The 67,920-nt window shown below is 42.0% G+C and overlaps 1 protein-coding gene across 2 annotated transcripts; it reads right to left on the bottom strand.

The window, feature by feature from the left end:
• Positions 1-13,433: 13,433 nt before the first annotated feature.
• On the bottom strand, positions 13,434-38,598 carry LOC112238319 (alpha-enolase). Of its 2 annotated transcripts, none has more exons than XM_042304280.1 (12): positions 38,467-38,598; positions 34,339-34,433; positions 23,607-23,702; positions 23,407-23,465; positions 22,057-22,126; positions 20,667-20,800; positions 19,897-20,119; positions 18,249-18,446; positions 16,967-17,168; positions 16,422-16,530; positions 14,673-14,731; positions 13,434-14,013 (listed from the first exon to the last, which is right to left on the bottom strand). In XM_042304280.1, the coding sequence occupies exons 2-12, from the start codon at positions 34,421-34,423 to the stop codon at positions 13,950-13,952; spliced, it is 1,299 nt and encodes a 432-aa protein (XP_042160214.1). In that variant the 5' UTR covers positions 34,424-34,433; positions 38,467-38,598; the 3' UTR covers positions 13,434-13,949. The 2 variants fall into 2 exon arrangements, with proteins under 2 accessions (XP_042160214.1, XP_042160213.1); XM_042304279.1 differs by lacking the exon at positions 23,407-23,465 and adding an exon at positions 22,913-22,971.
• Between the last annotated feature and the right edge of the window lie 29,322 nt (positions 38,599-67,920).

The following is a 67,920-nucleotide window of genomic DNA, read 5'->3' as shown; positions in this document are numbered from 1 at the left end:
TACACTACAGGGGGGGGGGGGTCATCCTTCTGCCCCAGACTACACTACGGGGGTCATCCTTCTAGAGTCCCAGACTACACTACAGGGGGAGGGGGGTCATCCTTCTAGTGTCCCAGACTACACTACAGGGGGAGGGGGGGTCATCCTTCTAGTGTCCCAGACTACACTACAGGGGGAGGGGGTCATCCTTCTAGTGTCCCAGACTACACTACAGGGGGAGGGGGGTCATCCTTCTAGTGTCCCAGACTACACTACAGGGGAGGGGGGTCATCCTTCTAGTGTCCCAGACTACACTACAGGGGGAGGGGGTCATCCTTCTAGTGTCCCAGACTACACTACAGGGGGAGGGGGGGGGTCATCCTTCTAGTGTCCCAGACTACACTACAGGGGAGGGGGGTCATCCTTCTAGTGTCCCAGACTACACTACAGGGGGAGGGGGGTCATCCTTCTAGTGTCCCAGACTACACTACAGGGGGGTCATCCTCCTAGTGTCCCAGACTACACTATCCGTCTAGTGTCCCAGACTACACTATCCGTCTAGTGTCCCAGACTACACTATCCGTCTAGTGTCCCAGACTACACTATCCGTCTAGTGTCCCAGACTACACTATCCGTCTAGTGTCCCAGACTACACTATCCTTCTAGTGTCCCAGACTACACTATCCTTCTAGTGTCCCAGACTACACTACACACTACAGGAGGGGGGCATCCTTCTAGTGTACCAGACTACACTACAGTAGAGTAGTGTAGAGGAGGGGGGGGCATCCTTCTAGTGTACCAGACTACACTACAGTAGAGTAGTGTAGAGGAGGGGGGCATCCTTCTAGTGTACCAGACTACACTACAGTAGAGTAGTGTAGAGGAGGGGGGGCATCCTTCTAGTGTCTTCTTGTTGGTGCGACAGAACTATTTACAGTTGAGCTCGCTCAGTTTAGCAAATTTTGTATCCGTTTTTTTTTGTCAAGGGAGGCCAGATGGTCGCTGGCTTCGCTTTCCTTCAATGCTACCGGCGGCAACAATGTCTCGTTTGGACCAGACAGCATCAGATAGATGGCCTACAGGTAGAGAGACCCAACTCAATATACTTGAAAATTACTCAAACCAAATCAAATCAATCAAAACTGTGTGTAATTAGAGGTTGACCGATTAATTTGGGCCGATTTCAAGTTTTCATAACAAATCAGTAATCAACCTTTTTGGATGTTGATTATGGACGGTTACATTGCAATCTATGTGGAAACTGAGTGGCAGGCCGACCACCTGTCGTGTGCCGACCACCTGTCGTGTGCCGACCACCTGTCATGTGCCGACCACCTGTCATGTGCCGACCACCTGTCATGTGCCGACCACCTGTCATGTGCCGACCACCTGTCATGTGCCGACCACCTGTCATGTGCCGACCACCTGTCATGTGCCGACCACCTGTCATGTGCCGACCACCTGTCATGTGCCGACCACCTGTCATGTGCCGACCACCTGTCATGTGCCGACCACCTGTCACCTGTCATGTGCCGACCACCTGTCATGTGCCGACCACCTGTCATGTGCCGACCACCTGTCATGTGCACCACCTGTCATGTGCCGACCACCTGTCATGTGCCGACCACCTGTCATGTGCCGACCACCTGTCATGTGCCGACCACCTGTCATGTGCCGACCACCTGTCATGTGCCGACCACCTGAGTGCAGCGTCAAAAGGACTTTGATGCTGCAAGAAGCCAAGGAAAGTATCTAGCTAGCATTAAACTTCTTATAAAAAAACTATCAATCTTAACATAATCACTAGTTAACTACACGGTTGATGATATTACTAGGTTAACTATCTTGTCCTGCGTTGCATATAATCAGTGCAGTGCCTGTTCATTTATCATCGAATCCCAGCCTACTTCAACTCCGCAAAACGGGGGATGATTTAATAACAAAAGCAGAATCGTTTCACAAATGTACCAAACATAAACATCAATGCCTTTCTTAAAATCAATACACAGAAGTATATATTTTTAAACATGAATAGTTAGTTAAAAGAAATTCATGTTAGCATGTTTATTTGAGACTAAATAGATTTGATATTATGTTAAAATAAAAGTGTTCATTCAGAATTGTTGTAATTGTCAGTATTAAATAAATATATAAAAAGGTAGATTATTTGGTATTGGCTTTTTTAATTCCTCCAATAATCGGTATCAGTATTGAAAAATCCTACAATCGGTCGACCTCTAGTAGAAATAATAGCGGATCTGAATTAATACAGTTTCTTGACTGTGTCGAACTCACTAATAATAAATCACCTAAATTAAATATTAAAACAGTCAGAGAGCATCTAAAATCCCCCAAAACGAGAGTCAGTCTTCTTTCTTTTGTACATTTTGACGGCGAGGACATTTTCAGTGCGATCCCAGGACCTCGCTGAAGACCAAATACGTCCCCCCAACGCAAAATGAGTCTGACACCCCTGGCATGAATTGACAATTCGACATGAAGCCTTTCAGATATTGATGGACTAGCCTACATTTGGTAGACTGATCTGTATCACTACAAAACAAGCCAGGAAAACCCCTGGGAAAAGGTCAGAGAAGAAGACGGCCCTTAGTGAGCTTTCTGGGAGAAAACAGATTCCATCGTGTTTTGCGCCACAGGTCAAACAACACAGGCATGTTAGTGGCAAAAATATGTTCCAGTCAACATGGGTAGAAGGGTGCTGATTGGATAGCCACAGTAGTACAACACGACAGCGGTAGGGCTGGCACAGTTTACTGTATAACCGACGGTTGTGGATGAATGTAAACCAACCGGCATAACCGTTTTACACAACAGCTGGCTGAAGACGGGACAGGCCTAGGCTTTCATGCGTCTGTTTCTGCAATAACATGGATGAAATCATGAAACTTGACGTTGCCCCATTCTAAAACTAGCAAGGCGTTGCAGCGAACAATGAATGAGAATGAGCTTGAAACCGCTAACCTCTGGCAATTTGACAGGTACACTCACGATGGCTGCCTGGTATTGTGACGCAATCATTTCCATGGTAATGTAGAATGTTCATTTAAATTATGGTAAATTAGGTGGCTCATGCAATGAAATGACCGAAATATAAACTCAACATGTAAATCTTGGTCCCATGTTTCATGAGCCGAAATAAATTCAGCCCAGGAAAAACGTATTTCTCTCAAATGTTGTGGACAAATGTGTTTACATCCCTGTTAGTGAGCATTTTTCCATTGCCAAGATAAACCATCCACTTGACAGTTGTGGCATATCAAGAAGCTGATTAAACAGCATGATCATTACACAGGTGCACCTTGTGCTGGGAACAATAAAAGGCCACAGATGTCTACAGAAAGAAAGAAAGAAAGTTTGTGTGTGTCTCATTCCTGCCAGTGTGCCAGGCCTGTCTCTCAGCCCAATATCTTAAAACAACACATGAGAAGCACTGCAACAGCCAATTACTCTGGTTGTTGGCATGACCAGAAACAAACAACATATTTTGAGGAGAACAAAGACAGACAGACAGACAGACAGACAGACAGACAGACAGACAGACAGACAGACAGACAGACAGACAGACAGACAGACAGACAGACAGACAGACAGACAGACAGACAGACAGACAGACAGACAGACAGACAGACAGACAGACAGACAGACAGACAGACAGACAGACAGACAGACAGACAGACAGACAGACAGACAGACAGACAGACAGACAGACAGACAGACAGACAGACAGACAGACAGACAGACAGACAGACAGACAGACAGACAGACAGACAGACAGACAGACAGACAGACAGACAGACAGACAGACAGACAGACAGACAGACAGACAGACAGACAGACAGACAGACAGACAGACAGACAGACAGACAGACAGACAGACAGACAGACAGACAGACAGACAGACAGACAGACAGACAGACAGACAGACAGACAGACAGACAGACAGACAGACAGACAGACAGACAGACAGACAGACAGACAGACAGACAGACAGACAGACAGACAGACAGACAGACAGACAGACAGACAGACAGACAGACAGACAGACAGACAGACAGACAGACAGACAGACAGACAGACAGACAGACAGACAGACAGACAGACAGACAGACAGACAGACAGACAGACAGACAGACAGACAGACAGACAGACAGACAGACAGACAGACAGACAGACAGACAGACAGACAGACAGACAGACAGACAGACAGACACAGACAGACAGACAGACAGACAGACAGACAGACAGACAGACAGACAGACAGACAGACAGACAGACAGACAGACAGACAGACAGACAGACAGACAGACAGACAGACAGACAGACAGACAGACAGACAGACAGACAGACAGACAGACAGACAGACAGACAGACAGACAGACAGACAGACAGAGACAAACAGAGACAGACAAACAGAGACAGACAAACAGAGACAGACAAACAGAGACAGACAAAGACAGACAGCGAGAGAGCGAGAAGCCTGCTTGTCTTGTGAGAGTACCATGTGCTGCCTGCCTATCAGTATGGAATGACAGATACATCTTATAATAAATGTTCAGCACTTGAACAGCCCCATCAAGAGCTCTTTGAGGGAACATTGTAAATTAATGCTCTGGATAAAGGAACGTTGTCCTACAAGGTAACAATGTAACCAGGCAGATAAACAGAGAGAAGAAGAAAAAAACGATTTTCCAAACACTCGACGTTTGAGGGACAAAAAAAACAAAGCAAGATTATTCATGCGGCCCAACCATATCAAGTGCAGTCTCTATGTGTGTAGAGGATTTCACTGAAGCACTGGTGATAGAAGAACATTTCAATGCTAATAAATAAACCATCTAAAGAAGCCTAGTACTGGAATGTTAAAACAGTCAATCCTCTGCTGAATTACCCTGTATCATCTAAGAGTCTAACAGAATCACTTCATACATACCAAGACTCCATTTCAATGGAGAAATACCCAACTTTTAAATAAAATTTTAAAATCAAAATGTAGCCTATTTATGAAGGCTCTTTTTTTTTTATTTTTTTTTACAACAGTTGTCACAAAGTGCTTTCACCGTACAGGGATTCTTCAAATCCCTAACAAGAAAATAAAAACAATAAGAACCTAACAGAGAGAAGAAGAAAAAAAAGGTGTCTCCTTCAATTTTAAAACATATGTTCATAGATGGTGGAGAATATGTTACCTCTCTCACTGCAACTCTCTGACTCACTCGACTTCCACTGAGACTAACCATAATGGTGAATTATCTTACGGATAATGCTGAGGAGGGGAAGATGTTTCTGAAGAGAGATCTAGGTGGAGAACAACACACACGCAGCAAAGAAACAGCACGCTGCCTGACTGCATACGAACACACCCCCCCCCCATCCTGCCTATTGACAAATCAACTAACAAAGACTTGTCACAGCAGCACAGTGAATAATTAGGTGTACACTGTGAATAAATAGGCCTACCCAGGGAATAAAATATAGGCCTACCCAGGGAATAAAATATAGGCCTACCCAGGGAATAAAATATAGGCCTACCCAGGGAATAAAATATAGGCCTACCCAGGGAATAAAATATAGGCCTACCCAGGGAATAAAATATAGGCCTACCCAGGGAATAAAATATAGGCCTACCCAGGGAATAAAATATAGGCCTACCCAGGGAATAAAATATAGGCCTACCCAGGGAATAAAATATAGGCCTACCCAGGGAATAAAATATAGGCCCACCCAGGTAATAAAATATAGGCCCACCCAGGGAATAAAATATAGGCCCTCCCAGGGAATAAAATATAGGCCCTCCCAGGGAATAAAATATAGGCCCTCCCAGGGAATAAAATAGGCCCTCCCAGGGAATAAAATAGGCCCTCCCAGGGAATAAAATAGGCCCTCCCAGGGAATAAAATAGGCCCTCCCAGGGAATAAAATAGGCCCTCCCAGGGAATAAAATAGGCCCTCCCAGGGAATAAAATAGGCCCTCCCAGGGAATAAAATATAGGCCCTCCCAGGGAATAAAATATAGGCCCTCCCAGGGAATAAAATAGGCCCTCCCAGGGAATAAGGCCCTCCCAGGGAATAAGGCACTCCAAGGGAATAAGGCACTCCCAGGGAATAAGGCCCACCCAAGGGATCCTCAGTCAGACAAACACTTCATAGGCAAAGCCTTCCCGATGTATGCCAACACCATCATTCCCTGCTCTCCCAGCTGCCATTCCCGCTCAAATCAATCCTTAAACAATTACAAATGACCTTCTTGGGCGAATGTGAAGTGTTCTTCTCTCCAGACGTTCATCAGATTACTCCTATTCAGTCAGCAGACATCTAGGCTAACCAAACAAAATGCCTTGTGCAACGGTAGACAGACATTTACAGGACCCTTGCATGCCTATTTAACAGTGTGTGTGTGTGTGTGTGTGTGTGTGTGTGTGTGTGTGTGTGTGTGTGTGTGTGTGTCTGAATAGAATGGTCCCAGACTGTACACTTCAATGTTTATGGTGAAAACACCACCACTCTTATTCCAACTGTTTTACACAGAGAGCGCCGAGAGACCAAACTAAAATGATTGATCTACTGTCCTCCTGACAGTACAGTAAAAGAGCCAAACATGGAGTGAAAGAATTCATGGTGCTTTATATCAACTTGTGAGAAAGAACATGTATAATTTGATCACAGTTGCAGTAACTTATGTTGAGGACACATCCAGTACACAGCAATCACTTTTCACATCAAATTTACCAACTGCTTGTTGTGGCAACATTCAGAGGACAAAAAAAAAGCACAAAGCATTGAAAAGATACCAAGCAGGCAACTCTTACCCTAAAATGAACGGTGTTTTTTAAAAGGATGACCCTAAATCTGAATTGACAGAAAGCACAGATTTCGCTAACAGTTTGCTAGTGAACGAGTCTTGTCTAGAAGCTGCAACATTCTCCTTGACAGTTCTGTCATTGTTACCAAGCTAGCTAATTAGCTTAGCTATGCTAACTATGCTAACTGCTATGATAATTAGCGTATCTAAAAAAATTTAAAAAATTGTCTAGTCAAATCAACCTTTCAAATGGAGCAATCTGCTTCGAATAACTAACATTATCGTGCTTACTAAAGTTACTTCTTACTATTATTTTTCTGGGTAGCTGGCTAGCTAGCTAGCTATGTTAGATAGCATGGCTAGTTGGCTTGCTAGCTAACTATTGGTAGGTGCAATGTATCTGGTTAGCTAGTTACCTAGCTGGCTAACACTTGCTAACGTTAGCCTGTCTCTGGTTGAGTTGATTTAGCAACGTTAGCTTGCTACATCTGACAAGCTTAGAGATAATATATGATGGGTGAGATGGCTAATTGCCACTGTTATAATACCATAGGATCATCCAGATGATCTCAAAGACAAAAAAAAAGGCAAATAATTGTCAACAAATGCTAAGGCTTTGATTGCTAGCAAGCTAGTTAGCTGCTATTAGCTAACATTAGCTTTGTGACATTTAGTTAACATCACCACACACCAATGACCCATCATGATAATTCGTGATACAACTAAAGAATAGCTAACTAGCTACATAAGCTAGCAAGATAACATTACTTGTTTGATTTGCCATCACACCCCCCTTTTTTATTCGTGAACATCAACGCAGGAGTATAACTTAATAAGACAGCAACAGCTATTGCAACACTTACCTTGGAGGGCTTGTTTTACACCATCTGTGATTTGTTTGAGATTTGACTGCAACAAAAACAAACAATAGCTCAGACAGCTAGCTAGCCAGGGGAGTAGCTAGCCTAGCTAGTCAGCCACAAGCCACTGGGGTGGGGGGTGGGGGGACTAATAATAAAAACGCAACTGACCGCGTTTGATAATTCTGTCATAAAATGATGGAGTATGGAGTAAAGAGGGACTAATCGGTGTCGGACTATTTTCTCTTCAGTTAGCTAAAGAGACATAGCGTGGGGAGAAGCAACACCAAGCATGACACCCCCACTTCTTCATCTTTGGATGTGGTGATTGGGCATTCCATCTACTGGTGAATTAGCGCCATCTACTGTAAAACTGGGAATGAGAAATTCCAAGACCGTGACCACGGCTTTCATACTCTGATGTATCAGTACCATTGATGTGTATACACCGAGTGGGCAAAACATTAGGAACACCTTTCTTATATTGAGTTGTTCCCCCTCCCCCTCCCCCCCTCCCCCCTTTGCTCCGTCCAGGCATGGACTCGAACAAGTTGTTGAAAGCGTTCCACAGGGATGCTGGCCGATGTTGACTCCATTGCTTCCCACAGTTGTGTCAAGTTGGTTGAATGTCATTTGGGTAGTGGATCACTCTTGATACACACGTGAAGAACCCATCAGGGTTGCAGTTATTGACACATTTCAACCGGTACACTTAGCACCTACTACCATACCCTATTCCAAGGCACTTACAGTGCATTCGAAAAGTATTCAAGACCCCTTGACTTTCTCCACATTTTGTTATGTTACAGCCAAATTCTAAAATTGATTAGATGTATTTTATCTCATCAATCTATACACAATACCCCATCATGACAAAGCGTAAACATGATTTTAGAAATGTTTGCAAATTTATACAAAAATATATAAAATATATACCTTATTTACAGTATTCAGACACTTTGATATCTGACTCAAAATTGAGCTCAGGTGCATCTTGTTTCCATTGATCATCCTTGAGATGTTTCTACAACTTGTTTGGAGTCCACCTGTGTTAAATTCAATTGATTGGACATGATTTGGAAAGGCACACAACCTGTCTATATAAGGTCCCACAGTTGACAGTGCATGTCAGAGCACAAACCAAGCCATGAGGTCCTTAGAGCTCTGAGACAGGATTGTGTTGAGGCACAGATCTGGGGAACGGTACCAACACATTTCTACAGCATTGAAGATCCCCCAAAACACAGTGGCCTCCATCATTCTTAAAATAGAAGTTTGGAACCACCAAGACTTTTCCTAGAGCTGTCCGCCAAGCCAACCGGGGGAGAAGGGCCATGGTCAGGGAGGTGACCAAGAACCAATTGTCACTCTGACAGAGCTCTAAAGTTCCTCTGTGGAGATGGGAGAACCTTCCAGAAGGACAACCATCTCTGGTGGTGGCATCTCTGGTGCTGACAGCATCATTGGGTGGGGATGTTTTTCAGCGGCAGGGACTGGGAGACAGGATCAAGGGAACAATGAACGGAGAAAAGTACAGAGAGATCCTTGATGAAAATCTTCTCCAGAGCGCTCAGGACCTCAGACTGGGGTGAAGCTTCACCTTCCAACAGGACAACGACCCTAAGCCCACAGCAAAGACAACACAGGATAAGTCGCTGAATGTCCATGAGTGGCCCAGCCAGAGCCCCGACTTGAACCCGATCTAACATCTCTGGAGAGACCTGAAAATAGCTATGCAGCAACTCTCCCCATCGAACCTGACAGAGCTTGAGAGGATCTGCAGAGAAGAACGGGAGAAACTCCCCAAATACAGGTGTACCAGATTTATAGCGTCATACCTAAGAAGACTCAAGACTCAAGAAGACCAAAGGTGCTTCAACAAAGTACTGAGTAAAGGGTCTGAATACTTATGTAAATGTAACATTTCAGTATTTTTTTGGCTTTGTCATTATGGGGTATTGTGATGTCATTATGGGGTATTGTGTGTAGATTGATGATGAGAAAAAAAAACAATTGAATCCATTTTGGAATAAGTCTGTAACCTAACAAAACGTGGAATAAGTCTGTAACCTAACAAAACGTGGAATAAGTCTGTAACCTAACAAAACGTGGAATAAGTCTGTAACCTAACAAAATGTGGAAAAAGTCAAGGGGTCTGAATACTTTACGAATGCACTGTAAATCTTTAGTCTTGCCCATTCACCCTCTGAATGGCACACACACACAATCCATGTTTCAAGGCTTAAAAATCCTTCTTTGCCTTCCGAGTGGTGCAGTGGTGGTGGTGGTGGGGGGGGTCTTTCTCATGACTACCCATGTATTTCCATGGAAACATAAAGTTTATTTGGTAAGTAATAAATATATATATATATATATTTTTTTTTAAAGCATTCATGATTTGATTAAATGTAATATACTATTACTCTTGTTAAAAATATGGTATTACATTTGGTGAAGAGCACATTATGACTTGTTTAGGACTCGAAACTCAAAGTTTAGGACTTGAGACTTGACTTGATACTTGACGGTCTTGACTTGAGACTTGACCCGGACTTGCCTGTCTTGACTTGGGACTTGAGTGCTAAGACTTGAGACTTACTTGTGACTCGTAAAAACAATGACTTGGTCCCAACTCTGGACTTCAGTGGTCACAGCTTTCAATAAGATTTTTTTGTTTCAGAATGCAGTAAGTAGACACGGTTTAATAACAAAACAATGAATTATAAAGCCCTTCAACAAAAGCCTGTACACGCTGTTCGTGTACCCACTATAATAACTTGGCCCTATTTAAAACCGGTCGTTTGGATCGTGGATGCTGAACGGACGAGCAGCGTTCCAAGCCGTGATGTATCTATCGGACGTCACAGATAACAGTTACATCTAAAACATATCACTACGCCTCCATAAGAATATCATGTCACTGTTGCTGTGCCAACCATCTCTTATATTGACCTCAACTCGCACATTATTTCCTGCACACTTCCAGCCTAGCATCTAGCATTTAGTTTGGTACAGCAGGAGGGGGTTAATATAAACCTCGCTGTCTGCCTTGTCTGTAGTTAGGCGTAGTGAAATGTTTATATACATCATTGGTCTCATAAAAATGAATTTAAAGTAATCGGGATCAGCGATGTATCAAAACGTCATGCAACATTTTTGTGTCAAGTCATATTATGTAAGATTTGATATGTTGACATATTTTTTTTAATAAAGGTGAAGTTAAAAAGACAATGTATTAGCCATTTACATGTACATGTACTGTACGTTGTAAATCAAAAGAAAAATCTTAAACTAAGATAAACAGAGACCTCTAGTGGTACATTTGACTTGAATCTGTGGTAGGAGCATAGTGGTACTTCATGGCAGTAACCACCAGGGAGTGTATGACTCAAAGAATAACAGATGGAAGCGCAGATTATTCTGATTTTCCCAAATTCTGCCTTTTTATGTTTCTGTCCCTGACTCAAATCTGTCTTGGAAAAACACATCAATAAGACCCATTTCCTTACTGAAAGGCAGTTGATTGCACTACCTCACTATGAGACGTTGTAGCAGTCCCTGTGTCACAGGAGGTTGGTGGCACCTTAATTGGTTAGGACGGGCTCGTGCTAATGACTGGAGTGGAATCAGTGGAACGTTTATAAAATACTTCAAACACGTAGTATCCAAGTGTTTGATGCCATTCCATTGGCTCCGTTCCAGACATTATTATGAGCCGTTTCACTGCTCCTAAAAACGGAATTATAAACAGTGTAGACTGTTTGCCTCTTGCTTCATATGATCTATATAAGGATAAAAAAAATATATACAGCAAATCTATGGTGGCAGCCAGGTCTATACACTTCCGCAAAGGAATTAACTTCCAGCCTCCATGGGCAAGCAGCCCCATGCATGTAGTGTAATGCTGCTGACTGAGCATCCATCTCGGCAGGGCTCAGTCAGACCTGGGTTCAACAACTATTGAACTAACTTTTATCAGGGCTTGATTGAGCTTGTCTGGCGAAAAAGGAACCAATAGAATAGTCTCAACTTCTAGCCGTCAGAGGCAGCAGGTAGCCTAGTGGTTAGAGTGTTGGGCTGGTCACCAAATCCCCGAGCTGACAAGGTAAAATATCTGTTGTTTTGTCCCTGAACAAGGCAGTTAACCTGCTGTAGGCTGTCATTGTAAATAAAAATTTGTTCTTAACTGACTTAAAATTAAAATAAAATAAAAAAACAGACCATCTGGTAATCTAGGCAGACTGCAGGAAACACACAGTCTTTCTGAGATCTCAAATAGTATTTAAACCCAGGTCTGTAACTCACAGGCCCTTCAAGCTGTCCTTCTTACCGCAGGCTCATGTTACTGCCGCTCTCTGGCAGTTACAATTACAACATAGATGGCTAGGGACTTCACAGCAGACACACTTATTAACAGGCCTCGGGTCTGTTCTCCCAATTAAAACCCCTTGAAGGGCCTGTGAGTTCTCCCACTTATAAACAGGCCTCAGGTCTGTTCTCCCAATTAAAACCATTATACCTCCCACTTATAAACAGGACTCAGGTCTGTTCTCCCAATTAAAACCATTATACCTCCCACTTATAAACAGGACTCAGGTCTGTTCACCCAATTAAAACCATTATACCTGTTCTCCCACTTATAAACAGGCCTCAGGTCTGTTCTCCCAATTAAAACCATTATACCTGTTCTCCCACTTATAAACAGGACTCAGGTCTGTTCTCCCAATTAAAACCATTATACCTGTCCTCCCACTTATAAACAGGCCTCAGGTCTGTTCTCCCACATATAAGCAGGCCTCAGGTCTGTTCTCCCACATATAAACAGGCCTCAGGTCTGTTCTCCCACATATAAGCAGGCCTCAGGTCTGTTCTCCCACATATAAAAGGCCATTATCTGTTCTCCCACATATAAGCAGGCCTCAGGTCTGTTCTCCCACATATAACCATCAGGTCTGTTCTCCCACTTATAAACAGGCCTCAGGTCTGTTCTCCCACATATAAGCAGGCCTCAGGTCTGTTCTCCCAATTAAAACCATTATACCTGTTCTCCCACTTATAAACAGGACTCAGGTCTGTTCTCCCAATTAAAACCATTATACCTGTTCTCCCACATATAAACAGGCCTGAGGTCTGTTCTCCCACATATAAGCAGGCCTAGGTCTGTTCTCCCACATAAAACAGGCCTCAGGTCTGTTCTCCCACATATAAGCAGGCCTCAGGTCTGTTCTCCCACATATAAGCAGGCCTCAGGTCTGTTCTCCCACATATAAGCAGGCCTCATACTGTTCTCCCAATTAAAACCATTATACCTGTTCTCCCACTTATAAACAGGCCTCAGGTCTGTTCTCCCACATATAAACAGGCCTCAGGTCTGTTCTCCCACATATAAACAGGCCTCAGGTCTGTTCTCCCACATATAAACAGGCCTCAGGTCTGTTCTCCCACATATAAACAGGCCTCAGGTCTGTTCTCCCACATATAAACAGGCCTCAGGTCTGTTCTCCCACATATAAACAGGCCTCAGGTCTGTTCTCCCACATATAAACAGGCCTCAGGTCTGTTCTCCCACATATAAACAGGCCTCAGGTCTGTTCTCCCACATATAAACAGGCCTCAGGTTAAAACCATTATCATTTAAAAAGGAAAAGCCTTTCAGTTAAAAAAAGTAATGTTGATAACTATGAATGTCTTCTGGGTCCAGCATGATTTCAGTGTCACTGAAGGTTGTGATACAGGAATTTACAGATTATATAACAACAAGAAAGCACACAGAATGACTATCTGTTTCATCGGTTTATTTCTGGTAATTCTGCCAACGCTTCCAGTAGCAACACGAGAACTTCTCTTCAGAGGTGACACATACAGTCCTCTGTCTGTCCTGTCCAATAACAGCACAGTGCTAAACTTACAGAAGCTCTCCACTAGAATAATAGTACTCATAGGTGACAACCAAGAATCACTACAACTCACAAGAAGCTAAACAAACATCTCTCATCGTCACGCGATAACGTTACACTGACACAAAGAACAAACACTACTTAAGGAGTCATAGAGGTTAGGTTGGTGGCGGTGCATTACGGTCAGTGCAGGACAAGTTAGATCAGTAGGGTTTCCTAACGTGCTTACGGAACCACAGACTTGGACATTGGGGTTAAATGTCAATGCCTCTCGATATTCCTTCCTCTGGACAGGGCGGTGCGTAGAGACCTAGCGTGCCTTTTATGTGGTGGTGTTTACTGTACTTATGCAGGATGAAAACACGAAGGGCCCAAGTGAGACGTTGAACCTCCTTAGATTGGGTGTCTGAAGTTCTGGCCAGCAAAGACAGCTTTGTCTCCAAGCTCCTCCTCAATCCTATGAAAGGTAGTCAGATATTCAATTTGGCTGGAGGTTTCAACAGATGGGAGTACTACAATAGCCTACTATTATCCTTGATAATGGCATATTAAGATGAGTGATATAGAACGCGCCAGCTTGTAGCCCTAAAAACCAGTAATGAGTTACTTCTGGTTGGTTCAGACATTCCTATGGGGAAAATTCATGGAGAAAGAATAGGGTTGTGGGATAGACGACGATAATAAGGTCTGAGGTAAACACAGGCTTAGGAGATCTGACCTCTGTGAATGATGAAGACTTCATGTTTTGTTCTATGAGATAATATCAGCCAGTTAACATGACCTCTATGAATGATTAAGACTTCATGTGAGCTTCCGAATTCACAAAAAAGTGACGTTAGCTGATGTAGCTTATCTCATAGAACAAAACGTATACTATCTCCTAAACCTGTGTTTACCTCAGACCTTATATTCAGCGATTATCCAAAACCCCCGTAAAAACGCCATTCATTTCCCAACAGGAAGTGCCTAAAAAAAGAAGCCATTATACTGCTCTCTATTTGGGCCAAATGTACACCTTTTAAGTCAAAGGATATTTCTAATGAAGAACACATGACATAATATTACTAGTGACAATATTTTATACAACTGAGTTAAGAGTTTAAAGACGGCGCTCACCTGAGCAGCTGGTTGTACTTAGCCAGACGCTCAGATCTGCATGGGGCACCGGTCTTGATCTGGAGAAGGACACACAGCATACCACAGCATATCAGTTATTTAAGTTGTCTGGAACACAGCATATCAGTTATTTAAGTTGTCTGGAACACAGCATACCACAGCATATCAGTTATTTAAGTTCACCGGAACACAGCCTATCAGTTAATAAAGTTCACCGGAACACAGCCTATCAGTTAATAAAGTTCACCGGAACACAGCCTATCAGTTAATAAAGTTCACCGGAACACAGCATATCAGTTAATAAAGTTCACCGGAACACAGCATATCAGTTAATAAAGTTCACCGAACACAGCCTATCAGTTAATAAAGTTCACCGAACACAGCCTATCAGTTAATAAAGTTCACCGGAACACAGCCTATCAGTTAATAAAGTTCACCGAACACAGCATATCAGTTAATAAAGTTCACCGAACACAGCCTATCAGCACTATCAGTTAATAAAGTTCACCGGAACACAGCATATCAGTTAATAAAGTTCACCGTTAATAAAGTTCACCGAACACAGCATATCAGTTAATAAAGTTCACCGGAACACAGCATATCAGTTAATAAAGTTCACCGTATCAGTTAATAAAGTTCACCGGAACACAGCATATCAGTTAATAAAGTTCACCGGAACACAGCATATCAGTTAATAAAGTTCACCGGAACACAGCATATCAGTTAATAAAGTTCACCGGAACACAGCATATCAGTTAATAAAGTTCACCGGAACACAGCATATCAGTTAATAAAGTTCACCGGAACACAGCATATCAGTTAATAAAGTTCACCGGAACACAGCATATCAGTTAATAAAGTTCACCGGAACACAGCATATCAGTTAATAAAGTTCACCGGAACACACCATCAGTTAATAAAGTTCACCGGAACACCAGGTATCAATACATTATTTACAGGAAAAGCTGATGCTGAAAAAACTATGGTGAGAATAAAGCAATACTCTCACGACAGAACTTGCAGTGGGATCACAACACGACAGAACTTGCAGTGGAATCACAACAGGACAGAACTTGCAGTGGAATCACAACAGGACAGGACTTGCAGTGGAATCACAACACGACAGAACTTGCAGTGGAATCACAACAGGACAGAACTTGCAGTGGGATCACAACACGACAGAACTTGCAGTGGAATCACAACAGGACAGAACTTGCAGTGGAATCACAACAGGACAGGACTTGCAGTGGAATCACAACAGGACAGAACTTGCAGTGGAATCACAACAGGACAGAACTTGCAGTGGAATCACAACAGGACAGAACTTGCAGTGGAATCACAACAGGACAGGACTTGCAGTGGAATCACAACACGACAGAACTTGCAGTGGAATCACAACAGGACAGAACTTGCAGTGGAATCACAACAGGACAGGACTTGCAGTGGAATCACAACAGGACAGAACTTGCAGTGGAATCACAACAGGACAGGACTTGCAGTGGAATCACAACACGACAGAACTTGCAGTGGAATCACAACACGACAGAACTTGCAGTGGAATCACAACACGACAGAACTGCATTGGGATCGCAGTGGGATAAAGCCAAGTGTCTGTCTGCTGAACTTTGAACTAACATCTCCTTCAGTGTTAGGTCACACCAGTATTAAAATCTGCTTCATTAAATAAATGTAATTTTGATAAAAAGTGATCCAATTAAATCTGTAATCTGATGAGAAGGTGTATCCTACCTGTCCAGTGCAGAGACCGACGACCAGGTCAGCGATGAAAGTGTCCTCGGTCTCTCCAGAGCGATGGCTGACCATCACCCCCCAGCCATTGGTCTGGGCCATTTTGCAGCTACACAGGAAACAGCGAACACATTCATTAGCTAGTACAGAAACTTACACATGCACACCACAGGAGGCTGGTGGCACTTTAATTGGGGAGGACGGGCTCGTGGTAATGGCTGGAGCGGAATAGGTGTGAAATGGTAACAAATACATCAAACACATGGTTTCCATGTGGTTAACGCCATTTTATTTGCTGCGTTCCGGACATTATTATGAGCTGTTCTCCCCTTAGCAGCCTCCACTGATAAACCCATCTGGGGACATTGGGTGTAACACCCAGGTCCACATTAACATCCACTACGGTTTCCCCTTTCATCAGTCTCCCTACCTTCAGCGCTGTCTGAAACAATGGCAACAAAATGGCTGCCAGTGGAGTGACACTCCACTCAGTGATGGAACCAAGCTGAACCAAAATGGCCGTCTATGTGTGGACAGTTACTCACGCCTGCAGGGACTCTGTGACTGAGCCGATCTGGTTGACCTTGAGCAGCAGGCAGTTGCAGGCCTTGTCGGCCACACCCTTGGCGATGCGCTTGGGGTTGGTGACGGTCAGATCATCACCCACCACCTGGATGCTGGTCTCAGCCGTGAACTTGGACCATGCCGCCCAGTCATCCTGGTCGAAGGGATCCTCAATGGACACCACTGTAGAAGACAGAGGAGAAGGGTTGCAAAAAGAGCCATGCAACTCTAAAGCCTAATCGACTGCAATTACAAATGTGAATGGGTAATAGCGTGCACTATGGGTAATAGCGTGCACTATGGGTAATAGCGTGCACTATGGGTAATAGCGTGCACTATGGGTAATAGGGTGCACTATGGGTAATAGGGTGCACTATGGGTAATAGGGTGCACTATGGGTAATAGGGTGCACTATGGGTAATAGGGTGCACTATGGGTAATAGCGTGCACTATGGGTAATAGCGTGCACTATGGGTAATAGGGTGCACTATGGGTAATAGGGTGCACTATGGGTAATAGGGTGCCCTATGGGTAATAGGGTGCCCTATGGGTAATAGGGTGCACTATGGGTAATAGGGTGCACTATGGGTAATAGGGTGCACTATGGGTAATAGGGTGCACTATGGGTAATAGGGTGCACTATGGGTAATAGGGTGCACTATGGGCAATAGGGTGCACTATGGGTAATAGGGTGCACTATGGGTAATAGGGTGCACTATGGGTAATAGGGTGCACTATGGGTAATAGGGTGCACTATGGGTAATAGGGTGCACTATGGGTAATAGGGTACACTATGGGTAATAGGGTGCACTATGGGTAATAGGGTGCACTATGGGTAATAGAGTGCACTATGGGTAATAGAGTGCACTATGGGTAATAGAATGCACTATGGGTAATAGTGTGCACTATGGTTAATAGGGTGCACTATGGGTAATAGAGTGCACTATGGGTAATAGGGTGCACTATGGGTAATAGAGCTCTGGTCTAAAGTAGTGCACTATATAGGGAATAGAGCTCTGGTCTAAAGTAGTGCACTATATAGGGAATAGAGCTCTGGTCTAAAGTAGTGCACTATATAAGGAATAGGGCTCTGGTCTAAAGTAGTGCACTATATAAGGAATAGAGCTCTGGTCTAAAGTAGTGCACTATATAAGGAATAGGGCTCTGGTCTAAAGTAGTGCACTATATAAGGAATAGGGCTCTGGTCTAAAGTAGTGCACTATCTAGGGAATAGGGTGCCATTTGGGACACATGAACACCCACCTGGGTAATCCTTGACGAAGCTCTTGTAGAGGTCTCCCAGCTGGTCTGGGGTGATGTAACGGCTGGAGTCGTCAGGTGACTTGAAGTCCAGGTCGTATTTCCCATCCTTGTAGAACTCGGAGGCGGCCACGTCCATGCCGATCACGATCTTGTCGGTGTAGCCGGCTTTACTAATGGCTTCCTTCAGCAGCTCCAGAGCTGAGAGGAACATAGATGAATAAGAGATTCCCTCACGCTAAATTATGAGATTTGCTTGGCTTGATATATGTTTTCTTCGTATTTAAATAGTGTACTATACCATTAACAAAATACAATATTGAGTAGGCTATCATTTGTGGCCAAATCACAAGTAACTTCAAACCTAGTCATTGAACTGATTTGAGTTGATTTTGGTCATGCAATTGTAAAGATATTCTTCAGGGAGCTTGCACAATAAATAAATGAGTTGGAGAATAAATCCTCAATTATTTTACAGTTTCATCATGACCTCTGAGCTACACTGACCTGGCACTGAGCTGCACTGAGCTACACTGACCTGGCACTGAGCTACACTGACATGGCACTGAGCTACACTGACATGGCACTGACCTGGCAATGAGCTACACTGACCTGGCACTGAGCTACACTGACCTGGCACTGACCTGGCAATGAGCTACACTGACCTGGCACTGACCTGGCAATGAGCTACACTGACCTGGCACTGAGATACACTGAGCTACACTGACCTGGCACTGAGCTGTACTGACACTGAGCTACACTGACCTGGCACTGAGCTACATTGAGCCACAGTGGCTTTATTCGGTATTGGGTTGAGGTCATAATTTGGAAACCATCTGTCGCCTCCGGAGCAGCATTCCCAGGCAATGAGTAGAGAGCTCCAGCAACATAGGGTCACTGTGGTGTCAACACTTGGAGAGGTGGAGATGGGGACTGGGGGGAGGTGGAGATGGGGACTGGAGATGGAGATGGGGAGATGGGGACTGGAGGTGGGGACTGGGGGAGGTGGAGATGGGGACTGGGGGAGGTGGAGATGGGGACTGGAGATGGGGACTGGGGGAGGTGGAGATGGGGACTGGAGATGGGGACTGGGGGAGAGATGGGGACTGGAGATGGGGACTGGGGGGAGGTGGAGATGGGGACTCAGTGGACATTCCCTCTCAGCTATAAGGCACAGAAGTGTAAGGAAATAATGTTAGCAGCACTACTCATTATCCAACTGAAGTGAAGCTGCAGTGGTGCCATATTGCTGGTCTTGTCTTGGGAAAAGAAAGGTGTTCCTGTTGCAGCTTGGGACAACTGATGCTGTGAAAAGGGCTATACATCCGACTGACTGTCTGACTGACTGTCAATCTGACTGATTGATTAACTGACTGACTGGTTAACTGATTGGTTAACTGATTGGTTAACTGACTGACGCTCATGGTCTCTCCACGTCCTTGTTCTCCAGGATGTTGGGGGAGAAGCCTCCCTTGTCTTCTACATTGGTGGTATTCCTCCATTCGCCCTCTCTCAACCCCTCCTACCTTCTCTCAACCCATCTCTCCCATTCTCTACCCCTCCCTCTCAACCCCTTTACCCCTTCCTCTCCCCCCTCCCTCTCTCAACCCCTCCGTCCCTCAAGCCCTCTATCCCTCTTTCTCGCTCTTACCTTCCTTGTTTTCCAAGATGTTTGGGGCGAAGCCTCCCTCGTCTCCCACGTTAGTGGCGTCCTGGCCATACTTCTTCTTGATGACATTCTTCAGGTTGTGGTAGACCTCGGCTCCGATCCTCATGGCCTCCTTGAAGGTGCTGGCTCCTACAGGGAGGATCATGAACTCCTGCATGGCCAGCTTGTTGCCTGCGTGGGAACCTCCGTTGATCACGTTGAAGGCCTTGGACGGAGACAACAGAAGTTTGAGCTTAAGTTTCTAATTACAGTTAACGTAAAGTAATGTTGTAAATATAAGAGGTGGCTCTGTAATTACAGTTAACGTTAAGTCAAGTCTTGTTGTAAATATAAGAGGTGGTTCTGTAGTTACAGTTAACGTTAAGTAAAGTAATGTTGTAAATATAAGAGGTGGTTCTGTAATTACAGTTAACGTTAAGTAAAGTAATGTTGTAAATATAAGAGGTGGTTCTGTAATTACAGTTAATGTTAAGTCAAGTCTTGTTGTAAATATAAGAGGTCATTGAGTGAACCACTATTTTATTTGTTTATTTTATTTCACCTTTTATGTAACCAGGTAGGCCAGTTGAGAACAAGTTCTCATTTACAACTATGGGGTGATGAGTAACGTTGTCTGAAACCTGTAGAGTTGTGTTAACTCCCCGAGCCCAGTGCCTAGGCTTTAGCTCGGAGGACTAACGTTATTGGTAGCAGGAGACCGAGGTCCGAGCCAAAGTCAGTCACATAAATATACAATCTAAACACAGGCTTACGGGGACGGGTAGGATGACATCGGGGTTTCCAGCGAGGTCAGCGATGTGACGGTACAGGGGGACACCTTTCTCAGCAGCACCGGCCTTGCACACAGCCAGGGACACGCCCAGGATGGCGTTGGCACCAAACTTAGCTGGGGGGGAGGGCGGGTGAGGGGGTGTGGGGAGGAGGTAAGTGCCCATACAGCCCTTTTCTGCCTCTTACTCCTCTCATCGTTGGTTTTAAAAAGTGGTTCCTGGCAGAGTCCCAACCCCATGTCTACCAACCCCATGACTAAACTTCACCCTAACCCTTGGTACCAAACTTAGCTGAGGGGGGAACCAAAAGAGAGCCAGTAGTCTATTGTGAATGACTGTTATCATAATTAATAGCTGGCACCCTAAATTTAGTTCTCGGTTCCAAGATTTAACAGCCAATAGTGATTTTCTATAAACAGTTTCTATTCCCTTTTCTATAAACAGTTTCTATTCTCTTTTCTATAAACAGTTTCTATTCTCTTTTCTATAAACAGCTTCTATTCTCTTTTCTATAAACAGCTTCTATTCTCTTTTCTATAAACAGCTTTATTCTCTTTTCTATAAACAGCTTTATTCTCTTTTCTATAAACAGCTTCTATTCTCTTTTCTGTATTCTATTCTCTTCAAGGGGACAACAAAAGCCTATTTGGGGACTTTGCATTGACGCCTAGTACACTGGTGTGCTGTATATGTAATGTGTAACCAGAATCTCCATGTTAACTCAATGCTGTGAATGAATAAGGCAGTGTACAGCCGGCAGCTCACCATTTCTACATCTAGATGTAACCCTAACCTATCAGTCCCTAACCCATCAGTCCCTAACCCATCAGTCCCTAACCCTAACCCATCAGTCCCTAACCCATCAGTCCCTATGCTTAACCTTAACTTTTTGCTCTGCCTGCTGAATATTCACAACTAATAAATAAGCCAAGAGAAGCAGCTAACATTTTCGTCTAAATGAAATGTGCACCATCCACGTAGTGCTCGTAAACACTTAGTGACTGCTCTAATCAGCCTTTATCAATTGTTTGTTTAAAGTGGGACATACTACGGTTCGCTAGTCATCCATCACCCAACTATCACTTGTTATCTTATGCCTTATCATTTTACCTTTATTTTACCTGGCAAGTCAGTTAAGAACAAATTCTTATTTTCAATGATGGCCTAGGAACAGTGGGTTAACTGCCTATTCAGGGGCAGAACGACAGATTTGTACCTTGTCAGCTCGGGGATTTGAACTTGCAACCTTCCACTTACTAGTCCAACACTCTAACCACTAGGCTACCCTGCCGTCCCAATAATAAAGGCTCATACATGTTAATACCAAGTTATAAAGCCTTATACCTGCAGGTAAAATGTTTCCCTAACTTACACTTGTTCTCTGTGCCATCCATGTCCAGCATCAGCTGGTCAACCTTCTCCTGCTCCAGGACGCTGACATCCTGAACAACAGGACAGGACAGACACAGAACAACACACCAGTCATTAGAGATGAGAGGAACTGACAACAAACAGACAAAACAGGTTAGTTCAAAGTTCAAACAGGTTAGCTCAAAACACCAGGCTTGACGGACGTTTATGGTTCACTAGTACACACAGCATCTTGAGGTGTTACTAGGCAGGTTAGGTGAAGAGATCTTTGGCGCTCTGCAGTGACAGTCACTGTGCTCAAGGACAGTAATCATATTGACAGTGATCATATTGACAGTGATCATATTGACAGTGATCATATTGACAGTGATCATATTGACAGTGATCATATTGACAGTAATCATATTGACAGTAATCATATTGACAGTAATCATATTGACAGTGATCATATTGACAGTGATCATATTGACAGTGATCATATTGACAGTAATCATATTGACAGTAATCATATTGACAGTAATCATATTGACAGTGATCATATTGACAGTGATCATATTGACAGTGATCATATTGACAGTGATCATATTGACAGTGATCAAAGTACAGTGCTGTATATCTACAACAACTCTAGAGATAAATGTAACAGACAAAAAATGCAAAGATACTATTAATACATACTACATAGAGATACCTTACCACTTTGACTCAATTGTCTTCAGTCAGGACCGTGTTTACCAATCTACTACATGACAAACATACTGCCGTGACTATTCCATCTCGCACTGTAAACTCTTTGCAACTCTGACTTGACACTAGCACAACGTTGTCAATGTTAGTCAAACAGTGAATGTTCCTACCTGCCGTACAAGCGCAGGTGCAATAGTTTTATTGATATGATCAACGGCTTTTGAGACACCTGCAGAGGGGACAAGCAGAGCGTCACGACCCAGGGAGAAGTAGACCATGCAGCAGCAGCAGCAGGCATTACCAGACGATCACAGAGCTCTCGCTAAGACTAGCTGCTTTGGGTGGCAGCAACTAGGCTGGTTAAACAAACGTCAAGTGGAATGATCTACTATTGGGATCATGGTGGGTAGTCAAAGAAATAGAATGACAAAATGCCCGGCGGTTAAATCCACCCATCTTGGAACGCTGACTTGAATAGGGATGTCCGTTATAGTCACCCTACTGCTGTCTGGGTAATAACGGTTTAGCAGATCTGTGATCGTCTGTGAATGCCTGCGACAGAGGTCAGTTAGTTGTCCAAATCAAAGCAAACCCACTCAAAAGTCATCAACTCCAGTTCATTTCAGTGTCTTACTCCTGTTCCTCCTTCACACTGTTCATTTACCTGGTTACACAGAGCTGGGGCCAAGAACTCATTGATATATTTAACAGCCCTTTTCACCCCTGACAGGAGGAGGAAAGATTGATGAAGTGTCAGAAAGGAAGGATGAAGATGGAAAAGAAAAAAATGTAACAGAACATTTTTTTTTCTAAACGAAGGGTGACTTTGTACTATAAGGACATTGGGAAAATCAAAAAGCGTACCTTTGCCCAGGTAGCGCGTCTTGTCGTTGTCACGGAGCTCCAGAGCTTCATAGATACCAGTAGAGGCCCCGCTGGGGACGGCAGCCCTGAACAGACCTGGAGAACACAGAGGATTTTTCATGACTCTACTGTGTTTTAAATTGATTTCCTGACTCACTGCAAGAGGCTGACTGTTGCTTCCTAATGGACTGTTGCTGACTGTTGCTTCCTAATTAAAGAAATCAATATTAGAAATATCCATCCTCAAAATGTTTGTCACTGCAACCCTGAACCGACCGTAATACATCAATATTAGATCCACGATTATGGCTTTTAAATGATGCATTCAGGAGGATTTCTGTCATAGCAGGGGGCCCCCATTGATTTCTGTCATAGCATGGGGTCCCCATTGATTTTTGTTAGAATGTTTGAGTCACTCAGACAGCATATGAACACAGCATAAGCCATGGCAAAATGTTTAGCTTTAAAACTGCAAATATTTTATTATTATTATTATTATAATTACATTTTTATATATATTTTTATCTTCAACTCTGTCTATCTTACACTGTTGGAAAAGGACCTACAAGTACGCATTTTATTGTTAGTCTACCTGTTGTTTACGAAGCATGTGAGATTTTCTCTCCAGCCAAATGGCAAAATGTGTAGAATTCCCGGCAGTTAGCTTTAAAACAGCAACATTTTGTCTCGCTGGCCAAGAAGAGGGCTTCTAAAATGTTTGGTTGGCGACCGAGCCAATGGCCACGCCCACTGCCATGTCCAGCAACATTTCAGATCCAGAAAAAAAAAAACTATCCATAAATATCTTTCCTGAAAATCATACTTTGTGATTTGACAATATACAGTGCATTTGGAAAATATTCAGACCCCTTGACTTTTTCCACATTTTGTTATATTACAGCCTTATTCTAAAATGAATTCAATAGTCCCCCCCCTCGTTTTCCCACACAATACCCCATAATGACAAAGCAAAAACTATTTTTTGACATTTTTACAAATGTATTAAAATTAAAATAAAAAATTACATTTATATAAGTATTCAGACCATTTACTTAGTACTTTGTTGAAGCACCTTTGGCAGCGATTACAGCCTCGAGTCTTCTTGGGTATGACGCTACAAGCTTGGCACACCTGTATTTGGGGAGTTTCTCCCATTCTTCCTCTGCAGATCCTTTCAAGCTCTGTCAGGTTGAATGGGCAGCTATTTTCAGTTCTCTCCAGAGATTTTCGACCGGGTTCAAGTCCAGGCTCTGGCTGGGCCACTCAAGGTAATTTAGAGACTTGTCATGGAGCCACTCCTGCGTTGTGTGCTGAGGGTCGTTGTCCTGCTGGAAGGCGAACCTTCGCCCCAGCCTAAGGTCCTGAGCGCTCTGGAGCAGATTTTCATCAAGGATCTCTCTGTACCTTTCTCCGTTCATCTTTCCCTCGATCCTGACTAGTCTCCCAGTCCCTGCCTCTGAAAAACATCCCCACAGCATGATGCTGCCACCACCATGCTTCACCGTACTGTAGGGATGGTGTCAGGTTTCCTCCAAACATGACGCTTGGCATTCAGGCCAAAGAGTTCAATCTTGGTTTCATCAGACCATGGTCTGAGTCCTGTAGGTGCCTTTTGGCAAACTCCATGCGGGCTGTCATGTGCCTTTTACAGAAGTGGCTCCTGTCTGGCCACTGGCCCCTGACTGTTGGAACGCAGCAGAGATGGTTGTCCTTCTGGAAGGTTCTCCCATCTCAACAGAGTAACTCTGGAGGTCTGTCAAAGTGACCATCAGGTTTTTTGGTCACCTCCCTGACCAAGGCCCTTCTACCCCGATTGCCCAGTTTGGCCGGGCGGCCAGCTCTAGGAAGAGTCTTGGTGGTTCCTAACTTCTTCCATTTAGGAATGAAGAGGCCACTGTGTTCTTGACCTTCAATGCTGCAAACATTTTTTGGTACCCTTCCCCAGATCTGTCCCTCGATACAATCCTGTCTCGGAGCTCTACGGACAATTCCTTCAACCTCACGACCTGGTTTTTGTTCTGACATGCACTGTCAACTGTGGGACCTAATATAGACAGGTGTGTGCCTTTCCAAATCATGTCCAATCATTTGAATTTACCACATGTGAACTTCAATCAAGTTGTAGAAACATCTCAAAGGATGATCAATGGAAACAAGATGCACCTGATCTCAATTTCAAGTCTCAAAGCAAAGGGTCTGAATACTAATGTAATTATGGTATTTCATTTTTTAAATATATTTAAAAAAAATAGATTTGCAAACATTTTTTTTTTTAACTGTTTTTGCTTTGTCATTATGGGGTATTGTGTGTAGATTGATGAGGAACACAAATTAATTTAATACATTTTAGAACAAGACAGTAGGGAAAATACTTTTACTGTAGTAGTATGAAGGTTGTTTGTTATTCATAGTAAAAGCAACAGGAAATCAAAATTATCCAATGAGCAGCAAGTATCCCTTCGGTCCTATTTTAATCACATTTTGTTCCCAGAGGAGGAGAGGAGGGGGTTGCACATGCTAAGCAGATCAATGTGATGTAACACACACACACACACACACACACACACACACACACACACACACACACACACACACACACACACACACACACTGCAGCATCCAGGACGCGACTGCTGGCTCAGACACACACCAAGGTCAGACATTTGGGATTCAAGAAAGATACAGGATGTGTACATTTGATTCTAACTGCTCATTGGGCAAAAAATATATTAAAAAATGCTGATCAAACCAATGACAGGGGTCCTGAGATCAGGAGGGATTTAAAGCTTAACCACAGACACACAGAGAGATTTAGGCCATGAGTTCAGGCTTATCAAATCATCTGCATCAGCTAGAAATCAGCTATGCTTGATATAGTTTAGCAGTCAAGCCCAATAAACCTATTCAGATTAATTTAGTCTTAGTGATTTCACTTGTTTTCAAATCAACTACAATCAAAGCATGCAACATATTGTATTTTGGACACGTATAAAGTATGTCTGAATTCAGAAAGGTTATCTTTTTTTAACATATGCCTAGATTCAGTTTTAATTTACATTTTATTTTTTAACTTTTATTTAACTAGGCAAGCCAGTTAAGAACAAATTCTTATTTACAATGACAGCCTCCACCAGCCGAACCCGGACGACGCTGGACCAATTGTGCGCCGCACTATGTGATTCCCAAATCACGGCTGGTTGTGATACAGCCTGGAATCGAACCAGGGTCTCCTTAGACAGCTGAGATAGAGTCTGGAATGAAACCAGGGTCTCCTTAGACAGCTGAGACACAGTCTGGAATGAAACCAGGGTCTCCTTAGACAGCTGAGACACAGTCTGGAATGAAACCAGGGTCTCCTTAGACAGCTGAGACACAGTCTTGAATGAAACCAGGGTCTCCTTAGACAGCTGAGATACAGTCTGGAATGAAACCAGGGTCTCCTTAGACAGCTGAGACACAGTCTGGAATGAAACCAGGGTCTCCTTAGACAGCTGAGATACAGTCTGGACAGTCTCCTTAGAAGCTGAAACAGTCTGGAATGAAACCAGGGTCTCCTTAGACAGCTGAGACACAGTCTTGAATGAAACCAGGGTCTCCTTAGACAGCTGAGACACAGTCTTGAATGAAACCAGGGTCTCCTTAGACAGCTGAGACACAGTCTGGAATGAAACCATGTTCTCTTTAAACAGCTGAGATACAGTCCTGAATGAAACCAGGGTCTTCTTAGACAGCTGAGATACAGTCTGGAATGAAACCAGGGTCTCCTTAGACAGCTGAGATACAGTCTTGAATGAAACCAGGGTCTCCTTTAGACCGCTGAGACACAGTCTGGAATGAAACCAGGGTCTCCTTAGACAGCTGAGACACAGTCTTGAATGAAACCAGGGTCTTCTTAGACAGCTGAGATACAGTCTGGAATGAAACCAGGGTCTCCTTAGACAGCTGAGATACAGTCTGGAATGAAACCAGGGTCTCCTTTAGACCGCTGCACCACTCAGAAGCCCTCTGTCTAGATACTAATATGTTATTTTTGTGGTTGTAAACCCCCATCGGAGGACGTGACAGTCACTCTCAAAGAAAGAGAAATTAGCTCAGCTCAAATGTTTGTTGAAACAAAAAGTCTTTGGGTGCCGGGTTCAAAAAAATAATATACTTGAAGGAAAAAACCGGCGGCACTCACTGAAATAAATATTTTTTTGTCGTTTTACGTTTTGAATGTGTTTCTTTTAGCAGCAGAGACCAGAACAAACGAACGCGTTTCGACGGCAGCCACCTTCTGACCTCTGCTGCCACCCCGTCCCTTCTGACCTCTGCTGCCACCTTCTGACCTCTGCTGCCACCTTCTGACCTCTGCTCCGTCCCTTCTGACCTCTGCCCCGTCCCTTCTGACCTCTGCTCCGTCCCTTCTGACCTCTGCCCGTCCCTTCTGACCTCTGCCCCGTCCCTTCTGACCTCTGCCCCGTCCCTTCTGACCTCTGCCCACCCCATCCCTTCTGACTTCTGCCACCCCGTCCCTTCTGACCTCTGCCCCCCGTCCCTTCTGACCTCTGCTGCCACCCCGTCCCTTCTGACCTCTGCTGCCACCCCGTCCCTTCTGACCTCTGCTGCCACCCCGTCCCTTCTGACCTCTGCTGCCACCCCGTCCCTTCTGACCTCTGCTGCCACCCCGTCCCTTCTGACCTCTGCTGCCACCCCGTCCCTTCTGACCTCTGCTGCCACCCCGTCCCTTCTGACCTCTGCTGCCACCCCGTCCCTTCTGACCTCTGCTGCTAAAAAAATTAAACAAATAGATGAGAACTAAAAGAGTATTTCCAGTGAGTACAGCCACTCTCATCCCAGAGGATTAGTACTGGATCTAAAAATAGAAAACAGAAGGACGATGCACCTAGCAACCTTCCTACAAACTGTCAAAAGAAAGCAAGACAAATGGAAAACGCTTCCCTTTTTTGGGGGGGGGGTGGATTTCAAGCCCATGTTAAATCCAACATGTCTTCTCTCAACGCCCCCGCCTCGCCCACACCCCTTTCCTCTTCCTCGGTGGCCTAATTCAGATAGCTTCATTAACATTCTGGACATTCATTCATTAAGTTGAAATAACTGCTTTGTTTTCAGCCCACGGAGCAGAACGACAAAAGGGGGACCCCACTCTTGAACAAGGGCGGCGGAAACCCCGATCCCATTCAGGATATCCCATTCAGGATATCCCATAGTTAGTTGGTTGAATATTGTTAGGTTGGTTGAGATGAAAAAAATTCAAAAACATTTTGAAGTACATCTTGAAAGTTAAGGTATTGATTTCCAATGAATTGTAATCCCATTACAAATGACAAGTCTGTCATGTTCTGTGCTTGTATGATCAACAACACTTGAAATATGACTTCAAAATTCCCACGAAGAAGAGTATTGGAAGACTTCAGTGATTCCCCCAGGGAAAAAAAAAGAGTATAAAAAAGGACCAATTCCTGGTTAACAAGATGGAGTAGAATTAAGCAATAAAACACGAGGGGGTTGGGGGCTGTTCTTAACACGAGGGGGTTAAGGGCTGTTCTTAACACGAGGGGGTTAAGGGCTGTTCTTAACACGAGGGGGTTAAGGGCTGTTCTTAACACGAGGGGTTAAGGGCTGTTCTTAACACGAGGGGGTTGGGGGGCTGTTCTTAACACGAGGGGGTTGAGGGCTGTTCTTAACACGAGGGGTTGAGGGCTGTTCTTAACACGAGGGGGTTGAGGGCTGTTCTTAACACGAGGGGTTAAGGGCTGTTCTTAACACGAGGGGGTTAAGGGCTGTTCTTAACACGAGGGGTTAAGGGCTGTTCTTAACACGAGGGGTTAAGGGCTGTTCTTAACACGAGGGGTTGGGGCTGTTCTTAACACGAGGGGTTGAGGGCTGTTCTTAACACGAGGGGTTGAGGGCTGTTCTTAACACGAGGGGGTTAAGGGCTGTTCTTAACACGGGGGTTAAGGGCTGTTCTTAACACGAGGGGGTTAAGGGCTGTTCTTAACACGAGGGGTTAAGGGCTGTTCTTAACACGAGGGGGTTGAGGGCTGTTCTTAACACGAGGGGTTAAGGGCTGTTCTTAACACGAGGGGGTTGAGGGCTGTTCTTAACACGAGGAGGTTAAGGGCTGTTCTTAACACGAGGGGGTTGAGGGCTGTTCTTAACACGAGGAGGTTAAGGGCTGTTCTTAACACGAGGGGTTGAGGGCTGTTCTTAACACGGGGGGTTAAAGGCTGTTCTTAACACGAGGGGGTTAAGGGCTGTTCTTAACACGAGGGGTTGAGGGCTGTTCTTAACACGAGGGGGTTAAGGGCTGTTCTTAACACGAGGGGTTAAGGGCTGTTCTTAACACGAGGGGTTAAGGGCTGTTCTTAACACGAGGGGTTAAGGGCTGTTCTTAACACGAGGGGTTAAGGGCTGTTCTTAACACAAGGAGGTTGAGGGCTGTTCTTAACACGAGGGGGTTAAGGGCTGTTCTTAACACGAGGGGGTTAAGGGCTGTTCTTAACACGAGGGGGTTGAGGGCTGTTCTTAACACGAGGAGGTTGAGGGCTGTTCTTAACACGGGAGGTTGAGGGCTGTTCTTAACACGAGGGGTTAAGGGCTGTTCTTAACACGAGGAGGTTGAGGGCTGTTCTTAACACGAGGGGTTAAGGGCTGTTCTTAACACGAGGGGGTTAAGGGCTGTTCTTAACACGAGGGGTTTACCACGAGGGCTGTTCTTAACACGAGGGGGTTAAGGGGTTGGGGGCTGTTCTTAACACGAGGGGTTGGGGGCTGTTCTTAACACGAGGGGTTGGGGGCTGTTCTTAACACGAGGGGGTTGGGGGCTGTTCTTAACACGGGGGGTTAAGGGCTGTTCTTAACACGAGGGGTTAAGGGCTGTTCTTAACACGAGGGGTTGAGGGCTGTTCTTAACACGAGGGGGTGTGGGCTATATTGGGGCTGTTCTTAATTAGACCACAGTTAAGGGCTGTTCCTACCATGAGGGGGTGTGGTATATGGCCAATAGACCACAGTTAAGGGCTGTTCCTACCATGAGGGGGTGTGGTATATGGCCAATAGACCACGGTTAAAGGGCTGTTCCTACCATGAGGGGGTGTGGTATATGGCCAATAGACCACGGTTAAGGGCTGTTCTTACCACAAACCCCTGAGGTGCCTTATTGCTATTATAAACTGGTTACAAACGTAATTAGAGCAGTAAAAATATACGTTTTGCAATCCCCTTGAAATACGGTCTGATATACCACAGCTGTCAGCCAATCAGCATTCAGGGCTGGAACCACCCAGTTTATAATAGGTATTAACCTCTTTTAGGCCTCTAGGTATTAGAGAGTCCGACCTGTGAACTCTGTACTGTAAGTATCCACGGCTCCATCTCAAATAGTACCCTATTCAATATATAGCGCACTACTTCTGACCAGGGCTCATAGGTGTGCACTGAAAGTAGTAGGCAAAAGTAGTGCGCTATATAGGGAATAGGGTGCCATTTGGGAACCAGAAGTGTCAGATTGGAGATGGAGGGATAGAACCTGCTGACAGGCTACGATTAAATAGCTACGATAAAATGTCTTGTGCAATTGAATAAATAATAAAAGACATATTCAAGTATTAAATGCAGCTTCTTGCTTTCGCCTGTTTTTCATTTATCTCTGGGTATGACAAGAAATATTTTGCTGTGTGTTCAACCTAGTTTAATAACTCTAACAGATAGGAAATTAAACTATTTATTTAAACATTTATCTTCAGTAAATGTGCACTATGTCTATTCCATTGTCGATGTGCAAATGGAAACATAGCAGCATTGATTTCATCGACATGTCTGAAGGGGAACAAAGTAACCACAGTTGGCTACATTGTATCTGCAACCCGACTGAGGGAAAGGGACTAGCCTGGAGCTAACTCACTCTGTCAGTCAGAGAGGGACTAGCCTGGAGCTAACTCACTCTGTCAGTCAGAGAGGGACTAGCCTGGAGCTAACTCACTCTGTCAGTCAGAGGGGGACTAGCCTGGAGCTAACTCACTCAGTCAGTCAGAGGGGGACTAGCCTGGAGCTAACTCACTCTGTCAGTCAGAGAGGGACTAGCCTGGAGCTAACTCACTCTGTCAGTCAGAGAGGGACTAGCCTGGAGCTAACTCACTCTGTCAGTCAGAGAGGGACTAGCCTGGAGCTAACTCACTCTGTCAGTCAGAGAGGGACTAGCCTGGAGCTAACTCACTCTGTCAGTCAGAGGGGACTAGCCTGGAGCTAACTCACTCTGTCAGTCAGAGGGGACTAGCCTGGAGCTAACTCACTCTGTCAGTCAGAGGGGACTAGCCTGGAGCTAACTCACTCTGTCAGTCAGAGGGACTAGCCTGGAGCTAACTCACTCTGTCAGTCAGAGAGGGACTAGCCTGGAGCTAACTCACTCTGTCAGTCAGAGGGGGACTAGCCTGGAGCTAACTCACTCTGTTCAGTCAGAGGGGACTAGCCTGGAGCTAACTCACTCTGTCAGTCAGAGAGGGACTAGCCTGGAGCTAACTCACTCTGTCAGTCAGAGGGGGACTAGCCTGGAGCTAACTCACTCAGTCAGTAGGAGAAGGACCAGCCTGGAGCTAACTCACTCTGTCAGTAGGAGAAGGACCAGCCTGGAGCTAACTCACTCTGTCAGTAGGAGAGGGACTAGCCTGGAGCTAACTCCCTCAGTCAGTCAGAGAGGGACTAGCCTGGAGCTAACTCCCTCAGTCAGTCAGAGAGGGACTAGCCTGGAGCTAACTCACTCTGTCAGTCAGAGAGGGACTAGCCTGGAGCTAACTCACTCTGTCAGTAGGAGAAGGACCAGCCTGGAGCTAACTCACTCTGTCAGTAGGAGAAGGACCAGCCTGGAGCTAACTCACTCTGTCAGTAGGAGAGGGACTAGCCTGGAGCTAACTCACTCTGTCAGTAGGAGAAGGACCAGCCTGGAGCTAACTCACTCTGTCAGTAGGAGAGGGACTAGCCTGGAGCTAACTCACTCTGTCAGTAGGAGAGGGACTAGCCTGGAGCTAACTCCCTCAGTCAGTCAGAGAGGGACTAGCCTGGAGCTAACTCCCTCAGTCAGTCAGAGAGGGACTAGCCTGGAGCTAACTCACTCAGTCAGAGAGGGACTAGCCTGCAGCTAACTCACTCAGTCAGTCAGAGAGGGACTAGCCTGGAGCTAACTCACTCAGTCAGTCAGAGAGGGACTAGCCTGGAGCTAACTCACTGTCAGTCAGAGAGGGACTAGCCTGCAGCTAACTCACTCTGTCAGTCAGAGAGGGACTAGCCTGCAGCTAACTCACTCTGTCAGTCAGAGAGGGACTAGCCTGCAGCTAACTCACTCTGCCAGTCAGAGAGGGACTAGCCTGCAGCTAACTCACTCTGTCAGTCAGAGAGGGACTAGCCTGCAGCTAGCATCGTGTTGCCATACCTCCAAAATCACGTCGTTGTCACACCTTCCTTGGAGGTCTGGAGAATTTTCTATTGCAAAAACGGTTTGAATGGGCCCCTGGGAGCCATTCAAACCTAATTTGATTGGATGTTACATTTAAAGAACCCTTCCCCACATGCCCAAAGACAGGGTTGTGTGTTATGTGCATCACTGTTTTCCGTCCAGGTAGTTGTTGTTGTTGCCTATGCTAGTTTCAAGACTGATGCTCCATGTCATTGATCCACAATCCATAGGTAAGGCTGTACAGTGAAATAAATATGCCCTCAATTCAATTCTAAAGTCTAGTACAGCCACAGTGTGATTTCAACAGATTTTTGTCCAATTAACAAATTATTTTATTTTGTTGAATTTATATAACAACATTCCAACCTCTTGCATTATGGCATGATTCCACTATTTGTATTAATTTGCATCACTTTCAATAAAGCAACTTTTATTTTGAAGGCGAACGGCAAATTTCAATATTGTGGCTAATCCTTACTGTGGCTAGCTTCAACATAGATGAGTTTGACCATCATTAATCAAATACGTCTTATAAACGATGGGTATTTTAGATGATGACACCTAGCTAGATAGTTAGCTAGCTAACTATAGCTACTGAAACATATGTTGTTTTGCTTTGTTTATGGAGAAGGACATTGTTTGCATCCATCAGCTAGCTAGCTGTATTTCCTACCAGCACCGTCCAGAGCTTGGGGAAGAGTGTCTCCGCTCATGCGGAAGGTGCGCGAGACAAAACTTTACCAGCAACAAAGCATACCAATCGGTGAATCGCTGTGACATATGACATTTTGAGTGATAGTGTAATCAATGTAGTGAACGTATTAAATGATTATGCAGTCATATGCAGGTCCTGATTGGTCAACAAGCTTATTTAACGGGACAAAATGGTGTTATTTGACGTGTATTATTATTATTATTATTTATTTTTTTACATCAAAAGACCCAAACGGTGTTCCATAATTAGCAATGCTTTATTCTAAATCTGATAACCGCAGACAGTTGCTAAATATATCCTAGGCAATGTGCATGCATGCAAGGTTGTTTAAACTATGAAAACTGGCCCCCTTAGAGAGAATTGTGGTATGGACAACATGCACCCAAAGTCGAATCCCGACCCTACAGAGAACAAAGTCGAACCCCGACCCTACAGAGAACAAAGTCGAACCCCGACCCTACAGAGAACAAAGTTGAACCCTGACCCTACAGAGAACAAAGTTGAACCCTGACCCTACAGAGAACAAAGTGTACCGATAGTCCTGCTCTAGTATAACCTCTTCTTACCTTTCTTGGTGTACAGGTCGACCTCCACGGTGGGGTTTCCACGGGAGTCGAAAATCTCACGAGCGTGAATCTTCAGGATGGACATGGTTCTGGAACTACACAGGAGAGAAGAGAGGAGAGACAAGTAAGGAAGAGGATGTGAGAGAGAGAGAGAGAGAGGAGGAGGAGGAGGAGAGAGAGGAGGATGAGAGAGAGAAGGGAAAAGAGGATGGGAGAGAAAGAGGGGGATGGGAGAGAGGAGAGAGAGGAGGATGGGAGAGAGGAGAAAGAGGAGAGAGAGGAGGATGGGAGAGAGAGGAGGATGGGAGAGAGAGGAGGATGGGAGAGAGGAGAGAGAGGAGGATGGGAGAGAGGAGAAAGATGGGAGAGGAGGATGGGAGAGAGAGGAGGATGGGAGAGAGAGGAGGATGGGAGAGAGAGGAGGATGGGAGAGAGAGGAGGATGGGAGAGAGAGGAGGATGGGAGAGAGAGGAGGATGGGAGAGAGAGGAGGATGGGAGAGAGAGGAGGATGGGAGAGAGAGGAGGATGGGAGAGAGAGGGATGGGAGAGGGAGAGAGAGGAGGATGGGAGAGAGAGGAGAAAGGGAGAGAGAGGAGGATGGGAGAGAGAGGAGGATGGGAGAGAGAGGAGGATGGGAGAGAGAGGAGGATGGGAGAGAGAGGAGGATGGGAGAGAGGAGAGAGAGGAGGATGGGAGAGAGAGGAGGATGGGAGAGGATGGGAGAGAGAGGAGGATGGGAGAGAGAGGAGGATGGGAGAGGAGGATGGGAGAGAGGGAGGATGGGAGAGAGAGGAGGATGGGAGAGAGGAGGATGAGAGAGGAGAGAGAGGAGGATGGGAGAGAGAGAGGAGGAGGAGGGGAGAGGAGGAGGGAGAGGAGAGAGAGGGATGAGAGAGGAGAGAGGGAGGATGGGAGAGGAGAGAGAGGAGGATGGGAGAGGAGAGAGAGGAGGATGGGAGAGGAGGAGGGAGGATGGGAGAGGAGAGAGGATGGGAGAGGAGAGAGAGGAGGATGGGAGAGAGGAGGATGGGAGAGAGGAGGATGGGAGAGAGGAGAGAGGAGGAGGGAGAGGGAGGATGGGAGAGAGGAGGATGGGAGAGAGGAGAGAGAGGAGGATGGGAGAGAGGAGAGAGAGGAGGATGGGAGAGAGGAGAGAGAGGAGGGTGGGAGAGAGAGGAGGATGGGAGAGAGAGGAGGATGGGAGAGAGAGGAGGATGGGAGAGAGAGGAGGATGGGAGAGAGAGGAGGATGGGAGAGAGAGGAGGATGGGAGAGAGGAGAGAGAGGAGGATGGGAGAGAGGAGGATGGAAGAGAGGAGAGAGAGGAGGATGGGAGAGAGGAGGATGGAAGAGAGGAGAGAGAGGAGGATGGGAGAGAGGAGGATGGAAGAGAGGAGAGAGAGGAGGATGAAAGAGAGGAGAGAAAGGAGGATGGGTTAGAGGTAAATGTTGAAGACCAGCCCTCAGTGAGGATCGAGGTCTGAAGTCATGACAGTGAGTCATGACAGTGAGTCAGGACAGAAATGTGGCAATATTTGAAATGCTCAATGACAGAATTCAACAGTATAAAACAGAAAAGTTTAAGGTATAAAAAAAACAAAAGCATAAAACACAAAATCATAAAGTCAACATCAAAGTCCACAGACTGTACCTATGTACCCACTGCTATGGGGAAATGAGTTGACAGACCAGATAATACTGTAGACAATGTCATGCGATGTCAGCACAACCTGTACACAGTTGCTGCAGTCTGTGTTTTGTCAAAGCATGGGTGCGTCCCTGTAAAATAAGTATGGGTGGGGCTCCACGGGGCTGAAGCAGCGATCTCTGCAGCATAACTTGGTCAAATGATCCCTGGGTTAAGATGCAGACTTCGCCTGACATGTTACTTCACCAATGTTTTCTGCTGAACCATGTGTGTCGTAGGCCTAAATCAATTGCTGCATGCTGCATCCAAGCATTTTTTTCCCCAATATGACAAAGCAAATGATTAGCTGACTACACATGACATTGCCTAGGCTTTGGCAGGTACATGAAACCACTTTACAGGGGAACTACAGCACAACGTGTACTTTTGGTTCAAAGCCATTTCAGAACTTAGTATACCTTTACTGTGAAGTCTGTAATGTCCCAAACATTGCCCTACTATGAAACATCCCAGTTAGCACCACACATTTCAAACATGGAGAATAGAGATTTTAAACCACATCGAGGCTCTATATTCAGTATTTTTTGCAGATGCCCCAGGTGAAATGGACTGTGTTCTCCAATACATAACATGAGTGATAGATTTTAAATCACTGTTTTTTTATTTGATTTTAGACCAGATTGAGGCCCTACCCTTGAGGCCCTACCCTTGAGGCCCTACCCTTGAGGCCCTACCCTTGAGGCCCTACCCTTGAGGCCCTACCCTTGTCTGTACTAGACTGTTCTGCACACAGACTATGGATTTTCATTTAATCGGTTTTATCGGACTTTCCCTGATGAATGAACCCCCATGTTCCAGCCTTTAAGCCACTAAAACCAGACAGACACACTCTCCATCAACCGACCCCTTACTGGAACAACGGAAAATGATCAGGTATTAAATGGCCACAATGTGGAAACTTTCCATTGGATGACAAAGCACAGAGAGGAGAAGAAGGGCCAATGTCAACCCACATAAACAGAAGCAGAAATGCACACAGACAGGATTGTCTTCTCTATAGCACTCACAACACTGGTCAGGACTTCATGTTTAGCCTACAGTTGGGCAACAAAAACACCTAATGTCACCTGACATTTGAAAGAAACAGAACAGAATGTGTGGTAGCTACGATAACACAGCTATAACACATTACTTATAACATGTCGTTAACATGTATAATGGCAATGGTTTTTTCCCCCTGTTGTCGCAGTGTGCAGAGACGGAGAAAGACAGAGTTGAACCTACTGATAGCCTACTATAAAATGGCTACTATAAAATGGCTACTATAAAATGGCTTCTATAAAATGGCTTCTATAAAATGGCTTCTATAAAATGGCTTCTATAAAATGGCTACTATAAAATGGCTTCTATAAAATGGCTTCTATAAAATGGCTTCCTCACACTGAAATAAATAATAAAATACTTGACATTCAAGTATTTAATTCAGCTTTGTTTTTTTTATTTATTTATCTCTGGGTATGAAAATAAGTATTTTTTTTTGCTGCATTTTCTCCCTAGTTTAATGATTAACTTTAAATAAATAGTTTAATTTCTATTTGTTAAACATTTATCTTCGCATGTGCAATGGAAACATTGATTTCTTAGCATCTCTGAAAGGGAACAACAAAGTAACCACAGTTGGCTACATTGTATCTGCAACAGATTGCTACATTTAATATTCTGTCCACCATGTCAGTCAGAAACTGGTAGTTGGCCACACTGCATGTGTCTTCTGCATCCAACCCAACCCCTCTGAATCAGAGAGGTGCAGGGAGGCTGCCTTAATCCATGTCCACGTCATAGGCGTCAGGGGAGCACTTGTTGGGGTATAAATGCCATTCTCAAGGGCAGAACAGCAGTTATGTCCACCTTGCCGGCTCGGGGATTCGAACCTGCCGACCTTTCGGTTACTTGGCCAAAAGGACTAAAGCACTAGGCTACCTGCATGACAAGCAATGAATGAACAGTGACATGCCTTTGCCTGTGAAAAAGGGCACAGGAAGGTGTGGCAGAGTAGTTCAGTAGTGATAAAACACTGTTATCTAGCTGTGTGGTTGCAACTTGACGCCTTTTCCTTTCCCCTCACTGCCGTTTCTAAATGGAGGGACATCTCGCCAGCTGACGGGACGGGTTAAAAATAGACAAGCTGCAAACCGTGGCCAGGCACCATCATGTCATTCATTTATTTTACCTTTATTTAACTAGGAAAGTCATTAATAGCTTGAAAATGAAAAGGCAAAATACAAATGTATAACACCTTATGAGACCACTTTGCATTTCTGATGATACGATAACGGGGAAATCATGTAGGATCTACAATGGCATCAGACAAATAATGCAAAAGTAGCTGATATTTTATACGATTTGAGACAATTTTAGTCATTACAACAACAAAAAACGAATTCCGCAAAAGAATAGAAAATAGAAGGCCTTCATCTTACCTTTATCTGGCCTAACTGTGTGCAGGGGTAGTGTTGTCTCTCGTTCGGTCGACAGAGAAGGCGGTCGTCACAGTCCGCGATGCTGATAAATGGACCGAATCAGGAAGACATTCTTCCTCGCCGTTTGATTGGCTGGGATGAGAACCACGTGGCAGGAGGGTGCGAGTCGGACTGCACGTTCACAAGCGATGCCAAGACTGACAATTAGATTAGAGAAAGGATGCGGAGGTTTCTATACTCCAGCATCACCCCTCAAACGTAAAGGATAACATGCCTAAAAATAAACACAAGTGCAGAAGAAATGTATAGGCTACAAGTTGTTGAATTGATCCAACACGAGTGGGCAAGGGAAAGGGCGATGTAACGATGCATATTTTGAATACGTGCAGAGATCATATCAGACGCGGATCTCTACGACGACACAGGATGGTTCGTTAGATAGATGTGTTGTTGTCTCAACGTCAGTTTGCAGCCTGTGTTTCAGTGTCCTAGGCCCGGGTCCAAATGAGGGCACATCATTTCACTCCCTGTGTGAGGTAGAGAGTTTATGCTGATTGATAGACTGTACTAATGTTAACGTTTTCCTCCCAGAAGTATGTTAACACAGTGATGTATTTATTACGTAACAGTCTATACATCTAGTACCGCCTTCATTACAGGGCTACCATATAAAACTATTGATTCTAATAGAGGAGTGGACTCCACTCCCATTAACTTGTCATAAAGATGTTTATAGTCTACTGTGGAAAATCTCCCTAATCCAAATTAGGCCTAGTACATTTTTTAAAAATTATAGTTTCACTATAGGACAACATTTCACATGCAAAGTATAATCTGAATGTATCATGCGAATGCATGACGTACACATTAAATTATGAGACCTGACGATGTTTATGACATTCACGTATGATTATGCTATTCTATTCAGGAGATCTGCCATGCATTTTTTTGTAAGAGGATTTCATGGCTGAATCATCATGTGCACTCACTAAATAAAACCCATCTCTGTCCCATTTCTCTCTGATTCCTGGAGGCCAATAGCAGCATAGTGTGTTTTCCCTTCTATGGTTCTCTTCCTCACTGGAGCTGAGCTGTGATCATGACCAGCCTACTGTCATGCAGCTGTGATCATGACCAGCCTACTGTCATGCAGCTGTGATCATGACCAGCCTACTGTCATGCAGCTGTGATCATGACCAGCCTACTGTCTTGCAGCTGAGCTGTGATCATGCCCAGCCTACTGTCATGCAGCTGAGCTGTGATCATGCCCAGCCTACTGTCAGGCAGCTGAGCTGTGATCATGCCCAGCCTACTGTCATGCTGCTGAAGCAGACCATAGAGAGCCAGAAGGGGCCAGACCATGGTGAATAAAGGATCTACACACAGTGACAGTTCAGAGGCTGGACCTCCATTTTGTGAAGAGGAATTTCCTGGCTGAATCATGTATTGCTAGCTGATGTGTGAAAGGCAGTAGGGGTATAGTGGTTCTCCTCCTCACTGAGGCTGAGCTGAGCTGTCTATGATGCTGATCATGGATCATCTACTGTCATTCAGCTGTGATGCTGATCATGCTGTGGTGCAGCTTACTTCAGGCTCTACCTCAATTTGTCTTTCTGTGATTCTTCGCATCCTCTCTCCTTGCCTCCTCTCTCCTCGCCTCCTCTCTCCTCACCTCCTCTCTCCTCACATCCTCTCTCTTTGCCTCCTCTCTCCCCACCTCCTCTCTCCTCACATCCTCTATCTTTGCCTCCTCTCTCCTCGCATCCTCTCACCTTGACTCCTCTCGCCTAGCCTCCTCTCTTCCTCTTCAACTGTATTTGAGGAGAACGTCCAAGGTCCCTCTCCTCGCCCCTTCTTCTCCAATGGGATTCCGAGAACGATGTAAGAAGAGAGGGTGCAAGGAATCGAGAGAGTGATGTGATGCAACTTACTACTGTCATGCAGCTAGGCAGAGCAGAGCCAGATGGCCATGCTACAGTATCACAACCATCCATCCTCCATGACTGTTTGCTGCAGTGACCTTGAGACCAATAGAGGCACAACTACACCATCTGCTGCCAGCTCCCTGCTAGTGCAAATAGCAACAAGATATAAAGCTTCGGTGAAGGGAAGTGTGGTGTTGAACATAGATGCAGGATCTCAAATAAAATTGTTCCACACACTAGTAAAGAATGGCGTTCATGCAGGAGCTGATGGGGTTATTGAGGGGGTGTACATGAAGGAAGTAATGGGATGCTTGAGGGGAGGCGGATGCAGGAACGCACCGAATTGCGGGCTGTAGTTGATTACTATTGATAGTAGGCACCATTGGTCCTGTCAGCTTAGAGGCAAAAGTTTGGATTTACAAAAAGATTGTCCTCATGCCTGAAGGGAAGTCATTCCATTACCCGATAATGGTAAAGCACCCTTTACTTGTTCTAACAGAAATCAGCTTGCTGACGAATCTTAGCAAACTTTTAGAAAAAATGGTGTTTGACCAGATAGAATTTAACAAATTAACTTCTTTGGGACAGGGGGCAGTATTGAGTAGCTTGGATAAAAAGGTGCACAGAGTTAACTGCCTGATACTCAGTCCTAAAAGCTAGAATATGCATATAATTAGTAGATTGGGATAGATAGAACACACTCTGAAATTTCTAAAACTGTTTGAATGATGTCTGTGAGTATAACAGAACTTAAATGGCAGGCAAGAACCTGAGAAAAAAAATCCAGCCAGGAAGCGGGAACTGAGCCTGAGTAGCAGACAGTTTACTCTGGGCACTTTATTCATCCAAGCTACTCAATACTGCCCCCAGCCCAAAGAAGTTAATGGAAGCCTCTCTAAACATGTAAAGGGTGGTGTACCGCCTGCAGCTATGGAACCCTGACCTGTTCACCGGACGTGCTACCTGTCCCAGACCTGCTGTTTTCAACTCTCTAGAGACAGCAGGAGTGGTAGAGATACTCTTAATGATCGGCTATGAAAAGCCAACTGACATTTACTCCTGAGGTGCTGACCTGTTGCACCCTCTACAACTACTGTGATTATTTTATTTGACCATGCTGGTCATTTATGAACATTTGAACATCTTGGCCATGTTCTGTTATAATCTCCACCCGGCACAGCCAGAAGAGGACTGGCCATCTCTCATAGCCTGGTTCCTCTCTAGGTTTCATCCTAGGTTTTGGCCTTTCTAGGGAGTTTTTCCTAGCCACCATGCTTCTACACCTGCATTGCTTGATTTTGGGGTTTTAGGCTGGGTTTCTGTACAGCACTTTGAGATATCAGCTGATGTAAGAAGGGCTATATAAATACATTTGGATCGAGTCCCCGAGCTGACATGGTAAAAATCTGTTGTGACAGAAAATGTGCTTAACAAGTCACATAATAAGTTGCATGGACTCTGTGTGCAATAATATTGTTTCACGTAATTTTTTTAATTTTTCATCTCTGTATCCCACACATACAATTAATCTCAGGATATAAAAGTGTTATGTTTAGGGCAAATCCAACACAACACTGAGTACCACTCCTCATATTTTTAAGCACGGTGGCTGCATCATGTTATGGATATGCTGGTCATCAGCAATGGCTAGGACGTTTTTGAGCATTAAAAAAAATGTAATAGAGCCAATCACAGTCAAAATCCTAGAGAAAAACCTGGTTCAGTCTGCTTTCGAACAGACACTGGGAGACAAATTCACCTTTCAAATGTACCTTTCAGCAGGACAATATCCTAAAACACAAGGCCAAATATACACTGGAGTTGGTTACCAAGATGACTTTGAATGCTCCTGAGTGTCCTAGTTACAGTTTTGACTTAAAACCTACTTGAAAACCTATGGCAAGACTTGAAAATGGCTGTCTACTCAACGATCAACAACCAACTAGAGCTTGAAGAGTTAAAAAAATAATGATGTGCAAATATTGTTCAATCCAGGTGTTCAAACGTCTTCAACACTTTCGACTCATCACTGCCAAAGCTTATTCTAACATGTATTGATATATATATATATATATATATATATATATATATATATATATATTTATATATATTTATATATGTATATTTCTGTATTTAATTTTCAATAAAATTGCAAAAAATATATATTAACCTTGTTTTCACTGTCATCATGGGTTATGTTGTGTAGATGGCTGAGGAAAAAAAAGGTATTTTCATCCATTTTGAATTCAGGCTGTACTGTAACACAACAAAATGGTGGAATAAGTCAAGGGGTATGAAAACATTTATGAAGGTCTCTAGTGCCCAAAAAGCGTTGTTTTAACATGGGCAGCGCCATTGAGGACTTCCACCATTTTGAGGGATCAGCCAATGAATTAAACTCCTGAGCAAACATTCCATAGCTGCAGGTGATAGTAAATCACCACCCTTGTCTTTATACCTGTTCAGACAACACCCTCCAGGGGGCAGTATGCACCCTTTCAGTTTGTTTACTAACTCATACAATTAGTAGAAGAAGAAAATGCAACACTTCAATGAAGCTGCTCTTGCACTCACAGATGCCCTAATGGGGACAGATACAACATTGCGATCTCCATACATCTCTATGGATGTAACCGTCGGGGATTCGAACCACAAGACAGTGTTATACGGCTTTGCTAAAGCCAAGGCAATAGCTCAGGGAGCTTCAGGTATCAGACAAGGTTATTCATCACACAAGTTGGGTCCCTTGAACCAACACTGTTACAGATGCACTAATCTAGATTCTACACTGAATATTACATGGATCGGATGGCCCTCTAGTGCGAGGAATAATTTATTTTGGCTAGGGTTGCAAAATTCTGGTAACTTTCCCAAAAATCCCAGCTTTTCCACATATCCTGGATGGAAGATTTCCTGAATCTGGAGGGAATTACCCAGGAATCCATAATCCACCAACCCGGATTTCTGGAAAACCTGGGAATGTTATGACAGTTACCAGAATATTGCAACCCCTCATTTTGGCATTTGGCGATCCTTATCTGAAGCCAAACCCTGTCTCTCCTCTCCTCAGATGGACTACTGTGCTGACTGTATCTATGGCTCAGTGGGAGTCAAGGAGAGTGACATCCCGTACGTCACAGTGAGAACTGAGGCTGTCAACGTCTTCATGACGCTGCAGTACAAAGTTCCCTCTCTCCCGTCTCCAAAGCTGTACTGAAGGGCTCAGTTCAACTGAACACACATTTTAAGGACTATAGAAACATTGGGGTGGGTTTACGAAGTATCAGAATACGTCTGCATGTGTAACACAGCCATAGACACAAGTAGAGTCACCTTCGACCTTTCCTTCATGTTTGTGACTTGTGGTTCAACAGGCGTTCATTGTGGAGGCCACAGGCAGGAGGCTGCTCCTCCCTCATCGGGTTTGGGATCTGCTGTGTGTCCTGTGCTCTCCTCACTGGCCCTCACCTTCAATAGTAGTGCACTAGGTCTACTGTATATAGTAAATAGTAGGGCACTAGGTCTACTGTATATAGTAAATAGTAGGGCACTAGGTCTACTGTATATAGTGAATAGTAGGGCACTAGGTCTACTGTATATAGTAAATAGTAGGGCACTAGGTCTACTGTATATAGTGAATAGTAGGGCACTAGGTCTACTGTATATAGTGAATAGTAGGGCACTAGGTCTACTGTATATAGTAAATAGTAGGGCACTAGGTCTACTGTATATAGTAAATAGTAGGGCACTAGGTCTAGTGTATATAGTGAATAGTAGTGCACTAGGTCTACTGTATATAGTAAATAGTAGGGCACTAGGTCTACTGTATATAGTAAATAGTAGGGCACTAGGTCTACTGTATATAGTAGGGCACTAGGTCTACTGTATATAGTAAATAGTAGGGCACTAGGTCTACTGTATATAGTAAATAGTAGGGCACTAGGTCTACTGTATATAGTAAATAGTAGGGCACTAGGTCTACTGTATATAGTGAATAGTAGGGCACTAGGTATACTGTATATAGTAAATAGTAGGGCACTAGGTCTACTGTATATAGTAAATAGTAGGGCACTAGGTCTACTGTAAATAGTAGGGCACTAGGTCTACTGTATATAGTGAATAGTAGGGCACTAGGTCTACTGTATATAGTGAATAGTAGGGCACTAGGTCTACTGTATATAGTGAATAGTAGGGCACTAGGTCTACTGTATATAGTAAATAGTAGGGCACTAGGTCTACTGTATATAGTGAATAGTAGGGCACTAGGTTTACTGTATATAGTAAATAGTAGGGCACTAGGTCTACTGTATATAGTAAATAGTAGGGCACTAGGTCTACTGTATATAGTAAATAGTAGGGCACTAGGTCTACTGTATATAGTAAATAGTAGGGCACTAGGTCTACTGTATATAGTAGGGCACTAGGTCTACTGTATATAGTAAATAGTAGGGCACTAGGTCTACTGTATATAGTAAATAGTAGGGCACTAGGTCTACTGTATATAGTGAAATAGTAGGGCACTAGGTCTACTGTATATAGTAAATAGTAGGGCACTAGGTCTACTGTATATAGTAAATAGTAGGGCACTAGGTCTACTGTATATAGTAAATAGTAGGGCACTAGGTCTACTGTATATAGTAAATAGTAGGGCACTAGGTCTACTGTATATAGTAAATAGTAGGGCACTAGGTCTACTGTATATAGTAGTAGGGCACTAGGTCTACTGTATATAGTAAATAGTAGGGCACTAGGTCACTAGTCTACTGTATATAGTAGGGCACTAGGTCTACTGTATATAGTAAATAGTAGGGCACTAGGTCTACTGTATATAGTAAATAGTAGGGCACTAGGTCTACTGTATATAGTAAATAGTAGGGCACTAGGTCTACTGTATATAGTAAATAGTAGGGCACTAGGTCTACTGTATATAGTGAATAGTAGGGCACTAGGTCTACTGTATATAGTAAATAGTAGGGCACTAGGTCTACTGTATATTGTAAATAGTAGGGCACTAGGTCTACTGTATATAGTAAATAGTAGGGCACTAGGTCTGCTGTATATTGTAAATAGTAGTGCACTAGGTCTACTGTATATAGTAGGGCACTAGGTCTACTGTATATAGTAAATAGTAGTGCACTAGGTCTACTGTATATTGTAAATAGTAGGGCACTAGGTCTACTGTATATTGTAAATAGTAGGGCACTAGGTCTACTGTATATAGTGAATAGTAGGGCACTAGGTCTACTATATATATTGAATAGTAGGGCACTAGGTCTACTGTATATAGTAAATAGTAGTGCACTAGGTCTACTGTATATAGTAAATAGTAGTGCACTAGGTCTACTGTAAATAGTAGGGCACTAGGTCTACTGTATATTGTAAATAGTAGGGCACTAGGTCTACTGTATATAGTAAATAGTAGGGCACTAGGCCTACTGTAAATAGTAGGGCACTAGGTCTACTGTATATAGTGAATAGTAGGGCACTAGGTCTACTGTATATAGTGAATAGTAGGGCACTAGGTCTACTGTATATAGGAAATAGTAGGGCACTAGGTCTACTGTATATAGTAAATAGTAGGGCACTAGGTCTACTGTATATAGTGAATAGTAGGGCACTAGATCTACTGTATATAGTAAATAGTAGGGCACTAGGTCTACTGTATATTGTAAATAGTAGGGCACTAGGTCTACTGTATATAGTAAATAGTAGGGCACTAGGTCTACTGTATATTGTAAATAGTAGTGCACTAGGTCTACTGTATATAGTAGGGCACTAGGTCTACTGTATATAGTAAATAGTAGTGCACTAGGTCTACTGTATATTGTAAATAGTAGGGCACTAGGTCTACTGTATATTGTAAATAGTAGGGCACTAGGTCTACTGTATATAGTGAATAGTAGGGCACTAGGTCTACTGTATATAGTGAATAGTAGGGCACTAGGTCTACTGTATATAGTAAATAGTAGTGCACTAGGTCTACTGTAAAAAGTAGGGCACAAGGTGTACTGTATATTGTAAATAGTAGGGCACTAGGTCTACTGTATATAGTAAATAGTAGGGCACTAGGTCTACTGTATATAGTGAATAGTAGGGCACTAGGTCTACTGTATATAGTAGGGCACTAGGTATACTGTATATAGTAAATAGTAGTGCACTAGGTCTACTGTAAATAGTAGGGCACTAGGTCTACTGTATATAGTAAATAGTAGGGCACTAGGTCTACTGTATATAGTAAATAGTAGGGCACTAGGTCTACTGTATATATAGTAGTCTAATGTAATAGTAGGGCACTAGGTCTGTATTTAGTAAATAGTAGGGCACTAGGTATACTGTATATAGTAAATAGTAGGGCACTAGGTCTACTGTATATAGTAAATAGTAGGGCACTAGGTCTACTGTAAATAGTAGGGCACTAGGTCTACTGTATATAGTGAATAGTAGGGCACTAGGTCTACTGTATATAGTGAATTAGTAGGGCACTAGGTCTACTGTATATAGTAAATAGTAGGGCACTAGGTCTACTGTATATAGTGAATAGTAGGGCACTAGGTCTACTGTAAAAGTAAATAGTAGGGCACTAGGTCTACTGTATATAGTAAATAGTAGGGCACTAGGTCTACTGTATATAGTAAATAGTAGGGCACTAGGTCTACTGTATATTGTAAATAGTAGTGCACTAGGTCTACTGTATATAGTAGGGCACTAGGTCTACTGTATATAGTAAATAGTAGTGCACTAGGTCTACTGTATATTGTAAATAGTAGGGCACTAGGTCTACTGTATATTGTAAATAGTAGGGCACTAGGTCTACTGTATATAGTGAATAGTAGGGCACTAGGTCTACTGTATATAGTGAATAGTAGGGCACTAGGTCTACTGTATATAGTAAATAGTAGTGCACTAGGTCTACTGTATATAGTAAATAGTAGTGCACTAGGTCTACTGTAAATAGTAGGGCACAAGGTCTACTGTATATTGTAAATAGTAGGGCACTAGGTCTACTGTATATAGTAAATAGTAGGGCACTAGGTCTACTGTATATAGTGAATAGTAGGGCACTAGGTCTACTGTATATAGTAGGGCACTAGGTATACTGTATATAGTAAATAGTAGTGCACTAGGTCTACTGTAAATAGTAGGGCACTAGGTCTACTGTATATTGTAAATAGTAGGGCACTAGGTCTACTGTATATAGTAAATAGTAGGGCACTAGGTCTACTGTATATAGTAAATAGTAGGGCACTAGGTCTACTGTATATAGTAAATAGTAGGGCACTAGGTCTACTGTATATAGTGAATAGTAGGGCACTAGGTCTACTGTATATAGTAGGGCACTAGGTATACTGTATTTAGTAAATAGTAGGGCACTAGGTCTACTGTATATAGTAAATAGTAGGGCACTAGGTCTACTGTAAATAGTAGGGCACTTGGTCTACTGTATATAGTGAATAGTAGGGCACTAGGTCTACTGTATATAGTGAATAGTAGGGCACTAGGTCTACTGTATATAGTAAATAGTAGGGCACTAGGTCTACTGTGTATATAGTAATATAGTAGGTCTAATAGTAAATAGTAGGGCACTAGGTCTACTGTATATAGTAAATAGTAGGGCACTAGGTCTACTGTATATAGTAAATAGTAGGGCACTAGGTCTACTGTATATAGTAAATAGTAGGGCACTAGGTCACTGTATATAGTCACTAGGTCTACTGTATATAGTAAATAGTAGGGCACTAGGTCTACTGTATATAGTAAATAGTAGGGCACTAGGTCTACTGTATATAGTAAATAGTAGGGCACTAGGTCTACTGTATATAGTAAATAGTAGGGCACTAGGTCTACTGTATATAGTAAATAGTAGGGCACTAGGTCTACTGTATATAGTGAATAGTAGGGCACTAGGTCTACTGGGCACTAGGTCTACTGTATATAGTAAATAGTAGGGCACTAGGTCTACTGTATATAGTAAATAGTAGGGCACTAGGTCTACTGTAAATAGTAGGGCACTAGGTCTACTGTATATAGTGAATAGTAGGGCACTAGGTCTACTGTATATAGTGAATAGTAGGGCACTAGGTCTACTGTATATAGTAAATAGTAGGGCACTAGGTCTACTGTATATAGTAAATAGTAGGGCACTAGGTCTACTGTATATAGTAAATAGTAGGGCACTAGGTCTACTGTATATAGTAAATAGTAGGGCACTAGGTCTACTGTATATAGTAAATAGTAGGGCACTAGGTCTACTGTATATAGTAAATAGTAGGGCACTAGGTCTACTGTATATAGTAGTAGGCACTAGGTCTACTGTATATAGTAAATAGTAGGGCACTAGGTCTACTGTATATAGTAAATAGTAGGGCACTAGGTCTACTGTATATAGTAAATAGTAGGGCACTAGGTCTACTGTATATAGTAAATAGTAGGGCACTAGGTCTACTGTATATAGTAAATAGTAGGGCACTAGGTCTACTGTATATAGTAAATAGTAGGGCACTAGGTCTACTGTATATAGTAAATAGTAGGGCACTAGGTCTACTGTATATAGTAAATAGTAGGGCACTAGGTCTACTGTATATAGTAAATAGTAGGGCACTAGGTCTACTGTATATAGTAAATAGTAGGGCACTAGGTCTACTGTATATAGTAAATAGTAGGGCACTAGGTCTACTGTATATAGTAAATAGTAGGGCACTAGGTCTACTGTATATAGTAAATAGTAGGGCACTAGGTCTACTGTATATAGTAAATAGTAGGGCACTAGGTCTACTGTATATAGTAAATAGTAGGGCACTAGGTCTACTGTATATAGTAAATAGTAGGGCACTAGGTCTACTGTATATAGTAAATAGTAGGGCACTAGGTCTACTGTATATAGTAAATAGTAGGGCACTAGGTCTACTGTATATAGTGAAATAGTAGGGCACTAGGTCTACTGTATATAGTAAATAGTAGGGCACTAGGTCTACTGTATATAGTAAATAGTAGGGCACTAGGTCTACTGTATATAGTAAATAGTAGGGCACTAGGTCTACTGTATATAGTAAATAGTAGGGCACTAGGTCTACTGTATATAGTAAATAGTAGGGCACTAGGTCTACTGTATATAGTGAATAGTAGGGCACTAGGTCTCCACTGTATATAGTAAATAGTAGGGCACTAGGTCTACTGTATATAGTAAATAGTAGGGCACTAGGTCTACTGTATATAGTGAATAGTAGGGCACTAGGTCTACTGTATATAGTAAATAGTAGGGCACTAGGTCTACTGTATATAGTAAATAGTAGGGCACTAGGTCTACTGTATATAGTAAATAGTAGGGCACTAGGTCTACTGTATATAGTAAATAGTAGGGCACTAGGTCTACTGTATATAGTAAATAGTAGGGCACTAGGTCTACTGTATATAGTAGGGCACTAGGTCTACTGTATATAGTAAATAGTAGGGCACTAGGTCTACTGTATATAGTGAATAGTAGGGCACTAGGTCTACTGTATATAGTAAATAGTAGGGCACTAGGTCTACTGTATATAGTGAATAGTAGGGCACTAGGTCTACTGTATATAGTAATAGTAGGGCACTAGGTCTACTGTATATAGTAAATAGTAGGGCACTAGGTCTACTGTATATAGTAAATAGTAGGGCACTAGGTCTACTGTATATAGTAAATAGTAGGGCACTAGGTCTACTGTATATAGTAAATAGTAGGGCACTAGGTCTACTGTATATAGTGAATAGTAGGGCACTAGGTCTACTGTATATAGTAATAGTAGGGCACTAGGTCTACTGTATATAGTGAATAGTAGGGCACTAGGTCTACTGTATATAGTAAATAGTAGGGCACTAGGTCTACTGTATATAGTAAATAGTAGGGCACTAGGTCTACTGTATATAGTAAATAGTAGGGCACTAGGTCTACTGTATATAGTAAATAGTAGGGCACTAGGTCTACTGTATATAGTAAATAGTAGGGCACTAGGTCTACTGTAGGGGCACTAGGTCTACTGTATATAGTAAATAGTAGGGCACTAGGTCTACTGTATATAGTAGGGCACTAGGTCTACTGTATATAGTAAATAGTAGGGCACTAGGTCTACTGTATATAGTAAATAGTAGGGCACTAGGTCTACTGTATATAGTGAATAGTAGGGCACTAGGTCTACTGTATATAGTGAAATAGTAGGGCACTAGGTCTACTGTATATAGTAAATAGTAGGGCACTAGGTCTACTGTATAGTAAATAGTAGGGCACTAGGTCTACTGTATATAGTAAATAGTAGGGCACTAGGTCTACTGTATATAGTAAATAGTAGGGCACTAGGTCTACTGTATATAGTAAATAGTAGGGCACTAGGTCTACTGTATATAGTAGGGCACTAGGTCTACTGTATATAGTAAATAGTAGGGCACTAGGTCTACTGTATATAGTAGGGCACTAGGTCTACTGTATATAGTAAATAGTAGGGCACTAGGTCTACTGTAAATAGTAGGGCACTAGGTCTACTGTATATAGTAAATAGTAGGGCACTAGGTCTACTGTATATAGTAAATAGTAGGGCACTAGGTCTACTGTATATAGTAAATAGTAGGGCACTAGGTCTACTGTATATAGTAAATAGTAGGGCACTAGGTCTACTGTATATAGTAAATAGTAGGGCACTAGGTCTACTGTATATAGTAAACTAGGTCTACTGTATACTAGGGCACTAGGTCTACTGTATATAGTAAATAGTAGGGCACTAGGTCTACTGTATATAGTGAATAGTAGGGCACTAGGTCTACTGTATATAGTAAATAGTAGGGCACTAGGTCTACTGTATATAGTAAATAGTAGGGCACTAGGTCTACTGTATATAGTAAATAGTAGGGCACTAGGTCTACTGTATATAGTAAATAGTAGGGCACTAGGTCTACTGTATATAGTAAATAGTAGGGCACTAGGTCTACTGTATAAATAGTAGGGCACTAGGTCCACTGTATATAGTAAATAGTAGGGCACTAGGTCTACTGTATATAGTAAATAGTAGGGCACTAGGTCTACTGTATATAGTAAATAGTAGGGCACTAGGTCTACTGTATATAGTAAATAGTAGGGCACTAGGTCTACTGTATATAGTGAATAGTAGGGCACTAGGTCTACTGTATATAGTAAATAGTAGGGCACTAGGTCTACTGTATATAGTGAATAGTAGGGCACTAGGTCTACTGTATATAGTAAATAGTAGGGCACTAGGTCTACTGTATATTGTAAATAGTAGGGCACTAGGTCTACTGTATATAGTAAATAGTAGGGCACTAGGTCTACTGTATATTGTAAATAGTAGGGCACTAGGTCTACTGTATATAGTAGGGCACTAGGTCTACTGTATATAGTAAATAGTAGTGCACTAGGTCTACTGTATATTGTAAATAGTAGGGCACTAGGTCTACTGTATATTGTAAATAGTAGGGCACTAGGTCTACTGTATATAGTGAATAGTAGGGCACTAGGTCTACTGTATATAGTAGAATAGTAGGGCACTAGGTCTACTGTATATAGTAAATAGTAGTACTAGGTCTACTGTATATAGTAAATAGTAGGGCACTAGGTCTACTGTAAATAGTAGGGCACTAGGTCTACTGTATATAGTAAATAGTAGGGCACTAGGTCTACTGTAAAGTAAATAGTAGGGCACTAGGTCTACTGTATATAGTAAATAGTAGGGCACTAGGTCTACTGTATATAGTAAATAGTAGGGCACTAGGTCTACTGTATATAGTAAATAGTAGGCACTAGGTCTACTGTATATAGTAAATAGTAGGGCACTAGGTCTACTGTATATAGTAAATAGTAGGGCACTAGGTCTACTGTATATAGTAAATAGTAGGGCACTAGGTCTACTGTATATAGTAAATATAGTAGTAGGCACTAGGTCTACTGTATATAGTAAATAGTAGGGCACTAGGTCTACTGTATATAGTAAATAGTAGGGCACTAGGTCTACTGTATATAGTGAATAGTAGGGCACTAGGTCTACTGTATATAGTGAATAGTAGGGCACTAGGTCTACTGTATATAGTAAATAGTAGGGCACTAGGTCTACTGTATATAGTAAATAGTAGGGCACTAGGTCTACTGTATATAGTAAATAGTAGGGCACTAGGTCTACTGTATATAGTGAATAGTAGGGCACTAGGTCTACTGTATATAGTAGGGCACTAGGTCTACTGTATATAGTAAATAGTAGGGCACTAGGTCTACTGTATATAGTAAATAGTAGGGCACTAGGTCTACTGTATATAGTAAATAGTAGGGCACTAGGTCTACTGTATATAGTAAATAGTAGGGCACTAGGTCTACTGTATATAGTGAATAGTAGGGCACTAGGTCTACTGTATATAGTAGGGCACTAGGTATACTGTATAGTAAATAGTAGGGCACTAGGTCTACTGTATATAGGTCTACTGTAAATAGTAGGGCACTAGGTCTACTGTATATAGTGAATAGTAGGGCACTAGGTCTACTGTATATAGTGAATAGTAGGGCACTAGGTCTACTGTATATAGTAAATAGTAGGGCACTAGGTCTACTGTATATAGTGAATAGTAGGGCACTAGGTCTACTGTATATAGTAAATAGTAGGGCACTAGGTCTACTGTATATAGTAAATAGTAGGGCACTAGGTCTACTGTATATAGTAAATAGTAGGGCACTAGGTCTACTGTATATAGTAAATAGTAGGGCACTAGGTCTACTGTATATAGGGCACTAGGTCTACTGTATATAGTAAATAGTAGTGCACTAGGTCTACTGTATATAGTAAATAGTAGGGCACTAGGTCTACTGTATATTGTAAATAGTAGGGCACTAGGTCTACTGTATATAGTGAATAGTAGGGCACTAGGTCTACTGTATATAGTGAATAGTAGGGCACTAGGTCTACTGTATATAGTAAATAGTAGGGCACTAGGTCTACTGTATATAGTAAATAGTAGGCACTAGGTCCACTGTAAATAGTAGGGCACAAGGTCTACTGTATATAAATAGTAGGGCACTAGGTCTACTGTATATAGTAAATAGTAGGGCACTAGGTCTACTGTATATAGTGAATAGTAGGGCACTAGGTCTACTGTATATAGTAGGGCACTAGGTATACTGTATATAGTAAATAGTAGTGCACTAGGTCTACTGTAAATAGTAGGGCACTAGGTCTACTGTATATTGTAAATAGTAGGGCACTAGGTCTACTGTATATAGTAAATAGTAGCACTAGGTCTACTGTATATAGTAAATAGTAGGGCACTAGGTCTACTGTATATAGTAAATAGTAGGGCACTAGGTCTACTGTATATAGTGAATAGTAGGGCACTAGGTCTACTGTATATGTATAGGTATACTGTAAATAGTAGGGCACTAGGTCTACTGTATATAGTAAATAGTAGGGCACTAGGTCTACTGTATATAGTAAATATAGTAGTAGGCACTAGGTCTACTGTATATAGTGAATAGTAGGGCACTAGGTCTACTGTATATAGTAAATAGTAGGGCACTAGGTCTACTGTATATAGTGAATAGTAGGGCACTAGGTCTACTGTATATAGTAAATAGTAGGGCACTAGGTCTACTGTATATAGTAAATAGTAGGGCACTAGGTCTACTGTATATAGTAAATAGTAGGGCACTAGGTCTACTGTATATAGTAAATAGTAGGGCACTAGGTCTACTGTATATAGTAAATAGTAGGCACTAGGTCTACTGTATAAGTAAATAGTAGGGCACTAGGTCTACTGTATATAGTAAATAGTAGGGCACTAGGTCTACTGTATATAGTAAATAGTAGGGCACTAGGTCTACTGTATATAGTAAATAGTAGGGCACTAGGTCTACTGTATATAGTGAATAGTAGGGCACTAGGTCTACTGTATATAGTAGGGCACTAGGTATACTGTATATAGTAAATAGTAGGGCACTAGGTCTACTGTATATAGTAAATAGTAGGGCACTAGGTCTACTGTAAATAGTAGGGCACTAGGTCTACTGTATATAGTGAATAGTAGGGCACTAGGTCTACTGTATATAGTGAATAGTAGGGCACTAGGTCTACTGTATATAGTAAATAGTAGGGCACTAGGTCCACTGTATATAGTAAATAGTAGGGCACTAGGTCTACTGTATATAGTAAATAGTAGGGCACTAGGTCTACTGTATATAGTAAATAGTAGGGCACTAGGTCTACTGTATATAGTAAATAGTAGGGCACTAGGTCTACTGTATATAGTAAATAGTAGGGCACTAGGTCTACTGTATATAGTAGGGCACTAGGTCTACTGTATATAGTAAATAGTAGGGCACTAGGTCTACTGTATATAGTAAATAGTAGGGCACTAGGTCTACTGTATATAGTAAATAGTAGGGCACTAGGTCTACTGTATATAGTAAATAGTAGGGCACTAGGTCTACTGTATATAGTAAATAGTAGGGCACTAGGTCTACTGTATATAGTAAATAGTAGGGCACTAGGTCTACTGTATATAGTGAATAGTAGGGCACTAGGTCTACTGTATATAGTAAATAGTAGGGCACTAGGTCTACTGTATATAGTAAATAGTAGGGCACTAGGTCTACTGTATATAGTAAATAGTAGGGCACTAGGTCTACTGTATATAGTAAATAGTAGGGCACTAGGTCTACTGTATATAGTAAATAGTAGGGCACTAGGTCTACTGTATATAGTAAATAGTAGGGCACTAGGTCTACTGTATATAGTAAATAGTAGGGCACTAGGTCTACTGTATATAGTAAATAGTAGGGCACTAGGTCTACTGTATATAGTAAATAGTAGGGCACTAGGTCTACTGTATATAGTAAATAGTAGGGCACTAGGTCTACTGTATATAGTAAATAGTAGGGCACTAGGTCTACTGTATATAGTAAATAGTAGGGCACTAGGTCTACTGTATATAGTAAATAGTAGGGCACTAGGTCTACTGTATATAGTAAATAGTAGGGCACTAGGTCTACTGTATATAGTGAATAGTAGGGCACTAGGTCTACTGTATATAGTAAATAGTAGGGCACTAGGTCTACTGTATATAGTAAATAGTAGGGCACTAGGTCTACTGTATATAGTAAATAGTAGGGCACTAGGTCTACTGTATATAGTAAATAGTAGGGCACTAGGTCTACTGTATATAGTGAATAGTAGGGCACTAGGTCTATTGTATATAGTAAATAGTAGGGCACTAGGTCTACTGTATATAGTAAATAGTAGTGCACTAGGTCTACTGTATATAGTGAATAGTAGGGCACTAGTTCTACTGTATATAGTAAATAGTAGGGCACTAGCTCTACTGTATATAGTAAATAGTAGTGCACTAGGTCTACTGTATATTGTAAATAGTAGGGCACTAGGTCTACTGTATATTGTAAATAGTAGGGCACTAGGTCTACTGTATATAGTAAATAGTAGGGCACTAGGTCTACTGTATATAGTAAATAGTAGGGCACTAGGTCTACTGTATATAGTGAATAGTAGGGCACTAGGTCTACTGTATATAGTAAATAGTAGGGCACTAGGTCTACTGTATATAGTAAATAGTAGGGCACTAGGTCTACTGTATATAGTAAATAGTAGGGCACTAGGTCTACTGTATATAGTAAATAGTAGGGCACTAGGTCTACTGTATATAGTAAATAGTAGGGCACTAGGTCTACTGTATATAGGGCACTAGGTCCACTGTATAGTAAATAGTAGGCACTAGGTCTACTGTATATAGTAAAGTAAATAGTAGGGCACTAGGTCTACTGTATATAGTACTAGGTCTACTGTATATAAATAGTAGGCACTAGGTCTACTGTATATAGTAAATAGTAGGGCACTAGGTCTACTGTATATAGTAAATAGTAGGGCACTAGGTCTACTGTATATAGTAAATAGTAGGGCACTAGGTCTACTGTATATAGTAAATAGTAGGGCACTAGGTCTACTGTATATAGTAAATAGTAGGGCACTAGGTCTACTGTATATAGTAAATAGTAGGGCACTAGGTCTACTGTATATAGTGAATAGTAGGGCACTAGGTCTACTGTATATAGTAAATAGTAGGGCACTAGGTCTACTGTATATAGTAAATAGTAGGGCACTAGGTCTACTGTATATAGTAAATAGTAGGGCACTAGGTCTACTGTATATAGTAAATAGTAGGGCACTAGGTCTACTGTATATAGTGAATAGTAGGGCACTAGGTCTACTGTATATAGTAAATAGTAGGGCACTAGGTCTACTGTATATAGTAAATAGTAGGGCACTAGGTCTACTGTATATAGTAAATAGTAGGGCACTAGGTCTACTGTATATAGTAAATAGTAGGGCACTAGGTCTACTGTATATAGTAAATAGTAGGGCACTAGGTCTACTGTATATAGTAAATAGTAGGGCACTAGGTCTACTGTATATAGTAAATAGTAGGGCACTAGGTCTACTGTATATAGTAAATAGTAGGGCACTAGGTCTACTGTATATAGTAAATAGTAGGGCACTAGGTCTACTGTATATAGTGAATAGTAGGGCACTAGGTCTACTGTATATAGTAAATAGTAGGGCACTAGGTCTACTGTATATAGTAAATAGTAGGGCACTAGGTCTACTGTATATAGTAAATAGTAGGGCACTAGGTCTACTGTATATAGTAAATAGTAGGGCACTAGGTCTACTGTATATAGTAAATAGTAGGGCACTAGGTCTATTGTATATAGTAAATAGTAGGGCACTAGGTCTACTGTATATAGTAAATAGTAGTGCACTAGGTCTACTGTATATAGTGAATAGTAGGGCACTAGTCTACTGTATATAGTAAATAGTAGGCACTAGGTCTACTGTATATAGTAAATAGTAGTGCACTAGGTCTACTGTATAAAATAGTAGGGCACTAGGTCTACTGTATATAGTAAATAGTAGGGCACTAGGTCTACTGTATATAGTGAATAGTAGGGCACTAGGTCTACTGTATATAGTGAAATAGTAGGGCACTAGGTCTACTGTATATAGTGAATAGTAGGGCACTAGGTCCACTGTATATAGTAAATAGTAGGGCACTAGGTCTACTGTATATAGTAAATAGTAGGGCACTAGGTCTACTGTATATAGTAAATAGTAGGGCACTAGGTCTACTGTATATAGTAAATAGTAGGGCACTAGGTCTACTGTATATAGTAAATAGTAGGGCACTAGGTCTACTGTATATAGTAGGGCACTAGGTCTACTGTATATAGTAAATAGTAGGGCACTAGGTCTACTGTATATAAATAGTAGGGCACTAGGTCTACTGTATATAGTAAATAGTAGGGCACTAGGTCTGTATATAGTAAATAGTAGGGCACTAGGTCTACTGTATATAGTAAATAGTAGGGCACTAGGTCTACTGTATATAGTAAATAGTAGGGCACTAGGTCTACTGTATATAGTAAATAGTAGGGCACTAGGTCTACTGTATATAGTAAATAGTAGGGCACTAGGTCTACTGTATATAGTAAATAGTAGGGCACTAGGTCTACTGTATATAGTAAATAGTAGGGCACTAGGTCTACTGTATATAGTAAATAGTAGGGCACTAGGTCCACTGTATATAGGGGCACTAGGTCTACTGTATATAGTAAATAGTAGGGCACTAGGTCTACTGTATATAGTAAATAGTAGGGCACTAGGTCTACTGTAGTAGGGCACTAGGTCCACTGTATATAGTAAATAGTAGGCACTAGGTCTACTGTATATAGTAAATAGTAAATCCACTGTAGGGCACTAGGTCTACTGTATATAGTGAAATAGTAGGGCACTAGGTCTACTGTATATAGTAAATAGTAGGGCACTAGGTCTACTGTATATAGTAAATAGTAGGGCAAGGTCCACTGTAGTAAATAGTAGGGCACTAGGTCTACTGTATATAGTAAATAGTAGGGCACTAGGTCTACTGTATATAGTAAATAGTAGGGCACTAGGTCTACTGTATATAGTAAATAGTAGGGCACTAGGTCCACTGTATATAGTAAATAGTAGGGCACTAGGTCTACTGTATATAGTAAATAGTAGGGCACTAGGTCTACTGTATATAGTAAATAGTAGGGCACTAGGTCTACTGTATATAGTAAATAGTAGGGCACTAGGTCTACTGTATATAGTAAATAGTAGGGCACTAGGTCTACTGTATATAGTAAATAGTAGGGCACTAGGTCTACTGTATATAGTGAAATAGTAGGGCACTAGGTCTACTGTATATAGTAAATAGTAGGGCACTAGGTCTACTGTAAATAGTAGTGCACTAGGTCTAAAATAGTAGGGCACTAGGTCTACTGTATATAGTAAATAGTAGGGCACTAGGTCTACTGTATATAGTAAATAGTAGTGCACTAGGTCTACTGTATATAGTAAATAGTAGGGCACTAGGTCTACTGTATATTGTAAATAGTAGGGCACTAGGTCTACTGTATATAGTGAATAGTAGGGCACTAGGTCTACTGTATATAGTGAATAGTAGGGCACTAGGTCTACTGTATATAGTCCAATAGTAGGGCACTAGGTCTACTGTATATAGTAAATAGTAGGGCACTAGGTCTACTGTATATAGTAAATAGTAGGGCACTAGGTCTACTGTATATAGTAAATAGTAGGGCACTAGGTCTACTGTATATAGTAAATAGTAGGGCACTAGGTCTACTGTATATAGTAGGGCACTAGGTCCACTGTATATAGTAAATAGTAGGGCACTAGGTCTACTGTATATAGTAAATAGTAGGGCACTAGGTCTACTGTATATAGTAAATAGTAGGGCACTAGGTCTACTGTATATAGTAAATAGTAGGGCACTAGGTCTACTGTATATAGTAAATAGTAGGGCACTAGGTCTACTGTATATAGTAAATAGTAGGGCACTAGGTCTACTGTATAAGTAAATAGTAGGGCACTAGGTCTACTGTATATAGTAAATAGTAGGGCACTAGGTCCACTGTATATAGTAAATAGTAGGGCACTAGGTCTACTGTATATAGTAAATAGTAGGGCACTAGGTCTACTGTATATAGTAAATAGTAGGGCACTAGGTCTACTGTATATAGTAAATAGTAGGGCACTAGGTCTACTGTATATAGTAAATAGTAGGGCACTAGGTCTACTGTATATAGTAAATAGTAGGGCACTAGGTCTACTGTATATAGTAAATAGTAGTGCACTAGGTCTACTGTAGTAAATAGTAGGGCACTAGGTCTACTGTATATTGTAAATAGTAACTAGGTCTACTGTATATAGTGGTAGGGCACTAGGTCTACTGTATATAGTGAATAGTAGGGCACTAGGTCTACTGTATATAGTGAATAGTAGGGCACTAGGTCTACTGTATATAGTAAATAGTAGGGCACTAGGTCTACTGTATATAGTAAATAGTAGGGCACTAGGTCTACTGTATATAGTAAATAGTAGGGCACTAGGTCTACTGTATATAGTAAATAGTAGGGCACTAGGTCTACTGTATATAGTAAATAGTAGGGCACTAGGTCTACTGTATATAGTAGGGCACTAGGTCCACTGTATATAGTAAATAGTAGGGCACTAGGTCTACTGTGTATATCTACTGTATATAGTAAATAGTAGGGCACTAGGTCTACTGTATATAGTAAATAGTAGGGCACTAGGTCTACTGTATATAGTAAATAGTAGGGCACTAGGTCTACTGTATATAGTAAATAGTAGGGCACTAGGTCTACTGTATATAGTGAAATAGTAGGGCACTAGGTCCACTGTATATAGTAAATAGTAGGGCACTAGGTCTACTGTATATAGTAAATAGTAGGGCACTAGGTCTACTGTATATAGTAAATAGTAGGGCACTAGGTCTACTGTATATAGTAAATAGTAGGGCACTAGGTCTACTGTATATATATAGTAAATAGTAGGGCACTAGGTCCACTGTAATATAGTAAATAGTAGGGCACTAGGTCCACTGGTCTACTGTATATAGTAAATAGTAGGGCACTAGGTCTACTGTATATAGTAAATAGTAGGGCACTAGGTCCACTGGGCACTAGGTCTACTGTATATAGTAAATAGTAGGGCACTAGGTCTACTGTATATAGTAAATAGTAGGGCACTAGGTCTACTGTATATAGTAAATAGTAGGGCACTAGGTCTACTGTATATAGTAAATAGGTCTACTGTATATAGTAAATAGTAGGGCACTAGGTCTACTGTATATAGTAAATAGTAGGGCACTAGGTCTACTGTATATAGTAAATAGTAGGGCACTAGGTCTACTGTATATAGTAAATAGTAGGGCACTAGGTCTACTGTATATAGTAAATAGTAGGGCACTAGGTCTACTGTATATAGTAAATAGTAGGGCACTAGGTCTACTGTATATAGTAAATAGTAGGGCACTAGGTCTACTGTATATAGTAAATAGTAGGGCACTAGGTCTACTGTATATAGTAAATAGTAGGGCACTAGGTCTACTGTATATAGTAAATAGTAGGGCACTAGGTCTACTGTATATAGTAAATAGTAGGGCACTAGGTCTACTGTATATAGTAAATAGTAGGGCACTAGGTCTACTGTATATAGTGAATAGTAGGGCACTAGGTCTACTGTATATAGTAAATAGTAGGGCACTAGGTCTACTGTATATAGTAAATAGTAGGGCACTAGGTCTACTGTATATAGTAAATAGTAGGGCACTAGGTCCACTGTATATAGTAAATAGTAGGGCACTAGGTCTACTGTATATAGTGAATAGTAGGGCACTAGGTCCACTGTATATAGTAAATAGTAGGGCACTAGGTCTACTGTATATAGTAAATAGTAGGGCACTAGGTCTACTGTATATAGTAGGGCACTAGTGTAATAGTAGGGCACTAGGTCTACTGTATATAGTAAATAGTAGGGCACTAGGTCTACTGTATATAGTAAATAGTAGGGCACTAGGTCTACTGTATATAGTAAATAGTAGGGCACTAGGTCTACTGTATATAGTAAATAGTAGGGCACTAGGTCTACTGTATATAGTAAATAGTAGGGCACTAGGTCTACTGTATATAGTAAATAGTAGGGCACTAGGTCTACTGTATATAGTAAATAGTAGGGCACTAGGTCTACTGTATATAGTAAATAGTAGGGCACTAGGTCTACTGTATATAGTAAATAGTAGGGCACTAGGTCTACTGTATATAGTAAATAGTAGGGCACTAGGTCTACTGTATATAGTAAATAGTAGGGCACTAGGTCTACTGTATATAGTAAATAGTAGGGCACTAGGTCTACTGTATATAGTAAATAGTAGGGCACTAGGTCTACTGTATATAGTAAATAGTAGGGCACTAGGTCCACTGTATAGTAAATAGTAGGGCACTAGGTCTACTGTATATAGTAAATAGTAGGGCACTAGGTCTACTGTATATAGTAAATAGTAGGGCACTAGGTCTACTGTATATAGTAAATAGTAGGGCACTAGGTCTACTGTATATAGTAAATAGTAGGGCACTAGGTCCACTGTATATAGTAAATAGTAGGGCACTAGGTCTACTGTATATAGTAAATAGTAGGGCACTAGGTCTACTGTATATAGTAAATAGTAGGGCACTAGGTCTACTGTATATAGTAAATAGTAGGGCACTAGGTCCACTGTATATAGTAAATAGTAGGGCACTAGGTCTACTGTATATAGTAAATAGTAGGGCACTAGGTCTACTGTATATAGTAAATAGTAGGGCACTAGGTCTACTGTATATAGTAAATAGTAGGGCACTAGGTCTACTGTATATAGTAAATAGTAGGGCACTAGGTCTACTGTATATAGTAAATAGTAGGGCACTAGGTCTACTGTATATAGTAAATAGTAGGTCTACTGTATATAGTAAATAGTAGGGCACTAGGTCTACTGTATATAGTAAATAGTAGGGCACTAGGTCTACTGTATATAGTAAATAGTAGGGCACTAGGTCTACTGTATATAGTAAATAGTAGGGCACTAGGTCCACTGTATATAGTAAATAGTAGGGCACTAGGTCCACTGTATATAGTAAATAGTAGGGCACTAGGTCCACTGTATATAGTAAATAGTAGGGCACTAGGTCTACTGTATATAGTAAATAGTAGGGCACTGTCCATATAGTAAATAGTAGGGCACTAGGTCTACTGTATATAGTAAATAGTAGGGCACTAGGTCTACTGTATATAGTAAATAGTAGGGCACTAGGTCTACTGTATATAGTAAATAGCACTAGGTCTACTGTATATAGTAAATAGTAGGGCACTAGGTCTACTGTATATAGTAGGGCACTAGGTCTACTGTATATAGTAAATAGTAGGGCACTAGGTCCACTGTATATAGTAAATAGTAGGGCACTGGTCTACTGTATAGGTCCACTGTATATAGTAAATAGTAGGGCACTAGGTCTACTGTATATAGTAAATAGTAGGGCACTAGGTCTACTGTATATAGTAAATAGTAGGGCACTAGGTCTACTGTATATAGTAAATAGTAGGGCACTAGGTCCACTGTATATAGTAAATAGTAGGGCACTACTGCATATAGGTCTACTGTATATAGTAAATAGTAGGGCACTAGGTCTACTGTATATAGTAAATAGTAGGGCACTAGGTCTACTGTATATAGTAAATAGTAGGGCACTAGGTCTACTGTATATAGTAAATAGTAGGGCACTAGGTCTACTGTATATAGTAAATAGTAGGGCACTAGGTCTACTGTATATAGTGAATAGTAGGGCACTAGGTCTACTGTACTTATAGTAGGGCAATAGGTATACTGTATATAGTAAATAGTAGGGCACTAGGTCTACTGTATATAGTAAATAGTAGGGCACTAGGTCTACTGTATATAGTAAATAGTAGGGCACTAGGTCTACTGTATATAGTAAATAGTAGGGCACTAGGTCTACTGTATATAGTAAATAGTAGGGCACTAGGTCTACTGTATATAGTAAATAGTAGGGCACTAGGTCTACTGTATATAGTAAATAGTAGGGCACTAGGTCTACTGTATATAGTAAATAGTAGGGCACTAGGTCTACTGTATATAGTAAATAGTAGGGCACTAGGTCTACTGTATATAGTAAATAGTAGGGCACTAGGTCCACTGTATATAGTAAATAGTAGGCACTAGGTCTACTGTATATAGTAAATAGTAGGGCACTAGGTCCACTGTATATAGTAAATAGTAGGGCACTAGGTCCACTGTATATAGTAAATAGTAGGGCACTAGGTCTACTGTATATAGTGAAATAGTAGGGCACTAGGTCTACTGTATATAGTAAATAGTAGGGCACTAGGTCTACTGTATATAGTAAATAGTAGGGCACTAGGTCTACTGTATATAGTAAATAGTAGGGCACTAGGTCTACTGTATATAGTAAATAGTAGGGCACTAGGTCCACTGTATATAGTAAATAGTAGGGCACTAGGTCTACTGTATATAGTAAATAGTAGGGCACTAGGTCTACTGTATATAGTAAATAGTAGGGCACTAGGTCTACTGTATATAGTAAATAGTAGGGCACTAGGTCTACTGTATATAGTAAATAGTAGGGCACTAGGTCTACTGTATATAGTAAATAGTAGGGCACTAGGTCCACTGTATATAGTAAATAGTAGGGCACTAGGTCCACTGTATATAGTAAATAGTAGGGCACTAGGTCTGTATATAGTAAATAGTAGGGCACTAGGTCTACTGTATATAGTAAATAGTAGGGCACTAGGTCCACTGTATATAGTAAATAGTAGGGCACTAGGTCTACTGTATATAGTAAATAGTAGGGCACTAGGTCCACTGTATATAGTGAATAGTAGGGCACTAGGTAGGGCACTAGGTCCACTGTATATAGTAAATAGTAGGCACTAGGTCCACTGTATATTGTAAATAGTAGGGCACTAGGTCTACTGTATATAGTAAATAGTAGGGCACCAGGTCCACTGTATATAGTGAAATAGTAGGGCACTAGGTCCACTGTATATAGTGAATAGTAGGGCACTAGGTCTACTGTATATAGTGAATAGTAGGGCACTAGGTCTACTGTATATAGTAAATAGTAGGGCACTAGGTCCACTGTATATAGTAAATAGTAGGGCACTAGGTCTACTGTATATAGTAAATAGTAGGGCACTAGGTCCACTGTATATAGTAAATAGTAGGGCACTAGGTCTACTGTATATAGTAAATAGTAGGGCACTAGGTCTACTGTATATAGTAAATAGTAGGGCACTAGGTCTACTGTATATAGTAAATAGTAGGGCACTAGGTCCACTGTATATAGTAAATAGTAGGGCACTAGGTCTACTGTATATAGTAAATAGTAGGGCACTAGGTCTACTGTATATAGTAAATAGTAGGGCACTAGGTCTACTGTATATAGTAAATAGTAGGGCACTAGGTCCACTGTATATAGTAAATAGTAGGGCACTAGGTCCACTGTATATAGTGAATAGTAGGGCACTAGGTCCACTGTATATAGTAAATAGTAGGGCACTAGGTCTACTGTATATAGTAAATAGTAGGGCACTAGGTCTACTGTATATAGTAAATAGTAGGGCACTAGGTCTACTGTATATAGTAAATAGTAGGGCACTAGGTCCACTGTATATAGTAAATAGTAGGGCACTAGGTCTACTGTATATAGTAAATAGTAGGGCACTAGGTCCACTGTATATAGTAAATAGTAGGGCACTAGGTCTACTGTATATAGTAAATAGTAGGGCACTAGGTCCACTGTATATAGTAAATAGTAGGCACTAGGTCTACTGTATATAGTAAATAGTAGGGCACTAGGTCTACTGTATATAGTAAATAGTAGGGCACTAGGTCTACTGTATATAGTAAATAGTAGGGCACTAGGTCTACTGTATATAGTAAATAGTAGGGCACTAGGTCTACTGTATATAGTAATAGTAGGGCACTAGGTCTACTGTATATAGTAAATAGTAGGGCACTAGGTCTACTGTATATAGTAAATAGTAGGGCACTAGGTCTACTGTATATAGTGAATAGTAGGGCACTAGGTCTACTGTATATAGTAAATAGGGGCACTAGGTCTACTGTATATAGTAAATAGTAGGGCACTAGGTCTACTGTATATAGTAAATAGTAGGGCACTAGGTCTACTGTATATAGTAAATAGTAGGGCACTAGGTCTACTGTATATAGTAAATAGTAGGGCACTAGGTCTACTGTATATAGTAAATAGTAGGGCACTAGGTCTACTGTATATAGTAAATAGTAGGGCACTAGGTCTACTGTATATAGTAAATAGTAGGGCACTAGGTCCACTGTATATAGTAAATAGTAGGGCACTAGGTCTACTGTATATAGTAAATAGTAGGGCACTAGGTCCACTGTATATAGTAAATAGTAGGGCACTAGGTCCACTGTATATAGTAAATAGTAGGGCACTAGGTCCACTGTAATAGTAGGGCACTAGGTCTACTGTATATAGTAAATAGTAGGGCACTAGGTCTACTGTATATAGTAAATAGTAGGGCACTAGGTCTACTGTATATAGTAAATAGTAGGGCACTAGGTCTACTGTATATAGTAAATAGTAGGGCACTAGGTCTACTGTATATAGTGAATAGTAGGGCACTAGGTCTACTGTATATAGTAAATAGTAGGGCACTAGGTCTACTGTATATAGTAAATAGTAGTGCACTAGGTCTACTGTATATAGTGAATAGTAGGGCACTAGTTCTACTGTATATAGTAAATAGTAGGGCACTAGCTCTACTGTATATAGTAAATAGTAGTGCACTAGGTCTACTGTATATTGTAAATAGTAGGGCACTAGGTCTACTGTATATTGTAAATAGTAGGGCACTAGGTCTACTGTATATAGTGAATAGTAGGGCACTAGGTCTACTGTATATAGTGAATAGTAGGGCACTAGGTCTACTGTATATAGTGAATAGTAGGGCACTAGGTCTACTGTATATAGTAAATAGTAGGGCACTAGGTCTACTGTATATAGTAAATAGTAGGCACTAGGTCTACTGTATATAGTAAATAGTAGGGCACTAGGTCTACTGTATATAGTAAATAGTAGGGCACTAGGTCTACTGTATATAGTAAATAGTAGGGCACTAGGTCCACTGTAGGGGCACTAGGTCTACTGTATATAGTAAATAGTAGGGCACTAGGTCCACTGTATAGTAGGGCACTAGGTCTACTGTATATAGTAAATAGTAGGGCACTAGGTCTACTGTATATAGTAAATAGTAGGGCACTAGGTCCACTGTATATAGTAGGGCACTAGGTCTACTGTATATAGTAAATAGTAGGGCACTAGGTCTACTGTATATAGTAAATAGTAGGGCACTAGGTCTACTGTATATAGTAAATAGTAGGGCACTAGGTCTACTGTATATAGTAAATAGTAGGGCACTAGGTCTACTGTATATAGTAAATAGTAGGGCACTAGGTCTACTGTATATAGTAAATAGTAGGGCACTAGGTCTACTGTATATAGTAAATAGTAGGGCACTAGGTCCACTGTATATAGTAAATAGTAGGGCACTAGGTCTACTGTATATAGTAGGGCACTAGGTCCACTGTATATAGTAAATAGTAGGGCACTAGGTCTACTGTATATAGTAAATAGTAGGGCACTAGGTCTACTGTATATAGTAAATAGTAGGGCACTAGGTCTACTGTATATAGTAAATAGTAGGGCACTAGGTCTACTGTATATAGTAAATAGTAGGGCACTAGGTCTACTGTATATAGTAAATAGTAGGGCACTAGGTCTACTGTATATAGTAAATAGTAGGGCACTAGGTCTACTGTATATAGTAAATAGTAGGGCACTAGGTCTACTGTATATAGTAAATAGTAGGGCACTAGGTCTACTGTATATAGTAAAGGTCCACTGTAGGGCACTAGGTCTACTGTATATAGTAAATAGTAGGGCACTAGGTCCACTGTATATAGTAAATAGTAGGGCACTAGGTCTACTGTATATAGTAAATAGTAGGGCACTAGGTCTACTGTATATAGTAAATAGTAGGGCACTAGGTCTACTGTATATAGTAACTGTATATAGTAATAGTAGGCACTAGGTCTACTGTATATAGTAAATAGTAGGGCACTAGGTCTACTGTATATAGTAAATAGTAGGGCACTAGGTCTACTGTATATAGTAAATAGTAGGGCACTAGGTCTACTGTATATAGTAAATAGTAGGGCACTAGGTCTACTGTATATAGTAAATAGTAGGGCACTAGGTCTACTGTATATAGTAAATAGTAGGGCACTAGGTCTACTGTATATAGTAAATAGTAGGGCACTAGGTCTACTGTATATAGTAAATAGTAGGGCACTAGGTCTACTGTATATAGTAGGGCACCAGGTCCACTGTAATAGTAGTAGGCACTAGGTCTACTGTATATAGTAGGTCCACTGTAAAAATAGTAGGGCACTAGGTCTACTGTATATAGTAAATAGTAGGGCACTAGGTCTACTGTATATAGTAAATAGTAGGGCAAGGTCTACTGTATATAGTAAA

This window comes from Oncorhynchus tshawytscha, linkage group LG22 (assembly GCF_018296145.1).
Source record: "Oncorhynchus tshawytscha isolate Ot180627B linkage group LG22, Otsh_v2.0, whole genome shotgun sequence".
Lineage (NCBI taxonomy): Eukaryota > Metazoa > Chordata > Actinopteri > Salmoniformes > Salmonidae > Oncorhynchus > Oncorhynchus tshawytscha.
The sequence above is the reverse complement of the archived record's forward strand: the minus strand, read 5'-3'. Positions and strand labels throughout refer to the sequence as shown.

Bases quoted from the DNA above. Each gene is read 5' to 3' on its own strand.
- LOC112238319 (XM_042304280.1), bottom strand. From the start codon at position 34,423: ATGTCCATCCTGAAGATTCACGCTCGTGAGATTTTCGACTCCCGTGGA. The intron at 14,732-16,421 runs GTAGGATACACC...GTCCTTCTCCAG, and splicing joins TCGGTCTCTGCACTGGACAG to ATCAAGACCGGTGCCCCATG. The intron at 14,014-14,672 runs GTGAGCGCCGTC...TACCTTTCATAG, and splicing joins AAGTACAACCAGCTGCTCAG to GATTGAGGAGGAGCTTGGAG.